General features: G+C 46.9%; 1 protein-coding gene across 1 annotated transcript; it reads right to left on the reverse strand.

Annotated features, from left to right (window-relative positions):
* Positions 1-43,327: 43,327 nt before the first annotated feature.
* Positions 43,328-56,381, reverse strand: RP1L1 (RP1 like 1). The gene is made up of 3 exons (XM_030314466.1): positions 55,773-56,381; positions 49,719-49,860; positions 43,328-48,480 (listed from the first exon to the last, which is right to left on the reverse strand). Exons 1-3 carry the CDS (start codon positions 56,379-56,381, stop codon positions 43,328-43,330), a joined length of 5,904 nt encoding a protein of 1,967 aa, XP_030170326.1.
* Positions 56,382-72,089: the final 15,708 nt, after the last annotated feature.

Raw genomic sequence — 72,089 nt, forward strand, 5'->3', positions numbered from 1 at the left:
TGAAATGACTCTTAGGCTTCACATGGAGCATTCCTGTGGTACAGAACAGTTCCTACTGATCCTATGTCCCAGGGGTCAGGTGTCTGCTCCCAAAGAGTGCTACACACCCCCATCAGTGCAGAGTCCCAGGTTACCCTTGGAAGGCCTGGGCTCTCTGCTCTTCCAGTGGGGGAAGTGTAAGACTCACAGCCTCTTGGAGTGCAATGTGTGTGTACTAGAGAGACAACAATTTCTTGGCTGCAGCTCTTGAACCTGAAGCCCCCAGAAGGGTATCAATGCCTTGCTCACTACAGAAACACTTGGCAAGGGGATGGATGTCAGAGACACCACCATGCAGGAGGCCTGTGAGTGTAACAATTGTATCCTGGGCCAGGCCTTTGCTGTTCTGGGGAGGGAGGAAAGGGACAATTTTCAGAGGAAAGAATACATTGATAAGTCATTGATTTAAAATCAAAAATTGTTCCAGGTTGTTCCACGGGTTGCTTCTCAAGATTATTTAAGCCAATCTTCAAATTTTATAGATGAGGAAACCAAGACCAACAGAGGGAAAAAGTCATGAAATTTAGGGGAGGAAGCTTGTATTGGGAGTCAAATTCTTAGGTTACCAAATCCAATGTTCTGACCCACACTTCGGACTCTTGCATGCACAGATTTCTCCAAGGAGATCTTTAGCTAGTTCATCCAGAAGCCTGTATCTTTAATCAACCCATTTAGACTGGAACTAGAGAAGCCATCAATACCCACTTTCCCCAATTTCCCATCTGTTCCATTTCAGAAGCCCCATCTTCTGGAGAAGTCCCAAGTGTCCTACCAAGTCTTGTGTTACCCTCAGACCATAAGATTCTTTAAGAGATATGTTCAAGTTCAAGGCCATTAAAGACTTTGGACCATTCAGGTGAGGTCTCCAAATTTCACCAAGACCTGCATGAAGACTTGCCTATACTTTCAAGAGGAAAATAAGGAATGCTGCTCAGGTCAGCCTCTGCACTCTCACCCATGAGATTAGGCTCCTGGGAGTTCATATTCTTTTTTAACTCTGCAGATCAACTGGGAAGAGCCTGCCTTGACAATCTTTTCTCTCCTTCCCCAGCTTTTTGCATGCCTGGCTGCTATTCATTTTTTAGTGTCATCTAGGACGTCACCTCCCTTTGGAACTCTGTATCGTCTACCAAGACTGGTTGGGTGCATTTGCTCCAAGCCTCCATAACTGGGCATACCTCTAGTGTGGCTTCTAGCACCCTAATTGTAACTGCTTATAAATCTGTTTGTGTTCACTACCCGATTATCCTTGTTTAGGACTACTATCCTTTCTTCAGCACGCCACTCCTGGTAGGCATGCAATAAAAGCATGGATGAACAAATGAATGGGTACATGAATGAAGTATTGTTGCTTAAGGCACAGTGAAGGGTACTTGAAGAAGGTGCTCCCCAGGTCCAGCTAGGCAGGTGAAGAAGCAAGTCTCCTCACTGGCAGAATTTCATGCTGTGCTTTCATCAGTGGCAAAACCAAGGAGAAGAGCCATATCTCCTAGTGATTAACTACAAAGAAAGTCTCCCAATACACTGGCAAAGAACTGAAACTAAAACCCAGGAACTAAAAACTTGAAGTACCTTCAAGTCTCCTGGCATTCCACAGTGGAAATATAGATTGATAGTTCCACTATAATTGGGTAATTTTTATGGAGAAAAGAGAGCCCAGAGCCAAGAAGGCCTTTCCCTAACTCCAACATCTGTACTAGGAGCATATATTCATCACCCAAGAGGACTTTGGAGGACAATAAAGACATGAGATCCCCGTTGAGTGAACCCCAGAATTAGTGGGAGGGCTTGGGACATGGACTCCTGGCCTGCCTGCTCCTGAAGAGTTTTGGATTCCTGTGAATCCAAGGGGCTAAACACAGAAGGACAAATGGGGATATACAGGTCTGGGAGTAAGCAGTGCCATTCCCAAATGTACTGATGCTATCATCTGGAACAGATCAGCAACTCATAATTGTGCAGCAGATGCCTTGCATTAAATAAGATTCCATTAACCACATGAAATCTGTGAAATGTTCATCCGCAGTATGCAAATCCATTGTCATGCAGCATTTTTCTCAGCCACTAGGTGGCAGATGTTCGTGGTTTCTGGGACTTCCTAGGAGACTGGGGCTTACCAGGAAGGGAAGATTCTGGTTCAGATTAGGAATCAGGCCTCATGTTGCCTCAGCTGTTAAGTCTAGAAGCTCTTCAGCTGAGGAAGCCTCTGCAGCTACCCCGGAGCTGTCCCTTCTTTCACAGATTCTCTATGTTCAACAGTTGTGACATTTACACTCCTTTTCTGGTTCTTCCTTAGTTGACCTCCCCTCTAAGCCAAACTTTCTGTCTAATCCTTGTCTCATAGTCCCCAAGACCCCAGGGGGAAGAAGAAGTCTCCTCCTCCAAAGTACACGGGATGCCTCCCTGTTGCTTTTAGGTCACTTGTCCCAAATCCCAAAAAAATCTCCTAAATGACATTTTGTCTTCCTTTACCTATCTCTTGCCCCTGACCTGGCCACCTGACGCTGTCTGTTCTTCACATGAGCCTGGCCTCTCCTGAGGTCCAGAGTCAGCCCTCCCTTTTCCAACAGATCTTGTTGTTGGCATCAGAAAACATTTCCCAAAGAGTGTTCCAAGGGTCTCATGAAATGCTCTGTGTTCAGATGGGTTTGGGATATTCCTCTGACTGCATCTCCAACCTGGGGCTACATGGTGCATGTTAGCACAGTAAAGGCTCTAGAGAGTCCTATACAAAGGCTACTGTTCAACTGGGATGAACCGGGCTTCCCTAGATATCCCAGGCCCAGTACTCTGCAGGCAAGGTGTCAAACTCAGCTTGTCTGAGTCTTGACAGAGCAGGTCATGATAGTCCATGGATGGAAGCCTGGGAGGAGCTGATACAAGACTGCCCCACATCCCTTGTTGCAGTCACCCCTCCTCTTTTGTATCCATGTTGTCCTTCCAGTGTGTGGGACAGGGCTCTCTAGGAGATGACATCCTTTGCTCGTTCTTCTTTTCACCATCATTTCACCAAGAAATAAACAAACAGTGGATTTTTATATTAGTTGGGTCTTGACCTTGTCTTATGTGTCTGCTTGACAAGCATCTGACTCAATGGTAGAGATGAAGCCCAGAATGTTTCATTTTTTGTTGTGATTTTAATTTCTTATTTTGGAAACAATTATAGATTCACAGAAAGTGGCAAAACAATGTTCAGGAGGTCCTGTGTACCCTTCACCCAGTACTCTCCAGTGATAACATCATTTAACTACAGGACAATATCAAATGTAATATGTTGACATTGGTATAATCCACAGAACTTCTTCAGATTTCACCAGCTTTACATGCATGTGTGTGTGTGTGTGTGTGTGTGTGTGTGGTTCAGTGCAATCTCACCCCACGTGTAGATCTGTGTGACCGCCACCATCAAGATACAGAGCCATTCCCTCCCTGGGAGGCTGTCATGTGCCATCCCTTTACAGACTCACCTATCACTGCTGTTCCTTCCCCTGGCAACCACGCATCTGTTCTCCATCTCTATAGTTTGGATATTTCAAGAATGATACAAATGGAATGAAGCAGTCTATTGAGATTGGCTTTTGATGGTTAGAGAGGGAGGGAGCCAAAACATAAGAGACTCCTAAAAACTGAGAACAAACTGAGGATTTATGGGGGGTGGGAGGGAGGGTGGGTGGGTGATGGGTATTGAGGAGGGCACCTGTTGGGATGAGCACTGGGTGTTGTATGGAAACCAATTTGACAATAAATTTCATAATAAAAAAAAAGATTGGCTTTTGAGATTGGCTTCTTTTACTCAGCATGATTCCTTTGAGGCCCTCCAAGTTGCTGCCTGTGTTGAAACTCACTGTGTCACTGACCAGTATCCCATGGTGTGGACGTACCACGGTTTGTTTACCCATTTGTCCATCAAAAGTCATCTGAGTCATTTCCAGTTTGGGGCTATGATGGATACAGCTACTAGGAGCATTCATTTACATGTTTTTGTTTTCATTTCTCTGGAATAAATGTCCAGGGGGAGTGCAATTCCTGGGTCACATGATGGTTCCATGTTCAATTCTATAAGAAACAACTACAAAACTCTTTTCCAGAGTGGCTGTCTAATATTTGGTTTTTCCTCTCATATGACTGTACTGTGCAGCCAGGGCTAAGAATCATGGCTCTGGAAGGAAACTGAGGCATTCCCAGGAGCCACAAGCACTTCAGCTAATGGAGTTGAGGTCTCACACTCCAGTTTTTCAAAGATAATTCCTGGGAAAACTTCCAAATTGTTCCCTGAGGACAAACGTGGGCTGTTTCCTTCTTAATTATTTATGTATGTCCTCTCAAATAGGAGCTCAAGAGAACAGGAGTGTCCACATTACATCTATACAAACTTCAGTATGTGGTAGAAAGCCAGCCTAAATTCTTCTGATTGGGGAATTAGGTTGAACTTAGCAGCTGGGGGCAATTGTTCCTTTGACTCCTGTCATCATCTCATGGTGGCTAGAAGTTTTCTAGAAAATGGAGCTCTTCTGTCATAGCTGAGCCTCTCAGCACCCTGAGCCCCACCCTGGAGCTCTTGTAGATAATTAAAATCAAGGAAGTTTCTCTCCCAAGTGGTGTGACTTCTCTGGGCTCCCTTGGGTGCTCTGGGATAAATCTACCATGTCTGTCTCAGCCACAGGGAGCACGCAGGGTGGCATTTGCAGTAGGATGTTGGCAGGGCTTCTCTGGACCCAAGCATGGAACCAAGGAGTGACTGAGTCACAGATCCCAAGACACTTCCAGATGTCCCTGCAGATAGAGCTCTTGGCCCTGCATCCCTCCACATGCCCTTCAGCCAGTCATCAAGCACTTACCTTGTGTGTGGTCTTTGCCCAGGGTCTCAGGTACACTATCCAGAGGCCCTCACAGGTACAGCTCAAAGGCTGGGTCTATCTGGCATGAAAACATCTGGTGACCATGTCCCAGCATCTTACTCTCCTGGCCTCACAAAGCCCTAAAACTTCCCCTCACAAAGCCTCCCCACAAAAGCCACTGCTATCCCCATTCCTATGTCAACTCCCTGTCTGCTCCTTCAGAGAGTTCTCCAGTCTCTCCTGCTGGCATCACTGCCCCTCCACACTCTAGAGCCCAAGCCTGGGGCTAGCCAAAGGCCAAACAAAAAAAAAAAGGGAAACAAAAGCAAACAAAAGAATTCCCCTGACCCCCCAATAAACACACACACAAAAGAGCAGGCTTGTGGGAAGAGGAAGCTTGCACCAGCATCTACCCTGAGGGGGGGCCTGGGGCTCCCCTCATTGTTCTCCCTCCCCAGGCCTTGTGATGACAATCCCAGCCCCAGACAGGTTGCAGCCCCCCTGCCCCACAGCCAGCACCCCTCCTCTTTTCCCACCTTGGGCCCCCTGAGAAAGACGCCTTGAAGCAGATGTCATAGCCCCAGGAGTGGTTCCCACAGGAGGAGGAAGTAAGAGCTCACAAAAGCCTGGGCCTTTCCCTGAGGAAGTAGCAGTGGCTTTTCAGTGACAGACTCTTGCAAGGATGAGGGACAGGGCAGGCTGGGGGCCCAGGGGACCAGGGCCAGGAGAGGAGCTGGCTCTTGGAGGAAAGGAGGGCATTGTGAGCCCTTGTTTACGGTGCCTGGCAGGGGCCCTGACCTTGCTGCTTGTCAACAGACCCGCAGCTCCCCCCAACCCCACATCTTCAGTATTGTTGTGGAGGCAGCCCATTCATAATTTTATTTGGGGGCGGTTGTTTTTGCCTCCAGCCCCTCCCCCCAACTGGCTCACTTTCAGCATTGTAACCCGGATAAAAAGGCAAGATATCCTTCCCCTTTCCTGGAGCCCGCTTCCTATCCTGACCTTGTTGGCTGGGGACTCTGTTAACCCTTAGGAGAGCAGGAGAAGGGGACTCTCCTGCAACAACGGGCCTCCCAAGCAGGACTGACACCCCCCACCCCATCACCCCAGTATTGTTGGAGACATAAACACATGGTTCCAGGAAAGGCCAGGGAGAGAAGCAGTTTGGGATCACGCATTTAGACACTGAAGTGCCAGAATGCTGGGACATGAGGATGGGATATTAGGGACTGGGGCTATCCTGAAAAAGGGCTGACATGTCACCCATCACAGGACTCATGAGGAGAGCACACACACTTTCAAAGGAACACTGACCAAACAGGGCAATGCAGGAAGGCGCTGCAAACTAAGAAAGGCCTGGAAGTTGTGTCAAGGGCAGGGCAATTGAGTGGATATGGGACTTCCAACCTGGAGAAGACTAGGGAGCCATTTCAGGGTTCTCTGGCATATTGGGGGCTGTCACAAAGCAGAGGGGAGAATTTACTCTAAGGAAAGGCCAGAATTTGGGTTAGGGAGGGAACTACTGGAGGTCTACTTTCTGTGAATAAAGGACACTCCCCAATGTTGGAAGTGAGCCCTGGGAAAGCAGTGAACCTCATCACTAAAAGCACAGCTTAGGCCAGGGAAAGACAGAGGGTGCTGTGTACCATCGAGACCAGGCATCATGGGGCCAAGAAGCAGAGGCTCACCCTGTACATGGGCCACACGGGGAGCACAGGGCAGAGTCAGGACCCAAAGTGAGGGCTCTGGACTCCTGGAGCAGAGCTCTGCCTCACACATGTTCAGACTGAGGCTGGCTGCCCTTGTGAGGTGCAAGCCTGCAGATGAAAGAGAGTCCCAAGGGAGCTTAGGGCTCCTTCCATACTACGATCTGTAGCTTCAATGACTCTTTGGCTTCACCCTTTTACTCTGCTTGCTCTTCCTTCCTAACACCCTGCACATTTATATCCATTCTTCTCTGACCTGGTCACTCATCCCTCATACCTTCTCTCCTTGCATCTCGGCACCAGCTCAGAAAATGCACGGGCTTTGGACTCACAGCCCACTTGTTCCACCTTCCACCTGCCAACACTCACACCCCCCAACCCCCTGTCTGAAAGGCTCTGAGAATTTCTTACCTCTGTGCTCTGTGACAATACAACCCCCTTTTGCAATGTATTATTTCTCCTGACTGAGATTGTGTCCCTGGTGCTCCTGAGCAGTTTCTGACATTTAGGTCTCAACTCTGCAGTTGAAGAGAAAGTTTTCAGAAGATAGAGCCTCACTTCCAATCATGCATTTGGGGGCTGTGACAGGACACAAGAAAGACAATGGCCCTACCTTTATGGAGTCCACAGATCAACAGCATCCTCTGTGCTCCCCATAGAAGCCTGCACAGTGCTGAGCACACACCTCAACAGCCTTGTTCCTCACATGATGGAGTGCACATCCTGAGTCGTCCATGTATTCCGGGGTGTACTGATCTGCTTGGGCAGCCATAACAAAGTACCACTGTGGGGCTTAAACAACAGACATTTATTTCCTCACAGTTCTGGAGGCTGGACATCTGAGGGTCAGCAGGGTTGGGTTTTTCTGAGGCCTCTCTCCTTACAGGTGGCCGGGTTCACTCTGGGTCCCCACATGGTCTCCTTTCTGTGTGAGTCTGTCCTGTGTGTGTCCTGATCTCCTCTTCTTATAAGGACACCAGTCATCTTGGATTAGGGCCCGTCCACATGGCCTTATCTTAATGTAATCACTTCTTGAAATGCCCTATTTCCACATATTGTCACATTCCGAGGTGTTGGGAGTTAGGACTTCAACATACAAATTTTCGGGAAACACAGCTCAGCCCATAACAGTGGGATTTGGAGTGCCCTTTTTCTTTAAGATCATCTCCAGGAGCTCACTGTTTCTGTGAATAGTCAAGTGGCAAGAGAAATAGAACAATAAATAGAAAGAAAGGACAGTGGGATCTGAAATTGAAGAACAGAACCCTCAGAGAAGCATGTCTCACCACCTCAGCTGTCTCTTCAAGCATATAGCCCATTGGCATCATGGGAGCCCAACATGGCCATCCACAGACTCTCGGTTAAGGTCTCTTAAGGTCTCTTAACATTCATGTAAGTCAGTAAGGCCTGGGTGCAAGGATAATGATATTTGTGACTGTGATAGAAACAGGCTGAATGGAGGTCAGGGCCACTTTTGGGAAATGGATAGTACATTGAGAAAAGTAGCCTAGCTGGTGGCAGGGAGGGACATATGGGGTTGGTACATTTAGGGATTAATGATACCCAGAAAGTCTGCTAATTCTGACCCATAGAGGCCACACAAACCATAGGGTAAGTAAGATTTCCCATGAATGCCCAGATGCCTGATGGGGAGCCAGCCTCTCCCCCAAAACCCTTGCCATGGGTGTGCATGTATATGCCCACATATGTGTTTGTGTGTGAATGTGTGTTTGTGTGTGCATGTGTGTGTGCATGCATGTGTGTGCACATATATGCGTGTGTGTGTGTGTGTGTGTGTGTGTGCCTTTGTGCACTACAAGTGGCCAAGTGCCCTGGATGAGGTGAGGAAGGGACTTGGGCCCAGCCAGAATTGGGAGGCTGTAATTCGGGACACAGGAGTCTTTGCCACTGAGTGGCCATGGCACACCAAGTACCTAGTTTTACCCAGGAACAGGTAAGGGCACCCAACTCCCCACATTCCATTCTTTCAAAGGTTTCCTCTGGCTCCTTGTTGGCCTGTTTGATTTTCTCCAGGAAGCCCCTGTTTTACAGTGACCGAGACCATCTGTATTTGAAAGAAGGACTGCATTCTTCTCAGGCTCAACATGAGGGATTCTGAGAAGCCCTTACACACAGCACATTGCTCTAGAGCTCAAAGACTCACTCTTATGAATTGCTTCATGTGATTTTCACAATGGTACTGAAAGTGGACTACAAAATCATCCCCATTTTGCAGCTGGGCTGGGGAGATGTGGGTCTAGGACTTGGGAGCCAGGGGAACCCAGGCTAGGATCCTGCTCAGTCACTTAGGACATGTGACTTAGGACAAAGCCAAATTTCCTGAAATTCAAAGTAGGGATATTAATACTCACTGGAGAACTTTTGTGGTGGTTGATGAGTTAAAGCATGCAAAACACAAAGCACAACTCATAGTAGGTAGAGTAACCCCTCCTCTCCTCCTTTCCCCATCAAAGGTGGCACAGGGCTGGCTCAGGGTCACTGAGAACACAGCTGGACTTGACTCAGCAGCATGTATTTTCCACTGTCCCTCTGTCTGTCCTTAGAAATCTCTTTGCCCAGCTGTCCTACCTCAAGGCTGCTTCCTTTCTGATCTTCCAAAGGCTGAGAAGTTGGGTTGACCAGCATATTGTTTCCAACTTTTCTTCACTTCCAGTGATCCCCAAACTAATAAAATCCCAGATCAGAACTAAGAAGACAAGACAGTGTAACTTGGATCCATTTCAGAACCCATGGTGGGCCGAGGGTCTCTCAGCCTCATAGAACTTCACCTCCCCAGGGGTGGGCCAAACAGTGGCTCAGAGGCCATGAATGGCCCACCACCCTGTTTCGCCCTCAACTTTATCTCTGTATGTGGGTCCCTCACATATTCACATATTCACAGATGCATTCACATACTGCTCACTGAGCCCCTACATGGGTAAGAAGCAAGGTCCTGGCACACAGCAGAGAACAAGCCCCACGGCCTCCCAGGCTCCCTGGAGCTAACAGTCCATGTGGTTCCCCACCCAGCCACAAGCAATTAAGTGAGAAGAAAACGATGAAGAACAGCAGCAAAGGTCAAGTTACCCCCGCGCTGCCCTGAACGGAGGGAGGAAACCCAGCAGCCCTATATATGTCATTCCCATGGCACTTCTCCAATTCTGGACTCAGGATCAAAAGGCAATTGAGTCAGGATGTAGACTAACTCCCACTCAATGCAGGGCCTCTGTCCAACCAAGAAATAACAAGGAGAGAAGTCATGGATAGTGGGCCCTGGGAGTCAGGGTCAGTGAGACCCCAAAGAGGAAGACATGATTTGCCCTTGGCAAATCCATGTCCCATGTGCGAAGTACGGTATGATAAAGAATGTCTCCTTGACCAAACTTTAGACAGGTCCTCTGAGCCCTTTTTTCAAGTAGCCCTCATTCTTGTTCATTCTTTCAGAGTCCAGTTTTTGTTAAGAGTCCTTGTAAGTCAGTTTACAAATAATCCTGTATCCTTGGTATCTGATGACCCTCAATATCTGATCAATTCCTTCATTCCCCTCACCCCACCCCAGGTGAAATCTGAGTACCCTGACCTGCCTTCTTCAAGAGTCTTCTTAGGTCTTTTTAGCAATAATCCCCTACCTTGATGTCTCCTCTTAGTAATTTCCATCTACTTATGCCACAGACTGCTCCTTGGCTATTAATCCCCACTTGTTCCAATTGTATTTGGAGCTGAACCCCATCTCTGTCATCTCAATAATCTTGACACCTATCATGGTAGTCCTGAATAAAGTCTTTCTTACCATTTTAACAAGTGTAAGAATAATTTTTCTTAGTTAGTTAGTTAGTTAGAAGTATGGAGGGACAGAGAGAGAGAGAGAGAGAGAGAGAGAGAGAGAGAGAGAGAATCTTAAGCAGGCTCCAATGCCCATGCCCAGCATGGAGCCCAATGCAGGGCTTGCTCTCACAACCATGAGATCATGACCTGAACCAAAATCAAGAGTCGGATGCTTAACTGACTGATAATTTTTTCCTTTAACAGGAAATATTAAAAGCAAGCAAACAGATATCTGCTTTTTTCAGGTTTTATGCATATGAGTTTTACAAGCTGCCTAGCTGACCAACTTTTACAGAATAATCGTGAGGATTATTGGCAATACACAGAATCGTGATCAGATGGAAGATTCCAGGCTATTGGATTTATCTTTCATAGAGAAGAACTTAGGGACATGGGCAGAAGTGTCAGCAGCTCCAGGCACCATCCCTGGAGCCAGTCCCTTGGCGGAGTGGGGCCACCATTTGTTGGTGACTGCTGAAGCCAGAGCCTGAGCTCATGGCCACCCTCTGACAGTCTCCCATCATTATGTGGTGCTAGCCAAGTGACTTTTGGAACCTGTGATATCTATAGTTCTGGCTGCCTCTTGCATGGGGAGGAGCAACCACCTAAAGTCTGGTCTTTTCTTTTCTAAACAGAGATTCCCCTCCATGGGCCACCTCCAAGAGGAATGTACACTATTTGTATTCACAACACCTGATTCTAAAAGAATCCTAGATACCTGGCTCACTTTCTCACTAGGCAGTTGGGACTCAAACCATTGGGTAAAATCCCTCACCCACCACCAACCAGTGTGGGCACAGCTGGGGTTTGAATCTAGAACTAGAGATAAGGAGACATTCTTTCTAGTTAGCGGGATCCCACATGATCCATGCCAAGTGAGTCCAAACAGATTTCAGTTATTTTTCACCCTTGAAGTTGGGAGAAAACTACCTTCTAAAGTTTTCTTTGTGGGAGGAGGAAAAAATAAGAACCTGTAATTCAGCAGGGAATACAATTTTAAAAATAAGCCTTTGGGCCAGTGTATTTAATGCCCGCCCCTTGGGGATCTTCAGCCCATAACTCAGGAGCACAATGGCTTTTCTTGTTATGAATGAGTGTGAAGTGCCAGCAGAGGAAATAGGAAGCCCCCAATGTAGTCTGAATGGACCTGTGAACAGGGATAATAAAAGTTGTCCTGGATTTCCGTTACCACCAGGTGTTTCCGCTGGGGGCTTCTATTCATTCAGGCTTTGGGATGGCCACGGTGCCAAATCTTCCCAGCCGACCCCGGCCCCTTGTCCATGCCCCTGACCTCACCACAATCACTAGGGGCCACCCAGGCCTGGACTCCTGGGACTTCTTGATGAGCATGTCCTCACTCCTGGGGCACCAACACTGGGATTTATTCTAGAGTAAAGGTGAGGGGTGAGAGAGAAGAAGGGGCACCAAATTACAGCCCCCAGACATTTTGATAAAAGAAGCTCATGAGAGGGAATGCAGGTGCACATGGAGACAGGTGATCATGAGCTATGGGTGACAGAGACACAGTGAGGGACTTGGGCCAGGAGCCAGGAGGGCCCCAGCAATGGCGAGGACTGGGGTTAGATGCCGAAAAGGACACCCATCTGTAAGGAAGGGCTAAGAGAGGTACACATCAGAACAGCTGGAGGCAGGCCCTGGAAGCCTGCCTTGAAGTCTAACCCTAACTTACCCTGTGACCTTGAGCATATCACTGCCTCACTGAGCCTGTTCCTTAGTTCCCAAACAAGAAGATTGGAACATGCTCCTCATCTAGTGCTACCTTCTGTGATCTGACATCAGACTGTGAGACAGAAATGCTTCCAGTTGAAAGGGAAAAGCAGGCTCCAGTCTCAAATGCCCACATGAACTAGATAAGAGTGCAGATGAGTGAGGTCAGCCTGGTGCAAGAAGAGGGACCTGGGAGGGTGGGCTGGAGTCACTTGCCTGTCACATATTCCAACAGGACACAGGCCACAGAACACACACCTGCCCCCTGCCAGATGAGAGACCCTGCCAAGGCAGCCTTCTTGTCTCCAAATGCTGAGGAAGCCATTAGGATGGGCAATGCTTCCCTTTAACCATTTTAATTAAACAGATTCATAGATATGCTGCCATGGCAGGGGGTGGGGGCCTTGTCATTCTAAAGTGGAGAGAAGTATTTATTCTGTCTGGGTAGAGAATATATGATAAATGACTTAGCTTTTTACATGGGAGATGGTTTACAACACACACCAGCTGGGTGAATGAGAGCTCTTGGACCGACCATAACCCTGACCCCATCACAAGTAGGAAGAAGGCCCACCTCCTCCAGAAAGCCTGTCATGGTTTCCCAATCCTGGGGGACACTGTCTGGAACCCATGGATAGCTGACTACATGGTCACTGGAACATATTAACTGGGATTGTTCCTCTCTGGCAATCTCACTATGACAGGTGGAAAAACTTCCAACTGGGAACCCCAAATCCTACCATTTCTAGTCTTTCTTCATTCCGTCTTCAGGGCAGGTGGGTGAGCCAAACAATAAACATGTACTAAGAACCCGGGAACCTGGGTGGCTCAGTCGGTTGAGCATCCGACTTAAGCTCAGGTCACAATCTCATGGTTCTTGAGTCTACACCTCGCATTGGGCTCTCTGCTGTCAGCACAGAGCCTGCATCAGATCCTCTGTCCCCTTCTTTCTCTGCCTCTCTCCTGCTTGTGTCCTCTCTCTCTCTCTCTCTGCCTCTCTCTCAAAAATAAATAAACATCAAAAAACATGTACTAAGAACCTACTTGGGCAAGAGCAGCCCTCTGGTTGCCATTGTTTGGAGAGCAAGTTCTGACTATGGACAGTCCAGGTGTTTGACTGATATCTTTATTAGTCGCCTAAGGCCTTTGGTAATTAGTAATTAAAGTATGCATCATGACATCCAAGATAATGTATATCTTCAGTTCCTCAGGCAAGATGATGGTGATAGTGGTGATGTTGATGGTACATAGATAAACAGCTTCAGACTAAATACTCAACTATATACGTTTTGTATCCCAGTTTGCATTTTTGGGTCTAGTAACTAAATGATGCAAGAAGGGTGTATATTATAATACAAGTAAGAGCATTGAAGCTCATCAATGTCAGAGATCTTGTAACTAGTAAGTGGCAGAGAAAATCTTGTTTTCTCAGCTAAGAAAGCCAGGTCTGCAAAGCACAGTCTGCCACAATGGCATCACCCAGAAGATGCTGAGTGGGCTGAATATTGCTGTCCACACTGGGGAAACACCCCTGGGACTAGATGACTTTAGTTTTTCTTACAGCAGACATGAGAACCCTGGTCCTGCTCCAACTCCTAGGGAAGCCAAGTGGACCCACAGCTTCAGCTGGACCTTGAAAAATGGTGATATCTATCCTTTAGTCTGTACACACATGCTGGGCACAGGACTGCCAGGCACAGAGCAGATGAGAGGTGTGGGTAGTAAAATGATCACCAAGCTAGAATCCAGAAATCTACATTAAATTACAAGGCATTCACCTGCTAGCTGTGTGATCTTAGGTAAGCACCTTCCCCTCTGACCTTCAGTGTCCTCATCTACAAAATGAGGGAATTAAATTAGATGCTCTTTTGTAAATCCTCTGTTGTATTATTGAACAATTCTACAATGGCTCCCATGCCCTTTGGGACCCACTAGCACCTTCCAGAAGCCCACCCAATGGAGGCTGCTAGGAACCCATAACCTTACCTGGAAGAAGAGAAAATTTGAGAGCAGGAAGCAGGTGCTTCTCTGAGTGGAGGTTTTTTCCATTTGCTCTAGCCATCCAAATCCCAGCCACCCTTCAGGTCAAGACTCAGGTGTGAAACAGCAAACGCAGCAGCCAGTGCCTGTCTTTTCCCACCCCCACATCCCTACTGGCCCCAGCTCTCCCTCCTACTTCCAGGGCACCCTCTCTCTGAACCTACTACTAAACCATATCACTTGCAGTTTTGCAATTTCCAAACTGAGCTCAGACTCTCACTTTCCAGAAATCCCCACATGCAGAAACTTTCACCCCTTCAGGCTCCCCTTGGGCTAGAACTTACCACCCTACTTTGGGCCTAGCTATGTTGGTCATGGATTTATTTATGATGCTCATGCTTCTTGGAAGGGTGCAGGAATGGAGGTGGGGGAAACTGGAGGGTTAGGATCGCCGTGGGTTCATGCAGATTTTAAAGTTTTGCACCTGGTCTCTGACTTGGCTCACAGTTGCTGCCAGGGCTGGGAGGTGGCTGAACCAGCAACATAGCAACCATGCCCAGGGCTAAAAATCCAGCTATGGAATCCCCTTGGAAGGAGGGCAAGAATATGACCACCAGCAAGACCACCATTTACATGCCTTTGGGGCAGGGGGCAGCAGGCAAACAGAAGAAATGCAAAGTCTCAGTCATTTCAGGCTGCTATAACAAATTACTACAGATCTAGTGGCTTAAACACTAAAATTTCTTTCTCACGGATATGGAAGCTGGAAAGTCCAAGATCAAGGTGTCGGCAGATCTCATGTCTGGTGAGAGACTGCTTCCTGGTTTTCAGATAGCCTCTTCTTACTGTGTGCTCACATGGTGGAGAACAGAGAGAGGAAGCCAGCTCTCTTGTGTCTCTTCTTATAAGGGCACAAATCCTATCATGAGGACTCCACTCTCATGACTTCATCACCTCCTAAAGGCCCCATTTCTTTTTTTCTTTTAATTTTTTTTGTTTTTACTTATTTTTTTGAGAGATAAAGACAGAGCTATGAGCGGGGAAGGAGCAGAGAGAGAGGGAGACACAAAATCTGAAGCAGGCTCCAGGCTCTGAGCTGTCAGCATAGAGCCCGACGTGGGACTCGAACTCACAGACCATGAGATCATGACCTGAGCTGAAGTCAGACACTTAACTGACTAAGCCACCCGGGTGCCCTAAGGCCCCACTTCTAATAGCATCCCATTGGAGGTTAGAATGTTAGCATATGAATTTGGTGGGGGGACATGAGGAGGCAAATAATGGTACAGTTATGGAAGAGTGCTCTCTTGGCTCCTGCCAAGGCAGAGGATAGAGTCAGTAGAGACAGACCCCTTCATTCCTCTCTCTTTTTTTCTCTACCTTGTTCATATTCTCCATAACAGTTATCAAGTTATCACCACCTGAAAGGATCTTGTGTATTATATCTTCACTGTTTCACTTTCTGCTTTTTCTCATGACAGAAAGTTCCTTGAGAGTAGTCCCTTGGTTGTCACGTCTGCTGCTGTGTTTTCAGAGCCCAGAAGGGTATCAGTTGGTACTCAGTAAATGAGTTAGTGAACAAAGAAATAAACGCTTGTTATTATTAGCATTATCCCCAAATTATAGTTAAAGGAAATGGAGGTCCAGGGAGGTTAAATTACTTGCTCATGACACACAGCTAATAAAAGAGGTGAGAACCCACCCTAGGTCTTAGAAATTTCTAGTTGGTTAACAGTCTCATACATCATATGAATTGTTTCATTGTCCCTGAAAGCAGTCACAAGCTCAAGTCAGATGTCTAGAGGCTTTCTCAGCTCTCAAGTCCAGAAGAGTCAAGGAGGTTGCAATACCTTTAGGGCTTGATATATACCACTGATGCCATACATCGTAGTTGGGGGAGCACCACCATATTTTTATCTCTACTTAGGAGTCTAGTTCAGTAAATATTTTTTGAGGTTACCACACATACGTGGTATCAGATAGATGTTATTCAACTGAGCCCAGCTGTGGTTGACTTACTGACCCTTCCTGAGAGTTAGCACCCTAGGGCAGGTTCTGAGTCTCTCTCATTCCTCAACCACCATGGTTTCCAGAACAGGCTCAGTGTGGAATTGTGTGTGTGGAATTGAACCAAATTATCTTCATCCTTTATTGGTGCCCCTCTTGTCTAGTAGGCTCCTTATGCAGGGGATCCCAGCCTGAGCCTGTTTCCTTGACAACAAAGTTCCCACTTTCTTGCAGGCCCTAGGCACAGTTAACACCTGCTCTAAGAAAGGTGTAGAGAGAAGACTCCCTTTCTCCAGGAGTCTTTTCCTTTGCTTCCCAAGAAGTAGAGGCTAGAGATTGGCTACTGGTGTCCAGTCAAGGCCCTAACTTTTACATGCCAAGCCTGAGAGCACACTTGGTGAAATTTCCCATCTGAGGGAATGTTCCCTTCTCCACCAGCCTCCTCCAGCCTACTCCATATCTCCGAGCACCAGAGCCTCAGTCCCTGGGCCCACACAAACTCATCTTTACCTACTGCTCCACATGAGATCTTTCCCCAGAATTCTCTGTTCTCTAAATGGGCACTGCACCTGCCCTCACCTTTCTCATCCTTCCTCTACTCCATTAAACAGTGGGAACCACATTCAAGCCATACGAAGGTCATAGTTACTGATGAGCATCCAGTCAGAGCTCCTGCCTGGAGGGTCTCCATCTCATCCTCCATCCACGGGGGCTGAACTGCCCCAGTTCCCCAGTGGGACAGTTATCAGACCTGGGCTTTAACCCAGCTCTGCCATGTTCAATGGCCAGTGGCTGGAACTCTTTGAGCTCCAATTATGCCAACTGTAACACAGAAGTAAACACACTTCACACAGTTGTTATAAAAACTAGTGGGAAAAATGCCTAGCTTAGGTGGGTTTTCTAAACACCATCTCCTTAAGAAAGTGGAATAATAATACCTAACTTAGGGGGGTGGTGAGGATTAAATGAAGTGCCATATTTAAAGTTAGCAGAGTGTACCATACATAGTTGTGTCTCAATAAATGGCAGCTAATGTCATCAATATTGTGGTCTCTAACAAACGGACTGCCTTAACACCCAACCTGGGCTTGACCTTATTTGCATCTTGTGCTTCCTGACTTCCAGCAAAACCTGTAAAGCTTTGGCACCTCATTCTTGGCAGTGCATTAAGTATGTTATCCCATGTGTTCCTCCCAGGAAGATAGGATTCAGTAGAAAGACCCTTGGTTTTGGAGTCTGACAGGCCTGGCTTGAAATCTGTATTTCACCACTCACTGGCTGTGTAAACTTGGGCAATTAATTTAATTCTACTGATCTCCTATTTCCTCTTTTGCAAAATAGGATCATTAGGAAAGGCTTTGCAAAGAAGCCATCATTTGAAATGTGCCTGGAAGGACAGGTAAGATTTGGAGTAATGGAGGGGAGGGGAGAGCCCATGATGGGACAGATGCAGATGAGTGGGGAAGACAGAAGGAGGGGGACAACAACTCTGTGTCACAGGGCACAGGGGAGCCAAATCATGAAGGCCTTGACTATCAGGCAGGCGGGACTTTACTCTGTAGGCAAAGAGGAACCACGGAAGCTTTGCAGGACAATGAGGCCACCTGCACTGCATCTCTTGGCCTGTGTTAGAAGTGAGCTCATGCTACTGGTTTCTGGGAATATGGAGATCCCACTTGTAGCACCTGCAATGGGGGATCCATTCTTGGCAGAATGAGTAAGGACCCCGGGCTTGTCTCATGTTCTTTCATGTCTCTCTACAAGTATGTGTAGTTTGGACACATGCTTGCTAAATGGGATTTTGTTCTCGTTACTCCTACCATGTGGATGATGCCCAGAAAAGTAGAGGAAGGGATATGAAGTCACCAAAAGTTGTACCCCTGAGAATATGCAAAGAGTGACTACGAGGAGTGAGTGAGTGGAGTCTCTAGTCCAGGTGGAGATATGCGATTTGGCCATTCTGAAAGGTGGGTACCAAAGCTCATGAGAGAAGAAGAAGGCCAGGCCAGAGGTCTGGCTGAGCTGGAAGGACCAAGAGCTTCCTTGGGCCAATACCAGGATGGACCAAAAACCATGGAATCAGGCCACATGGTGTGCTAGAAAGAGCACCAAACCTAGAGTCCAACAATTCGGAGTTCAGCTTCTGTTCCAGCCATTGATTAGCTATGGAATCAGCGTGCAAAGTGAAGTCTTTATGAGCTTTAACTTGCTGCTCTACATAATAACAACATTGCCCTCTCAGGGCTGTTATGAGAAGCACATGAACACACCAAGGTGGTTGCCGTAGGAGGCACTGGATTTAAACGCCTGATATGAACAACACAGAAGAAAACATAGGCCAGTTGTAAAACTGGAATCTGATGTCTGTGATTAGCAAAATCAAGGAGCAGCACACACATGTGGTGTCCAGGCCCTGTCCCATCCAGGAACCCTACAAAGAGAGAATAAGACTGTGACACCCATTTCTACAGCAGAAGCTACTTGCTCTGTCTTCCAAGTCACAGAGCTGATTGTGGCTAATAAAAGATCAGAAGCTAGGGTCCAGCAAATGACCTGCTTGGATGGGAGGGAGGCATGGACAGAAGTGCTTCTTTTTCCTCTGGTCCCTTGCTCAGGGACGACATCTTTATTATTCTATATAGTTGAAGGTAGCTGGCTTCTCCACCATGGAGAAAAGTGGACTAGAGTGGGTCGTGTCAATTCACCTTGTTTGGGAATGAAAACAGCACAAATTTTTATTTTAGGACTCTTAAGGACTTTAAATTAATAGGACCACAGATTTCAGTCTGAACCCACAGCAGTTGAGCAATGGTATCTAATATAGGTTCGAAAGTTACCAATTGTAATGAACATAGGCAAACAAACGCTCATCCCTGCATCATTGGATACTATGTTGTGTTTAAGCAGAAGTTTTGTGGATTCAGGGCCAGGGAGATTTGGTGGAACAAGCATTGGGCTTAGAGTCAAAGGGCCTGAAAGGATCCTGAGTACAGGACTCACCACTGGGTCCTTGATTGTAGGGAAGTTACTTAGCCTGTGGGCATTCACTTTTCTCATTTGTAAACGGAATAATGGGATACTTTATGCACAGGGAAGTTGTCGCATTTGAATGGGATGTAGACGTGAATGTGCTTTATATACCTTGAAGTGCTATAGAAGTGGGAAATGTTTGCTTGTTGGGTTCTAGAATTGATTTACTTGGCCTGAAGATTTTCTTGCTCAAAGTGGTCATCCATTGGCCTTGGCTGTCATCTTCCCACTCTCCCTGGGTGTAGGGAAGGCAGAGCTGCCTGGAATGATGTGCAGGAGTAGGTCAGAGGCTTCTCCACCCTGGTCAGGTCTTGCTCTTAGGGATTGGAGAGAGTGCCCAGGGAGCCTGGCTCCCCTCCTTCCCACTTAGAGGCAGATAGTGCCAGGTGAATGCAAGATTCCTGAGCAGGACCCTCAGTCAGGCCTTCCCCGCTCTTGAAAAGCCCTGTGGATCACAGGGCATCTACTACCATGGTGGTCTCTATGGGATGAGGCAGTGAGGTGTGGTGGGAAGGATAGACTTAGGAAGTTGAGCTTCTCACTCCTGCATTTCAACTCTTCTGCAGCCTGGGTGAGTCACACCCTCCCTCTGAGCTATGTTTTTGTCTTGGAATGATCTCTAAGATCTTTGCCATCTCTGAAAAGTAAATTCCTGTCCTTCAAAACTGTAAATGTATTGCAATGCCTTTGCTCTTAGATCTTGGAGTTTATTGATCACTTTTTGTCCTCCCCTCTGTCCCACTGAACATTTCCAAAAGTCCGCATCGTCATAAGTTAGACTTCTTTGTACCTTCTGACACTAGAATGTCCCATCCAGGCCCTGACGGTACTTCATACCACCCTCCAACCTCCCAGGCCTGTCTTTCCTGCCCTCTCTTCCCAGATAAAGAAATTCAGGCACAGAGAAAGCCATGGGATACTCCAGTGGCCCTCGATCTCCTTCTCAGGATATGTCCTCACTGACATGGGCTCTCCTGACACAATGTCCCCACTCACAATGCACCCCAACTTTTAGATTAACCCAACGAACTTAAACAAATGATGGACACTTCCTTTCAGATAGAAACCGGGTGATAAGTGAAAGATTTCGGAGTCAGGAAGACCTTCCAGGGTCCTCCATGTCAGAACACACGGGGTCATGATCACCCAGCCTACCTAGTTGGAGGGTGATACCTAATTGTATCATGACCAGGGCAGGTTAATATGGGCATGTGTTGAGTAAGGATTGATAGAAGGCCAAGATGCCTGTGCTGATAGAGCAGTTTGGAGGGCAGAAGATAGGTCTCACTGCAAACAGTTTTGCAATTGCCCAGTGCTCAGATACTTTATAAAACAAAGCCATTTCTGCTACTTCTTCTGTAATCTAAAAGCACTGCCATCTATGTAGCCCTCAGAGGAAACAGAGCAGAGTAGTCAGAATTCATTATTAGGATGGCCTTTTATAGATGGGGAAACTGTAAAGTTTTCCAGAATTCCAGGACTGGCTTGGATGAGCTTACTTTTATGAGTGGTAAGACCTGGAGTGTGACACCAATCTCAGTGCTGGCAAAGACAGGACACCTGTCCTAGCACAGTGCCCCAGGCCTCCGGAAGGTCACCCAGGGAACCAGACACACAGCTCCCAGCAAGCCACCTAAAAATAACATCGAGATCTGTACCTGCACACTCCCAGCCACCATGTGCAGGGCGGTGTGCACAAGCCCAGGGCACAATGAATGGGGATTGTTAAGCAGGAGATGGCTTGTATTCATCTGCATTGCTTGGGTCTGCGCCAGCCCCTTTTCTCCAAGTAATCCCATTTTGGCTATTGTGCCCATTATGGCTGATCATTATCTTGGTTGTTTATCCAGTTGCTGTATAGATTGACTTTCTGAATGTTAGGGTTTGGCTGTTTCCATAACAGGAAGCTGCTTGCTGTCTTACTGTGTTAAGAGACTCCAGTCTACACAATAGAATCCCAGCAAAACCCTAAACACTCCATTTGCTGGGGAAACCTCATTGAATCTAGCTTATTGTTTCTTTTATAGGCTGAATCCTGTATTTACAGTCAGAGTGCTGTGTGTGTGTGTGTGTGTGTGTGTGTGTGTACGCATGCACAGGATATTCAGTATTCAGCCTGGCTTTTCACTTTCCACCTGAGCCTCAGCACAGATTAGGGTGTGAAGATTCCCCAGCGCAGACCTACTAAAGTTGAGGGTGTGGGGAACACAGGCAGGACCTGTTCCTGCAGAGTTTCTCCTGCTTCTCCTCAGGTTGCCTTGTACCCAGAAGGAAGTTGGCGTTTGTGTTGTCATATCAAGACACAAACAGAACAAAACACTCAAGTCTGCGTTGAACCCAGGCGCCAAGACCCCTATGGAGGAAATAGAAGATCAAAAGGGAGACATTTGGTCCTTGTTGCTGTGTGTCACTATTATTTATTATTTTCTGAGATGGTTCCCATGCCCATGAGTGTTTTCAACAACTCCACTCTGGGCATCTGGTTAAATATAATAAATTCATTTTTTATTTGACCAGGTTCCCTCCTCTCATCTCACCTATCAAGGAGCTTAGAGAAGAAATCAGGTGGAGCACAGTTGGAAGAATCTAGATTTCCATGGAGAGCTGCCTCCTTCAGAACAGAGACTTGGCACATCAGAGAATCAGGTGTATAGAGCTTGGCTGGACACTCCCTGAGAACACAGTCCTCAGCCTGCTACCTGGTGGGGTAAGCCTGCCAACTTGACGTTTTAAGGACCTTTATGAGCTTGCAGTTCTTTGGGATGCAGTTCTAGGTAGAAAATAAGCCTAGATCCCTTAGGGTACCTTTAAACCTTGTAGATCCCATAAATACAGATGATTTTAGCATTTTACCTGATGCAACCAGTGAAGCTAGTGAAAAAGCCTGTCAAATCATCCATAATGGTTAAGTGAGTATGCAAACTGTAAAGAGAGTAGTAAGTATCACAGATTACAGAGGCTACCTGCAGTCAAACACTGCCAGGACCCTTTCTCTGCTTCATCAGTAGAGTGCAACTGGTTTACCCATAATGAGCCAGGCAGAAGCTTGAGGTAAAATGAAGTGAGATTACTGGGTCTCAGAGGAAGCTGGCAGATAATGCAGACATCGCCTAGTTCAATCCACTTCTTCACTTTGTAGTAGAGAAGAGTGAGGTCAAGGAAGTCAAATACTTGAGGTCAAGTGACTAGTTAATGGCACAGTATCAGGGGAGGATGCCCTGCTCCCCAGTCCACAGTGAGGGGCAACAGAGAGACTGATCATTCCCCTCAAAAACCCAGGTGGGAAGGGATGGCAGCCACACAACCCAGAAAGCCAAGGCACCAAGAGAATGTGGATACAGGGCTTTGTCTCAAATGATTGGGCCTGGGCTACTTTATTTTTTTTTAATTTTTTAATGTTTATTTATTCTTGAGAGAGACAGAGAGAGAGAGAGAGCACAGGTGGGAGAGAGGCAGAGAGAAAGAGAGAGAGAGAAAGAGAGAGAGAGAGAGAGAGAGAATCTGAAGCAGGCTCCAGGCTCCAAGCTGTCAGCACAGAGCCCAATGTGGGCTCGAACTCACGAACTGTGAGCCTAAGTCAGCTTAGATGACTGACCTGAGCTTAAGTCAGATGCTTAACCGACTGAGCCACCTAGGCGTCCTGAGCCTGGGTTACTTTAAATCACTACATATATTGTAGCTTCCAAATGTCTTTAGAAGAAAATGCAAGAGAAGGAGAAGGAGAAAGAGGAAAAGGAGGAGGAGGGGCAGGGGAAGGGAAAGAGAAGACAAAAGGAGAAGAAAACTCAAGTTTCCTGGGGAGATATTTTAAGTTACATAAAGCATGGGAGTCATGGTTTTAGCAACTTTTTAAAAAAAATTTTTTAACATATATTCATTTTTGAGAGACAGAGAGAGAGACAAAGTGTGAGTAGAGGAGGGGCAGAGAGAGGGAGACACAGAATCTGAAGTAGGCTCCAGGCTCTGTGCTGACAGGCTGACAGCAGTGAGCACAATGTGGGGCTCGAACCCACAAACTGTGAGATCATGACCTGAGCTGAAGTCGGACGTCCAACCAACTGAGACACCCAGGCGCTCCTAACCACTCTTAAATAAAATTGGAGGCCCCAGTGGCAGAGGCCTCCAGTGGGGAGGGGTGGGGGGTTGGGCAGGGAGGGGGAGGAGAGAAGTGCTTTAAACTCTTGACTCTTAGAATAAGTTCTGAATTTCCAAAGCCTTCTGTTCTGCTTGCAAAGAACTGATCTGGTGAGATAGCTATAAACACTAACCAATCCATCTGATCCAAAGAGGTAGAAAAAGTGTTTGTGTGTGTGTGTGTGTGTGTGTGTGTGTGTGTGTCTACTCTTTCAAACAAATGTGAAAATGTGAATATTCTTGTATCTGGGTGCTTATAGAATTCTAAGGGCCCCATAATCTAACCTCCACTGGATGCCTGAATCTAGATATTAATCAGAAATCTCTCTTTTAGTTGAAGGCTCTTGGTGTCCCATGGATCTAACACTACTATTTCCACCTTGTTCCACTCCTCTTTGGGGGTTCCTGTAGACAAAGCCTCCTCGGGAAAGCCATCACCCAGAGAGCTGTCATGAGAGCTGTTTAGCAGTAGAGGGCGTTGTTTACCTAAAATCCAAGCATGAACTTGTCCTACAAGACAAACTTCGAATTCTGATGCATTAAGCATGGTCCTCTAGTCATCTAACTGGTTCTCTTGTCTCCTCCAAACCATGTACAAACCAGCCCAACAGATGAGAAGGTCGTAAGTTCACAAAATGCTCCCTTGTCTTACTCAGGAGTTCAGTCCTGTGGTAGCAATTCTCCTTGTCTGCCTGCACCCATTGTGTTACATTTCCTTTTGTTCTGTTCCACTGACTTTGAACCTTGTGTTCATATTGCCACAGATCGAATTACTTCCCCAAGATGCCTTCCCTCTATTATTCTTGTTTAGCTAGCATTCAGTACCATGTTAACATCCTTGGGGTGGGACACAGGGTAGGGTTGGGCAGTGCAAAGTGGGCCTAATCTGAACATGGGCAGATTAAATCTAACATTGTCTGAGAGTCTAGGATAAAGCTAGATCTTGTAAACAGTAAACAAAGAGCATTTGCTTATTTACTGGGCTCCCATGTCAGAAGCCTGGTTTCTGTAAAACACATATAAAAACCAGAATCACTCTTACAGGACTATGCTTCTTGGAAAAAAAAATGCCCCCAAGACATTCGGAACACTGGAAATAACCAGACATCCACAGTGTTTTTCTCTAAATATTAGCCATATTTCTGTGGATAACATTAACTTTACTTGTGTTGAGATTTGGCCTTGGTATGTATAAGGTTAAGCCTTGGGGCCCCCCATTCTAACCAAAGTGACTTAATACAGCCATGTCCTTTGTGAAATTTGCAAACGTGAGACATTTTAGTCACAAATTGGTTAAGACTATTGATTTTTTCCACTCTGCCTTCTCCTCTGTCATACTTGCCACGTATATACATACGTCAGTCACTTCTGTGTAGTTAATCATTGCTAACCATCCAGGTATAGAAATGGCTTCCAGGCAACACCCAAGGGACCCAACAGTGCCATGAGGTGAAGGTGCAAGGCCAGAAGTCTTGCTTCAGTGAGCACATGTCTTAGGGCTCCCAGCACTGAAAGTATGTACCAAGCAGAAGAGACCCAAGATTTGAAGTACACAAAGCCAGAAGCTTGTATGGATTATTTTTCTGGTTTTGTGATACTTGTTGAGTTTTTTTTTCTTTTAGAACTATGCTATTTGGACAAAACTATGGAGGACATAAAAAGATCTGTGATTACCAGGGGTTAAGGAATAAGGAGGGTTGAGTAGGTGAAGCACAGAGGATTTTTAGGGTAGTTAAACCACTCCATATGGCTCTATAAGAGGAGATGCATGCCACTATACATTTTTCTAAATCCACAGAATGTACAATACGAGGAGTGAACCCTAATATAAACTATGGACTTTGGGTGATTATAAGGTGTCAGTGCAGTTTCATTGATTGTAACAATGTACCTCTCTAAAGGGGATGTTGATAGTGGGGGAGGCTGTGCATGTTAGTGGGCAAGGGGTCCATTGGAAATCTCTGTACCTTTTGCTTTATTTTACTGTAAATATAAACTTGCTCTAAAAAAATAAAGTCTATCTTTTAAAAAAATAGATAATTTTTTGTGATTCATTTACTCATTCCAAATAAATATTCACTTTTGAGCTTAGATATGCATTCACAATCTTGTATTCTATTTCTTTAAGAGGCTTCCAAATTGTTGAGTCCCCTAAAAAACCTGTTGCTGCTCTGGTTATAGATAGCAAATCTTTGCAGCTGTATTAGCTCACACTTAATAACTATGTCATTTTCCACTCAGATTATAAATATCTTTTTAAAATTTTTTCACACTTTTATTATTTATTTATTTATTTATTTATTTTTAATTTACATGCAAGTTAGTTAGCATATATATAGTGCAACAATGATTTCAGGAGTAGATTCCTTAATGCCCCTTACCCATTTAGCCCATCCCCCCTCCCATAACCCCTCCAGTAACTCTCTGTTATGGTATACCGTATTTAAGAGTCTTTTATGTTTTGTCTCCCTTCCTGTTTTTATATTTTTGCTTATGTTTATCTGTATTGTATCTTAAAGTCCTCATATGAGTGAAGTTTTTAATGTTTATTTATTTTTGAAAGAGACAGAGACAGAGAGTGAGTGGGGGTGGGGGGGGCAGAGAGAGAGGGAGACACAGAATCCAAAGCAGGCTCCAGGCTCTGAGCTGTCAGCACAGAACCCGATGTGGGGCTCAAACTCACGAACTGTGAAATCATGACCTGAGCTGAAGTCAGATGCTTAACTGACTGAGCCATGCAGGCGCTCCCAGATTATAAATACCTTGATGGTGAAAAAGTACTATTTCTTGCATTCCATACATGAAGTAAAACTATTCATTGGCTGGAGTTAATAGGCCCCTCTTAGTATACTCCACTGGCTGTTATCTGTAGGAATTGTGTTACTGGCCTGTTGAGTACAGCATAGGAAATTTTGTCCTGAGATTTCTGGTCTCTTGGAAGTACCTTGAGCTAAAACAGAAGAAGTATCACAGGAAGTATCTAATTATCCATGTCAATAGAAGGGAACAGAAAATTGTGAACTCCACAAGCCAGTGACTTTAGAACTGAGTTCGTGGTACAGTGAATGTGATAATGGCATCCTGCCCTGGTGAGCTAGGTCAAGAGGAGATACAAGCCCCTTCAGTGTGATCATCCCATACTCGTATTCTCACCGCTGTTAATGACACTGAGAGACATTACTTCGCAGAATGTTGCATACTTTTTTGTTTCTAGAATTTTCCAAGTTCACTCCTTATGGGAGACAAAACTAGTGAAACTTTAGTTTGTTTTCTCCAAGTTCCTTCTTGGCTAGAGTGGGAAAAAATTTCTTCAACAATCGAGATTTTTTCAACAATCAAGATTCACAAGGGTGAATTTTTCTTCACAGGAAAGCCACAATTCAGATTCTCCCAGAGCAGATAAAGAACTGAAGATAAGCTGTAAATTTGGCTTATCTGGTTAATTCTCCCAGAGACCAACTCTGAAGGAAAAATCCTGTCATATCTGCATGTGCCAGCAGAGGGCGGGACATCCCTGCAGGTGGGAACAAAGTTGGCTCACCAGCTAGGGGTCTTCCCTTGGTCCATCTCCATTACTGGGCCAGTTCTGCAGACTTCCCCTTATGCACCCACACCCCCTGATGAGATGCCCCCACCTGAGGAGGTTGCACAGAGTCCTGGGCCTGAACATCTGGCCGGGGCTGTTCTAGGGGCCATAGACTTGGAAGATCTTCTGTCCTGGAGATCCACCTGCAGGCTACAGGTCTCCTCTGGAAAACGTGCTCCAGAGAAAATTTAGGGAATGAGACAGATATGGGAAAACCCTCCCCCATCTTCCCAATCCTGTCTAAACTTTCCAAAGAGTGCCATACAGCATTCTAGACCCCACACTGGGGGTCTTAAGTAGCATTGCTAGATAAAATACAGGACATCCAATTCAATTTGAATTTCAGATTTAAAAAAAGAATAGTTTGGGGCACCTGGGTGGCTCAGTCACCGACTTCAGCTCGGTGTCATGATCTCACAGTTCGTGGGTTCAAGCCGAGCATCAGGCTCTGTGCTGACAGCTCAGAGCCTGGAGCCTGCTTTAGATTCTGTGTCTCCCTCTCTCTCTGCCCCTCCCCCACTCTGTCTCTCTTTTTCAAAAAAATGAATAAACGTTAAAAAAAATTTTTTTTTAATAATTTGTTTAGTATAGTTATGTCCCAAATATTGCATGGGACATACTTATATTTTACAAATCATTTTTTTATCTGAAATTCAAATTGAATTGGGTGTCCTATGTTTTTACTTGCTAAATTTGTACCACCCAGCTCTCCTGAGATTCCTAGAATATTCTACCCTGGTGCAGACCAAAAGTAGAAGTTTTTTCTCCTTTCCCCCAGCCCCATCTCCCCCAAAACTCTAGATAGGAGCTGCTTTATTGGTCCTGCTCTAATCTAAACCCCTCACTTCAGAAAGGGCCCAGGTACTGTGGGCAAGGTGTGCCCTTCACACTTCCATTTCCTGGGCCTCATTTGATCCTGTTAATAGAACAGGCAGGCCTGCGCTTAACAGAGTAGGAAACAGAGACACAAGGAGAGAACAAACAGGTTCTGACAGATGCGGGACATTGATACTGATGGAAAGAGATAGAGAGACTGCATGTACCTCCTGACATCACAGCTGGGCCCAGGGTCTCCTGCCCCCTACCTCAAGCACAGAGAACCAAGATACCCATAGAGAGCACAGCACGTGCCATGTTCTCCAGCCGGCCAGGACTCTGGCAGCCCCCGCCAACAGGACACCTGGGCCCTGTCAGCCGGCCTCAGCAGCGGCCTCAGCGGCAGCCACGCTTTCCTGTGCAGCCGCTGCAGCGTGTAGGATGCTGATAACGGGAACAATGCGGCAGAGGAAAAGTGGCAGGAGTGGGACAATGAGCCGGCCATGGGGACTCTCCCAGGCCAGGCGGGATCAAGGAAGGATCTGCAGGTCCCAGGGGCCCAGCTGGAGACTGCTGTATGGCGGGGTGGTTAGGGGGGTGCCCAGTGCCCTAGGAAGGAAGACTGGGGGCAGCTGTCCCTCCTCGGGGCAGCCCTGGCATTGCTCCAACCCCCAGGAGACCCCTCTCTCTTTGTGGGTGGGCCAGGTGCAGATAAGGAATCATTAACTCCAGACTACCCCAGGGAGAAGGGCAAGCATCGTCCAGCTGGAACAAGGAGAGAGAGGCTCCCAGGATGACCACAGCTCTGATGACTAACTTACTCTCCGGCTCTCCTGCCTGTTTTATGCCCAGCAGCAGGGGCTCTTCAATACCCCCTAGCCCATGCAGAGAGGCTGGGTACACACACAGGACACCCAGACAGACCTGCCAATAGCTCAGGAAGACCAGCCACCAGGGACAGCAGACAGACATTTGCTGCGGGGCTGGCCGAACAAAGCAAGTTGTCTTGGTGGCTGAGTGCCTAAAGGTGCTGGCGAAGTCATCCTAAGAGCTGTTGCTGAGATGTCTCAAGTGCCACCATCACTTTGTCTATGGCTCATGGCATATGTGGTAGGTATGGAGCTAATGTGTATAGAATATATACTCGGATCTCCCCAGGCCAGAATTGGAGACCACAGGAGGCAGGCCCAGGAGATCAATAATGAGCTTTGAGAAATATTTGCCTCTTTCCTATACAAAATCTAGGCCACAGGTACTGAGGCTGTGTCATTGCTTAGTCCACCTTATACGGTAAAGGACTTACAGCAATCTGTTAGATGCAACAATATAACAGGATAGAAAGAAAACAAAGGAAGGGAGGTAAAATGGAGCCAGGACTGGGGCTAAGCCCCAATGGTGCTTGTGGCCAAAGGGAGCCCTGAATGCAGCAGTCCCCATGACCTGTCACAAGTTACCTTTTGAGAGGAGCAAAAACAAAACAAAATACCAGAATATTATTTCTGATACTAAAACCAAAGACCAATTCTTGCCCAAAGTCCTCATGGAGAGAGCTCAGAGCAAGGCAATGGACACCTTCCCCTGCATGGGGAGCTTACTTCTCAAAGCTTCTCTTGGTGTTGGGCAGGGATCAGTCAAGAAAGGCCCCACCTAAGCGGTTCAGTCAGTTGAATGTCCCACTCTTGGTTTCGGCCCAGCTCATGAGCTCATGAGCTCATGAGCTCATGACCCTTTGTGAGATCAAGCCCCATGATGGGCTCTGCACGGACAGTAAGGACCTGCTGGAAATTCTCTCTCTCCCTCTCTCTGACCCTCCCCCACTCTTGCTCTGTCTCTCTCAAAATAAAGGAACTTAAAGAAGGAAGGAAGGAAGGAAGGAAGGAAGGAAGGAAGGAAGGAAAAGAAAAGAAAAGAAAAGAAAAGAAAAGAAAAGAAAAGAAAAGAAAAGAAAAGAAAAGAAAAGAAAAGAAAAGAGGAAAGAAAGGCCCCAGAAAGGAGACCACTGTGGTATGGCCCATGTATCCAGCTATCTGCTGTTTCTGTTTAATTTTAAGGCAAGGGTTCAGGGGCAAATTTTAGTGTATCGAGAGAAGTGGATGGATGTTTCTCCAGTCCCCAGCCAATCCTCAACTAACCCTGTTTGTCTCGGTGGAACTCTGGTTAGGGATTGGATCACATGGAGCAGGAGGTATTCCTCTCTGGCAACACACGCGAGGGCCCTTATATGTGTTCCTGGTTCTGTGCAGCCCTCTCTGCTAGCTGTGTGCCAGGGGTGAGGCTGTCACCCTCTTGTGAAAGAGGAGATGTTTGAGAGACCACTCTGCCCTCTCCACCCTGGAGGTCAGAAAGGCCAGCATGGCCAGATTGGGCCTGATCTAATGCAAGTTCTCCCTGGTCACGAGCAGGTGACCTGGCTTTTTCCCACCTAAGCTCAGCCCTCTCCCAGACCCTGTTCTGGCCACCACTTCAATCTGTATTTATAGATGAAACTCATTTAACCTTAGGTGTGTCATCTGTACAGGTAAAGGATAGCGCCTTGCTGGCAGGAGCCGGTGGACCTCTCGAGGGTCTCCACCTCTACGTCACCAGGATGCTGAGCAGCCATGGACTGCACTGACCAGAGACATGTGTGTCAGGCCCCAGGTATAGACTTGGAGGTGAGTCATGGATCCCAAACACCAAGCTACATCAGTTTAGAAAGTTTCTAGCACATTCTCCAGGTTGGAGCCAGGATACTTTTGCACATGCTCCCATCTAGTCCAGCTGGGCCAGCTGCCTGTCTCTGGTTACCCCCAGCGAGTTTGGGGGCCACACAGGGTCAGCTCCTGGCAATTCCCCCACCCACACAATCAAGGGCAGCCACTGGAGCTCTCTATTATGGACTGTTTTGTCAGCACTTGGCATGCAATCAACAGAGGTGACACCAATTACTTGTGTCACAGCTTCTGGGGAAGACGGAGATGTATGAAATCCAGCACAGGAGCCATCCATCAAGGCCTGAGAGGGGGCCGAGGGTCTGTCACCATGACAGGAAGTTGAGGGAAGCCAGAGTCTCTCAGGACAGCTGGTTGGCAAAGTGCATTCTATCATCAGAATTGACACCCCAGCAGTGGAGCGGAGCCCAGTGTGAGGCACTGGGCCTTTCAGAGCCAGGCATCTGGGCCAGAGTGCCCACCCCTCCCCCACCCACCTGTATTTGGTCAAGCTGGGCCCTCCCTGCCTGATAAACCTCTGAACTTTTGACTATTTGTCCCCTGCCCTGGAATCTCCCCTACCCCAACTCCCAAATCCTCAAGTTAAAACCCTGCTCTTTCTTCAAAGCACTGATCAAACGCAAACTCTCTTGTGAAACCTTCCCAAATTTATGCTCCTCCAGTTTGAATGTGCTCTCTCTCCATGGGCTGATCTGCGGTAGCTTTCAAGTCTTCTCAAGACAATTTCCCACCCACCAGGGTAGTAAGTAATCTATGAAATATTTACTATGGCATGTCCACATTTATTACACCACTTCATTCTCTCAAACACTTAGTCAGCTAGGTGTTGGGCCTATTTTGATACAATGGTAAACTGAGGCTCAGAGACATTGATAACTTGCCCCAAATCACACTGTTGGTAAGCAGAGTGTGGCAGCTGAACACTCTGTAGGTACAAAGGAATGTACGACAGTGGAGGTCTGTGAGCAGAGGCTTCAAGGGCTACTGATGTGCCATTGGAGACCCTGAACCAGAGGGAGGCTGAGAAGGCAAAGCCAGCCTCAGGAGGGCACTGGGCTTTAAGGAATGCCTGCCAGCAGAGAGAGAAGCCAAACCATATTTGTTGATTGTGGGGCTCAGGCTCCTCTCTGGCTGCTGGGCCCCTGCTGCACGTCACCCCTGCAGAGTCAACCTAGGATGGTACTCATAGGCCTAGGGAATGTGAGTCTGTCTTGCAAAGCATGATGTCTTCAGGCTCTCTGAAACCCCCCACTGGCTATCACAACCTGAGGCTCTCGCCACGTGAGATCTTTTACCAGAGGATTTCTCCAGTCCTCCTGTTCATTCTTCCATATCAGTTTCCCCCACCATCAAACAGGTAAAGCAGACTTTGCCTTTCTTCTTCACTGGGTTGTTCTGAGGGTCAAAGGAAACCAGGCTGTGCTTTGTAAAATGCACAGTGCCACTCACATGTGAGGTGTGGGCTGGGGGATTACTACTATCTGCTTTGTGCAATTGCTGGGGACAGGAACAGAACTCTGAGCTATGGAGAACTTTATTGTCCTAGCCAAGGTTGGAAACATTTGAGGCTGGTGGATCCCAGGACCTAACCCAGGACTACCCAAGAGATTTTACAGAACCACCAGCATGTGGCTCTGGGTCTGGATGGGAAATTCAGGGAGGTGACTCAGCCCCATAGTTCAGAGCTGGAAGGGACTCTAGGAATGTCGTAGATGAGGAAACAGGCCCAGAAGAGTGAAAGGGCTGACCTGAGGTCACCCAGCTCAAGAAAGGAGAGCTGAGGCTCAGACTCCTTCCCCCTTCCCCACACTGCCAGGACAGTCCCCCTTCTTCCTAGGAGGCAACAGTTAGCTAGCCCAGACTTCAGTGTAGATCTTGCATCCAAAAAACCACTTAACTGTGGCAGCTTTAGAAGCTGCTCAGTCCACGTGGCCTTCAAAGAATTCATGGAGAGTGGCATGTGACTATTCCCCAGTCTGTCTTTTCTAACTTCTGCTTCCCAGCTGAGGAAGCTGAGGTCAAATATAGGTGACTGGGCCAATGTCTGGCACTCAGGCCTGGGAGGAGACTCCCCTGGCTCTCTGCCTCATTGTCACCATATCCCTGTGCTGTCCCATGTCACAGGCCACTAGTCAGCTGGCCTACCTTCTTGCTTACTAATTTTCCTTTGATCCTCATTCTTGATTGGCTTGATACCATAGGTTACCCTCAAATTATAAAACACGTGTAATGCACCCAAATCTTAGAGCCTGGCCAGCTAGACTGGGAGCTCCCAGCTGCCTCCTGCAGAGCACAGGCACACCAGGGACTAGAAAGTGCAGCCATCAGCATTTTTCTTATTTAAAGTGACACTGTTGCATTAATTAATTAAACCTCCTTAGCCTCTGAGAGAGAGAGAGAGAGAGAGACCACAGTTATTCCTACTTAAAGTTGTGGGTGAGGGGCAGGTAGGCAAGCTCCATCCTATCCATTAAAAGGGGAAGTGGAAGCAGAAATGTAGGGTCCCAAGAAAGGGACCTAAAAGCCTCCCCTTTGGTCATCCCTCCACAGGCCTGAATAGAACCACAATGGCTAATGGTAAATCTGCAAAGGTTTCACACTCCCATCCTTCCAGGCTCAGCAGGCTGTGGGGGAGGGGCTTCAGAGCTGCAGCAGAAAGTACTGGAAAGGGAGGGGAAAAAAAACAGCCTAGAAAATGCGAATCGGCTCAGGGAGCGGCATAATGGGAAGATTTCAGCGTGATGTATGGTGCTGGGGATGTTATTAATGGTTTGCTGATTTTTACCTTTAAAACCTTTGGGCAGATTATTTATTATGTCCTTGGCGTGTCTATGATCTATGGAGGGGGCACTAATCTGCGAGCACGGGCCCCCATGTCCCTGCTCCTCTACAGCTTCTAATTAGGCTGGGATGCTGCCCTCCCTGCCTGCCACCCTCTCCGCCCACATGAGCAGAGGAGGCAGCCCTGACTCTGAGGCTCAGGTTCAGGCTGTGGAGCAAACTCAGGCCTGCAAATCAGGGAACCCCATTTCTTGGCCTGATTCTGCTTTGACTTGCTGTGTGACCTAGGGCCAAACCAATACCTCTCTGGACTTCTGTGCTCTTATCTTTCAAACCAGGCCACTGGGCTACATGAGCTCCAGTGACACACGGGTATAGAATGCAGAGCCAAGAGGTGGTAGGTGCATGGCTCTCCTGGTCTGAAAGACTCATGCTTCTGTGACACAGAGAATAGGAAACCAGCAGCACTTTCCAAAAGTTCACTGTTAACTGCCCCTAGAAGCCAAGTGTCTCTGGGTAAAACTGGCAGTCATCCTTTCTTGTTCTGGCTCCCCTGTTGTGACAGGTAACCACAAGGAGGTCTTGACAAATCCTGGCTCCCATAGCTAGGAAGGGATGGCTGGGCCCTCCAAGCACATGGGTGTCCCGAGTCATTCTTCTTGTTAGGTATGGAGCCAGGACTAGAAGTTAGGTGCAGCAGGAAGGCCATCTTTATGGTCAGAGTACATGGCCTCAGGCAGAAACACCTGGAATAGAGAAGACCACAGTCCCCATGGTGGCCTGGCCCCCATGCCCCAGGAACCCAGGGGTCCTGCTCATCCTGGCTTCTCTCTGTCGTGTCACCATCTACTCCCCAGCACAACATTATCCCTCACCTCTCTTATATTCCCAGTCACTCCTTCCTGGATCTGTGGTGTGGGGCCCTGGTGGCTGGGTGGTCTTTGAGCCAGGGCCAGCCTTGAGCTGCCAGATGGGCTGGCTCAAGCCTGGTCCTCCTTGAAGCATGAGGAGAGACTGCTTCCCATTGGCCAAAGCTCCATCCTATTTCTTTGAAAGTGCCTGAGGAGGTTCAAAATATCCACGCCCATCCTCCTCCATTGTAATGAGTCTCTTTTGTCTTCCAGAACTGCCGTCTCTCAGGTCACACTGGCCTGGGAGTCATCAGAGCCCCCTCCTCTCTCAGCTCCTTCTCTGCCCTATACCCACTACCCACAGAGCACCCCACACACATACCACATGACTCCCTATGGTTCTTCCTAATTGCTGTCACCCCCATCCTCCAGTCCCCTGATCCCCAGTCTCAGCTCATGGGCTCACTTACCCCATCCTGGCTCCAGTCCTTTCGGCCTAGAAGTACCTATCCCACCATTGCCATGAGTCAAACTAACACATGCAACCTGGCCTTTTTGGTGCCATAGTTGCTCTTGAGGCCATTCCTGTTGTACCTCCCAGTTTTCTCAATTACCATCTGGGTTTTCTGCTGTTGCTGCCCCAGTGGCCACACAGAGTAGAAACACTGCTCTGTTATTCCACACTTAGACGTTAAGAGGGCAGCACTGCTAATCGATAAACCCCAGGGAGGGGCCACACAGTCAGGTGCAAGGAGGGGGCACATCAGGCGCACCAGTTTCATCTCTGCATCCTCAGCAGCTGGCACATGGCCTGGCATGAATCAGCTGCTCAACACATGTTGGGTGAAAGAACTAACAAATGTCAATCATCCTGGTGTGTAGTGTGCTCTAAAATGCTGGTGTAAGTAATGCAGGAAAATTCCATCATAATGAGTCTTTGTGATGCTGTTGTGACATCCGGTTGCAATGAACCCATTGGCAGAAAATCATAACCTCCATCTGCAAGACCAGGATGAACCAGACACCATCTACTTTCATAGTAGGGGCAAAGAAAGGAGCCCTAAGCCCAGGAGGGAATAAAGTCATTTTATCCTGTAGATGTTTTAGCTCCTTACCCCTATCCTTTAAACTCAGAACTTTTTACGGGTTTATTCAGGTATGCATTTGGGAAGTTCAGGTGTGCTTGGAAGGCTGAGGTCAAAGAGGGGAAAAAGGATAATTGCTCCTTGATCACAAAACAAAGGAGCTATAAAGCATTTTCTTTACCCCTGGGTCCCCAACATTTTCTGGAGCTGCCTGTCTTGTCAGAACCTGTCTCCCATAGGGCAAGAAAAAGCTCACCATGCTGGGGCAGAATAAAAGAGGATGTGGGGCTTAGCCTTTTCCAAGAAAATGAATCACTTTTCAAGTCTTACCTTTCCCATCATTCCATCCATTGAACCCAATGGATGAGTATCTGTCCCTGGGTTTGTCCTTTCCCGGAACAACTATGATTGATGGAGCATTGAAAGGTCACCCAGTTCATCCCTTTGCCTTGAGGCAGGGTGCTCCCAAGCCAGTCTGGAATGTTAGCAGTGATCTCATTCTTTATGGGATAGAGTGGGAAGAGTCAGAAGTCAAGAGAGGGATGTTCATCCACTCTTAGCGCCGCCCCCCCCCCCATGCTTCTGATGAAGCCACTGTGCTCGTGGACTTCAGTCTCCATAACTGTAAAATGCAGCAATAATAATACCTGTGGCAGTCAATGTGAGTCTACCCATCTTTGTGAGGGACTGGCCCACATGTTGCAAGACGTTCAGCATCCTGGCCCTGCACCCTAAACTTCACTAGTGTCCCCAGTCATTGTCACTAACAAAAGCATTCAGTGCTTTTCCAAGGCTATCCACCTTTGGAAAACCATAGGTTCCCTGTTCCTTATCAGGGACAGGCCTGATGAATGGGGCTGTCAGGGAGGCTATGAGGAGCGTGAGCCCTAGGGTTGGGAGACATCAGCTGGGACAAGATGAGACAACCTGGAAGGTTTAGCCCAGCAGACCAAGGCAGGACTACAACATGGCCAGAGGTGCAGCTCAGCAGAGTGTGGCCATGCTGGCCTGCCTCCATACTGAGGCTGCAAGGAAAGATGGTGGAGCTTGAAGCCCAGCCTAGGGGATGTGAGGCAAGAGGATGCTCAGAGCATGGAGTTCAGAGCTGGACTGTGTGGAAGAGGGAGCCCACGCTTGAGAGATTCAGATTTGAGTTCAAATCACAACTCCCACATCTACCAGCTATATGTCCTTGGCAACTCACCTCTGAACCCATTTTTTCATCCACAAAGTGGCAATACAACAGCCTTGTAGGGTTGTGGCAAGGATTAAAGGTGAGAATGTACATAAAAACCTCTTCCTGATACACATTAGGAGTGCACTAAGAGATCCCAGATTATTTGGGGAGAGGGGGAAGTTGTACCTCCAGAAGCAACGTAGACCCTCCATCAAAAGGTGCCCCAGACAGAGCTGAATTCCCAAGGCAAGGACTCAAGCGTAGCTGAAAGACAGCAGTCCAGTTACCAGAATGCAGACCTAGAGCAGACCCAATTAATCCAAGGGCTGCTTCAGTGCCTCTGCGAAAATGTCAGGGCTGTCCAGCAGCTGAGGGATTCAAGTCGCCTCCACTATGGGGCTGTATACATGACCATACTCTCTCTGTTCACTCATGCTTGACTCCAGAGACCCTGACTATTCACCATTCACCATTCACTATTCACCATTCAAACCCATATCTGACTTCTCTGTTCCTTTTCTCCTGTCATCACCTCCACCTGGAATGCCCTTCTCTTCACCTCTCTACACTACAGCTCATCCCTCAAGATCCAGAACAAGTGTCAGTGTCCTTCTGGTGCTTTTCTGGACAGCCCAGCTGGAAAGGACGCTTGCTCATGTCAAGTGTCCATAATATTTTACCCACATGGGGTTCTCCTCCAACTGCACTGTGACAGCCTCTATTTTAGGGGAAGCTCCCTCACCCTTCAAATAAAAACGCCTTAGGTTGTTTTTCTTTGACCAAATAGATGACTCTGCTGAATAAAAAGAACAAAATGGTGGTGAAACAACTGAAGGTTTTTATTGACAACTTTTGGTTGAGTTGGCACCACCATGCTAATTGCTTTGTTTGTTCTCTCTGAACCATCTCAACAACTCCAGGAGGGGAGTACTATTATTTCCTCAATTTTCACATGAAGGAGGTTAAGTAAATGGTGACTGATGGTGGAGGTGATATGAGAGCCCCTCAGTCCACCACTAGAGCCTATACCACTAACCACTGTGCTCTGCCATTTCTCTGGTGCTGCTCTCCTTGCAAGGAGAGTCCAGACTAGGATGTGCTGTGGTCACAATCCTGGGAAAAGCAAATAAGAAGAAAATGGCCTTCTCCCAAAGCTTTAGCAAACTATTTTAGTAAAAGCATAAGATTTTTCCAAGTTGTTGACCAAAAGGCCTTTGATCTGTGATCTGTGGCATAATTTGTGAGCAGTCAGGAACATCATTCTGGGTGATGAGAGACTCTTGCCTAGTTATAACTGGAAGCAACATGGTGCCCTGTTAGATAGGGGATGGCGGCCATGGTGAGGATAAACTTGAGTGGAGCAAGGTGAGAAATGGGGACACCCTCTTTGGAGGCAAATGGTAGTAATGGTGAGGACTGAATAACCAGGCCTGGGGAGTTTTAATAGAATAAAGAGAGAGAACTTGATGGGATTAATAGAAGAAGAGATAAATCTAGTATGGATAATGGTTGTGCCATGGGCATGGTGGGGGAGAGATAGTCTAAGATGGATGGTAGTGGTACCATGGGCACAGTGGAGGAGAGATGTGTCTAGGATGGGTGGTGATAGTACCATGAGGGTGGTAGGGGAGATGTGAGTCTAGGATGGATGGTAGAGGTGTCATGGTGTGGCTGGGGAGAGAATTGTCTAGGATAGATGGATATGGTGCCAGGTCTGAGCATGTGGTGAAAGGAAAAAGCTGAGAAAGAGAGATGAGTTCTGCTCTGAATGTGTTGCTCCTGAGGAAAATGTAGGGGCTGGAAGCCCAGCGAAATACGGGGTTTGATGATTTGGAAGTCATCAGCCCAAAAGTTGGAGCAGAAACAGCAAAAGTGAGTGAGATCATCCAGGGAGATGAAGGGGGAAGAAGTCCAATGGACTTCTCCAGTTCACATGCAGGCCATGGAGAAAGCACCAGAGCTGGACTAGTGGGGGACCATGAGGATGAGACATTGTCATGAGCCAGGGGGGCATCATTAGGAGAGTGGGCCCTACCAGTCAGGAAGTTGATGACTAAAAGGTACTACATTGTTTGGAAAACAGGCCACTAGCTGTGATTTCAGGGTCAAGAGTGAGGTGCTAGACAGTGAGTTGAGATGGGAGGGGGGTATAGATGAAAGTGGGGGAGGAATAGCAGCTGGAGCTATGGTGACGCTCCTGACCTGTGGGGGCTTTGATCAGTCTTCTCATCAACAAACTTGACACCTTGGGTTATGATCACCTCCAAACCAAATCTAAAAATTTAAAACCCAGGAGGCTCTGGGATAGGACTCGGTAGACCCAATGAGGAATGAAGGCACAGGTAAGGGTGTTATAAGTGCCTCTGGGGTGAGCATGTGGAAGCAATGGGAGAGTGGAGCCTCCAGAGGAGGAGCATCAGGAGGCAGTCACCCTCTCCCCCTAGATGCTGGGGCTCAACACAAATGCTGGGAATGGTTGCTGCACAGAGGTTTGGAGACCCGAGGCTGATTACCTTGGGAAGCCAGGTCTGGGTGGCTCTAGTGGAAGTCACAAAACAAGTGTGGGTCACTTGGCCTGGGGTAGTGAGAAGGCATGAACTTGGGGACCTTTGCTGCCCAGGTCTGCGTCTGCCCCAGGTGAGGACTGTTGACAATCAGGGGGCCACGGGCTGCCAGCTGTGCCTCTGGATCCTGGGGATGGGTGGGACGACCAGCAGAGGGAGATTTCTCTTTACCCACCCTAATTACTTCTCCAGTGAGGGAGGCAGACAAAGGTTGCTGTGACTTACCCACACTGTCCCCTGGGCAGACTACATAATGAGAGAGAAAGTGTGTGGGGGTGGGCTGGGGAGCTGGTAAGGCTGGGGAGAGGTGCTCAGCCTCTCTGAGGAAACCCAGTTCTGATGGGATGGCCAGACCACAGAATGTAAGAGTCAACTCAGTGGGAGTGGTGGGAGGCGGGTATGTGGGGTTTCTTCCAGGGGTTTGTTAAAATGCATATTCCTGAATCCCACCTCAGACACACTGAATCAGAGTTTTCTGAGTAAAACTGTCCATTTTAATGAAGCTCTCTAGGTGGAATCCCTGGTCTATGATTTCTTTGGAAATCTTTCAGGATGTGTCCCTTTCCAAGCTGCACTTGCCTGGAGAGTTTTGCAGAGGAAGATCAGGTTACTTCTCCCCTGAACACCTTAGAAGGGTCCTTCTGGACATATAGCCTGGGTCTCAGGTACACACTCAGATGCATGGAATTAGGGAGCAGAAGGTGGGTGGGTGGGCCTGCAGGTGACATGAGCACAGGTCTGGGTGACAAGGGAGTGGGCTTGCTGCTTGTCACCTTCCTCTGCAGGGCCTCTCTCAGCTCTGGGAAAGAGGAGTCTGAAGTGAGATATGGCATCTGGTCTCAGCATGGCCACTTATCCTGCTGTGTGATTTAGGCAATTCCCTTTTTCAGGTTTTCTCACCTGGAAAAAGGAAGTTGGACTAAATCAGTGATGAGCCACCTGACTGAACATTGTATATATCTGAGAGCTTGACAACATAGCAGTGCTAGAGCTCTAGCCAAGACTGATAAAGTCAGAATATCTGGGCAAAGGACCTGGACATGGAGGTCTTTGGCTCCCAGCCACTGAAAGGCTGTCTTTTGAGCTGGAGCCTCTGATCCCCATCAGTTAGCCACAAGGATAGAAAGGAGAGTTTGGTTTCTTTTTACTATTGCTCACTTGTCTCTCCAACTTACTTCAAGGAGAAATCCCTAGATGGAAATGTTTGCATTACCACTGAGACTATAAGGACTTTGGCATCACTTTGAGTGATGAATGAATCAAGTTTGGAATCAGGGATTTGGACTAAGACTACAGGAATGCCAACATTTTCCCAAGGTGCTAAATGTCAGAGGCCTGAGCCAGGCTGTGCAATACGGTTGTTATAGAGAAGGGGTAGGGAGGAAGAGACACAAATATCCCCACTTTAGGTGATGGCCCTGAATTCTTTATCTCCAAGTCAGAAGAAAACACAGAGTTTTCCATTAACAGCAATTTTTTAAATGTAAAGGGCAGAAATATTTGGGAGCTTAAAGCAGATGAGGTTGTAACTAAAAGGAAAATCCCATGGAGAGATAACTTTCCAGTTTAACTCTTAGCTTTATGAAACCAGCTTATCTCTAGCTCCTGATATCTATATATACGCACAACATTCCTAAGGACATAATGCAATCAGTTGAGCAAATCAATCCCATCTAATTTACTTTTCTAAGTCTTAACTATTTTGCAGTAAGTTCATCCAACAAAGTGTTGATCACCTTTAGTTGAGTTATTTATTTATAGGGTCTGAATCGAAATGAAGAAAGTATGATACAATGGAAAAAAGACAGGGACTTTAGACTCTGAAACATCTGTGTTTAAATCTTGGCTTTTCCCCTAACTAGCTGTGTGAGCTTAGAGAAGTTTTAAGCCTTCTCTGCGCTGGTTACCTCATTTGTGAAAAGAGGATGACAGTGTGGTCTTGCCTACTTCACAGACATGTTGGAAAGAATATACGGGGTCACACATGTCTAATATGGTAACCGACACATAATAGGCACTGAAAATGTAGCAATGCTAATGAAAATATTGATATTTTCCCAACATGAGAGTGTAACAAAGTTTCATATGCTATCTCATTTACTTCTTAACAATGCAGTGAGGAAAACATTACTTTCACAGATGTTGAAACTGAGGTGCCATCCCTGGGACTAGAGCCTATATAGGTCATAGAACTCCAAGTCCTGTGCTCCTTCCATTGCATTCTGGTGATTAGAGACAGACAATGACACTTCAATGAAGTTCCAGGTCAGTGAATGCCAGGATGGCTGTCTCTCATTTGGGGAGGTCAGATTAGGAATCAGAAAGGTTGGAACATCTCTTAGGGGATGACTGGGGACCTCAAGTCACAGAAAGAGGTGCATGATGTATGCGTCATGTCAACTAATAGCAACAAGTTCCAGACAACCTTGCATATCACCATATTTAAACTAAGCTCACAATACAATCTGTTCCACTGAGGGCTCCTGGCTAGGACACCAGTGCATGTAGGTGTGTGTGTATGTATATATATTTCTAATGTAAAAACTTCAAAGAATCATCTTCACAGAAAATTTTACAACACATCAAATTTTATTAAGAATATCTCCAGCACTCAGAAGCAGAATAGATGACTACAGGTGTGAGGACACAGCCCATACCCAACATTCACTTATTTTTTATTTTTTTACTTATTTTTAAAAATTGTTTACTTTAGAGAGAGAAAGTGAGTGGGGAAGGGGCTGAGAGAGAGGGAGAGAGAATCGTAAACAGACTCCATGCTGCCAGCACAGAGCCTGATGCAGGGCTTGATCCCATGAACCATGAGATCATGACCTGAGCCAAAATCAAGAGTTGGATGCTCAACCTACTGAGCCACCCAGGCACCCCTTTTACTTATTTTTATTTTTTATTATTTTTGTTATTAATATTTACATTTAAACAACCAGGGGGAAGTTCCATTTTAGTAATTCTGAATACACAAAATGGTCCTGTATGAGTGGAACACTGATGAAAACCAGTCAAAGAAAGTCTGCCTCATCAGGCAGCTCCCCGCTCAGACAGGGCCCCGTCCTACGCTTGCTGTGGAAGGATACAAAGAAAGGGTATTTTTTAAATCTCAAAAATGATGAATAGAATGTTAAAAAAAATTGTAAAGGGCACAAGTAAATCAATTTCTCAAAAAAAAAAAAAAAAAAGCTAGGATCCCAGTTGAAAATGGGTAAAAGGCATACACATAAAATTTATATGCAAATAGCTTTTTAATAAACATAGAAAACTCTTTAATCTCACTAGCAATCAAACACATCAAAAATAGTACCACATTAAAATCAGGTACCATTTTTTGCCCATAAAATTAGCAAAAGAGTTCTCATCTTTAATGGCTATACCAAACACTGATGAGTGAGTGGTGGGCCAGGTGATGTTTATTAGTACAGACCTTTAGAGAAGCAATTTGGCAGCAAGATATCAAACCCTCAAAAATTCTGGTAGTTTTGGCTAATTCCATGCCTGGGAATCTATTCTAGAGAAATCATCCACAGTTCAGGAGGGAAAAGGTTAAGAAAAAACATGAAACCTATCTAAATGGTCCATGCTAGGGAAAGGAAATGGTGAAGTAAAGTATCTTATATTTGCATAATAAATTATTTAGGCATTAAAAATAGTTTTATGAAAAAATAGTTTTATTAAGATTTTGAGATAAATACAGGAAATTCTTATACTGTTAAGTCAAAAAAAAAAGGAGCATATAATGATGAGCTCAATTATCAAATGGTTAGGAAAAAAGGGGAAGGAGCCGTATCAAAATGCTAACATGAGTCAACTCTGAGTGATGGGACTGTGGGTGACTACTTTTCTTTCTTCCTGCTCTTTTTGCATTTTCTGTATTTTTCCATTACCAATATATATATTCATGAATATATATACATACGAATTAAGGAAATACACTTGGACTTTTGGGCTGAGAACAAACTTTGTCCAATGACCCTGAATTTATTCATTTTTTCCAAGTATTCACATCTGCAGAGTCGCCAAATACATTCAAGATTAGAAAAAAGCACCTCAAAGTCAAATGAGGTGAATGCCAAGAGAGGCCAAGGAGAAAAATAACTGGAGATCAATAGGCAAAAGAATGAGAGCAAAAAACAAACACATAAACAAAATGCTCCTGGAACATTTCCAGTCAGGTCCATCTTCTTGGACTCAAACAGGAAAATGGAAGAGTCCAGTGGCCCTCAGGTAACAGGGCAGGTCTGAGATAAGCCTTCTTCACAACGTGCATGGGATTGGCCAGGGAGGCCTTGGGAAGCTCCAGAATTTAGAACCCAGGGACAGCGTGGTACGACCATGTCCTTGGCAAGCCCTGATCGTTCTCCATGATCTCTGTGCATCTGTAGGGGACCCAGCCACGCTCAGATTTGTAGACAAACTACTAATAAAAACAGACTTGTGACCACCTTGCAGCTGGATCTCTAGAAATCTAAGTCATCTCGGCCAAAGCCATCTGTCCTGTCCTTGGTGAGGTTTTTAGACCTCATTTCTGTGAAAGAGAGACTTTCAACTACATTCTCAGCTTCTAGGCCAGAGGCCTCACCTACCTCCTGCTCTGGAGTCCTTGGGCCCAAGGGTGCCACTTCTTGCTCAGAAGTGGAGCTTTCTGGATACATGCCTGTGACTTTTCTCTCTGGACTGGGGATTCCCTTGGACTCATCTTCAATGCTCCTCATGTCTCCATTCGAAGGCTTTTCTTCAGAGCCTTTCTGAGAGAGCTGAGAGCAATTTCCCAGAGAAAAGGTGCTAGAGGCGGCAAGGCCTGCTTTCCAGCCTGATCTTTGGCAGGGGGTGTCTCCATCTGGGGTAGGGAGCATTGCTGGCTTCCCCTCTTGGTCTGGGCTGCTGTTTCCAGAAGTTTCACCTTGTTGGCCCTGTACCCAGACAACTTGTGAGCTACCTTCTTTCTCACCTTGATCTCCTCCCCCTGACTCTGGCTTCCTGTCTCCCTCTGTAGTTACAGCACCATCATTCTGTCCCTCTGGACTTTGGTCACCTTCTCCCCAGGCTTCACCTTCCAAACTGCCCTCAACTCTAGAGCCCTTCCCTGTGTTTTCATCCTTCTCACCAAAGCCCTGCTCCTCCCTGCCCACTCCCTCGAAGACACTGCCTTGCCCGGGATCTGTTTTCTCTTCTCCATTCTGAGCAACTTCACCCTCCTCTCCCACTTGGGGGTCTCCATCCCTGCCAAGGCTCTGGCTGCTCTCATCCTCACGCCCCTCTGTCCCAGGATCCTGGCCTAACCCCAGCTCCAGGCCTCCATTGTCAATAGTCCCTATCCCTGAGGCGTCCCCCTGGAGAAGCTCCATCTCTCTCTTCTCTGGCACTGTCTCTGCTGCCTCCCCATTAGCACACCCTCCTTTCTTCTTTTGCAGAATGTGCTGCAGGTCAAAGGCCTTTTTGATGGGTGCACTGGTTACGCCCTTTGTGTCTTTCGGGGATGTAGGGATCACTTTCTTTCTCATGCAGGCCTCACAGGGACAAAACTCCTCCCCCTCAGGCTCCCCAACCAGCCAGGTCCCCAGGGCTCCATGGAGGGTTGGCACATCCTCCACAGGGAAGGACAGGAGCCCCTGGCTTCGAGCCTGCTCGGAGAAAGCTGAGAGGTTGCGCAGGTCCCGGAGACGACGCCTGCGCTGCTCTGTCTGCAAGGACATCTCCCACCTGAGGGCTTCCCTCGCTGGCCCTGGCATCCTCCCTGCTGCCCGGCTCTGGATCTTGTGGAGTTCTTTCTCAGTGCTATCCTGGAGCCGCTGGCCCACGTCCTGCTGTAACTCTGCCACCATTTGGTCCAGAAGGTCATTGCTCTGCAGGCTCCAGCGGGCTCGGATCTCGGCTGTGGCTCTGGCAAGGTCAGCCATGAAGGCTTTCTGCATCCTCTTTAGCAACTTGGTCACCCAGAGGATGTCAGGGTCCAGGGACACTCTGCAGGCTGTAGAAGAGCTCTTCTCCCCAGGCCCCTGCAAGAACTTGGTCTGGGTTTGCTCATGGCTTGTCTCAGTTGTTTGGGGTGGCTTCTCCAAGCCAGGCTCATTGTTGGGGCCGCTATGACTTTCGCTGGCATCTGGATCCCTCCTGCTGGGGCTCCTAGGGGGCTCTGGTGGTTTCTCTCTTGTCCCTGGAGGGCAAAGTGTGGTGGAGACAGGGTCTCCTCCTGCTTCCTCTTCCTGCACACTCTTATCTTCCTGTGCACCTTCCCCATCGTCAGAGTCAGCCTCTGACAATTCTTGTCCCATAACTCTTCCCTCTTCTGGAGATCCTTGGACACCCTCTCCTGGTAGTTCTGCTATTTCTTTTTCTTCTTTAACTTTCTCTAGTTGTACCCCCTCTTCTTGCATTGCGTTTTCAACTACTTGATCCAGGTTACTGCCCAGCACCTGCTCCCCACTGTTTCTTTCTGCCTTGTCTTTCCTGGTGGCACAAGCCCATTCTTGGGAGTTTGAAGAGGCTGTAGAAACACTGGACTGTTGCTTTTCTGGATCCTCTTGGTTCTTGGAGGTTCTAGAATCAGGCCTCTGGGAGGGGATTTTCAAGGGCAGCTCTATCCTCTCAGGGACCAGGGCGCTGTCCATGGCACAGGGTCCACTGCCCTCCCCTGAGCCTCCGGAGCCACTGCCAACATCCACACCAGATGAGGACGTTGGTGTGAAGTCCTCAGTCATGACATGGGACCTGAGGCCTGGCAGAGCCTTGCACCAGCCAAGCTCCCAGAGGCCAGAATCCAGCTCACCTTGCCTACAGCCACACCCTGGCCACAGAGCCTGGAAGGTGCTCAGGAGCTCCTGGTACCGAGGAGACTCTGTGAACCTCACTTTGTCAGTAGGAGACCTAAGGTCTTCATCAAAGAAGTGGAGCCCAGCAAGACAGGTGATAAGGGCCCGGGCAGAGTGGCTAAGCCTCCTGCCCACTGCACTGGACACCTCAGGCAGGCTGCTGGGCCGGCCCTGCTTGGAGCCCATCAGCACCTTCATGATCTGTATGGAGGCAGAGACCTTGTGAGGAAGCACACACTGACCCACACCACAGTCCACAGCCATTCCTTTGCCTGATCCAGTCTCCCTGGGGACTTCTGAAACTCTGCTACAAGGATGGCCCTCTCCTGACTTGGAATGAGCATCACTAGTCACTGGGAGGGCTCCATCTGATTCTGCTTTCTCACTGGTGGCCCCTTCATGGGACAGTTGTCTGGCCAGAACTGGCTCCCCTAGACCTTCCTGAGAATGTTTGTCAGCATTGTCCTCCTTGGGGCCTTCTGGATCACCCCCCACCACAACTGTACTGTCATCCACCGTCTCACATTTCATGGGTATGGGCTCCTCCGGGATGTTGCTCAGCCATTCACGGACCACAGCATCTGGTGAGGCTCGGGGTAGGGCACCCAGCATCATTCTGCCATCTTCCTCTTGCTCCTCCAGGCTTTCCCCTCCACCAGCAACCTTCCCCTGTAACATTCTCCCAGACCTGGGACCACAGCTAGAGCTGCCCTTTCTCAAGGCTTTGACTGCTTTCCCCATGGCCCCTGACTGAGACCCCGGGGGCCGTGGGGGCCGTGCATCTAGCTTTTCCTCCTCCAGCTTTCTCCCGTCTGGCCCCCAGTCAGCACCAAGGCTACTGCTGCCTGAAGGGTGTTTCTTGACAAAAGGCCATGTCCTCGGGGGGGTGGGACAGTACCTGCTGCATACCAAGGAGACCTCAGAGGAGGGCCCCTGGCTGCCTGATGGCTGGGAGGTCTGTAGGGTCTTAGTGTTATCACTGGGGGTCTCATGGAACAGGGGTGTGCTGATTGGTGAGCAGCAGCAGTCTCGGTGGGCTCCTGGCATCCCTCCCTCAGGCTCTCCAACTGGTGGAACTAAAGGCCAGGAAGGCTTGGGAAGGTCATTCCCTGCCTTTTTGTCCAGGCCATCAGCTTGGATGCTCAAAGGGTCTGATGTGTTGGAAAGTGAGGGAGCTGGTGACCGTGCCCTGAGCTCAGAGTGACCTTCAGTCTCAGCAGAGGGAGAGTATGGGGGATAGAAATTGGAAGTACAGTCAGAATTGCTCACAGGGGTTATGAGAGCACTGCTAATCCCCTGTACATCCTGGGAATGAAGAGAGGCAGAGGAGGGGGGCCCTGCGTCCCAGGAAGCCTGGTTCCTGGCACTAGGTGAGCTTCCAGAAAGGTGTGGTGCTGGGTTATCTGGGCAGGCCCTGCCTCCACTAGAAGGCGCCGGCACTTGCCTGGGAACAGCTGAGTCAAGCGGGCAGTGGATGTCCCTTCGGTTGGCGTGCTGCCTGGGGTGGCCTATCCGGGCCCCTCGGCTGTGGCTGGAAATGCTGGGAGAGGACACAGCCCTGGATCTGCCCTTCTGCTTTCTTCTGCCTGGGACTGAGGCACAGGCAGAAGGCAGAGAACAGCTTTCTGCAGTATCCCCAGAGCCAGATTGATCTGAAACCAGGGGCGATCCCATCCCAGACCTACCCCTAGCCTGGGGGCACCTGGAACCCTGTCTACTTTCCTCTGCCTGTGAGTCCTTGTTCCTCAAAGATGAGGGGCTCACCGTGGGAGGACTGGGGCCTTTCCTCTGAGTGGCCTTTGGCCGGGAAGTAGTCATGACACTTGTCTTGCTTAGGCAGCCCTGGTGCTGCTCATCCATTTCACTGGACTCCTCATGAGACCGAGCACTCCCTGAGGACTCACAAGTAGCACCTGCCGTGCCTCCACTCCGCTGCTTCAGGCATCTATGGTGCTCTCTGTCCTGCCCTGTTCCCTGTGGACCTGGGTCTTTACTAGTCCTGCACATGCTGCCAGCTTCCCTCCCTGCTTCTCTCTGGGAGGCAGCCCCAGAGGCCGCATGTAGGTCACAGCTGTCCACGCTGCCCTCCAGAGACCTAGAGCAGCAGGAGGAGTTGGGCTCAGAGTCTTTGGGGGGTCTGTCACTGGAGTCAGGGCTGACACTGTCTTTCCTGCTTCGTTTCCTTCCGGTAACCCCTTGGCTCCAGGGCCTCCTGGAATAGGAGTGTTGGGTCAACCTGGATCTCCTCTGAGAGGCCGTCCCCTCTTCCTGGGCAGAGTACAGGGGGTTCATCCATATCTCATATCTAGACCCTGGCTTCCACCGGCCTCGGCCAAGGGCTTTCTCACATCCTGCCTCACAGGTCCCTAGTCCTTGTGCTCCAGGTTCCGAGGAGCCCCCAGGGTGACTCTCACACACACAGTGGAGGGGATCCACCTCCCCCAGAACAGGGACCTCTCCATTGGCTCCCGTGAGGACACTGGCCCTCCCCACCCTCCTGGACCACAGAAGTGCATCCTCGCCAAGTAGGTGGAAACGGACTTTCATCTCTACAGACAGGCTGCCATCCTCATTCATGTGGACCTTTTTCTCAACATCATCACTGGCCACCAATGGGCCAAGCTGGGTGGGCGTGTCCTGAGGATATCTTTCAGAAGGAGGGCCCATCTGGGCGTGATGCAGGGACACTGGGGGGTCACTGAGACCAGACCTCTCCGACAGCAAGGAAAACCGCCGTGGCCGACTGCCCGACCTGGACCTTGAGTGGATCACACTCTGCTTGGCCTTTGGCCCCCAGCTTCCTGGCACATAATAAAAATAAGAAAAAAGAGGAAAGACAGTGAGCTACTAGGGGGAGCTTCAGAGTAAGAGAATAAAGGCTGGTCATGAGCCTTCATCACCTCAACACCCCTACCATCTCCCAAAACACAAAGTAAGGGCAGAAACCACTCTAGAATGAATATCCAGTCTGCAGTTTGTGAAACAGCAAAGCCTAGTGAGATGAAATTGAAGTCTGAATTCAATCTCAACTCTGCCACTTCCTTACTGTGTAGTTTTTGGCAGAGCCTCTTTACTGAGTTGTAAAATAAGAATAACAGTAGGTTTGTTTTGATGATGCAAGGCAGTGCCTATAAAACTTTCGGTAGACGTTCTAGCACAAAGTAGGTTCTTGGTAGATAGCAGAGTTGGTAGGCAGAACAGCAGTGCCCAGAGCTAATTCCTGGCCCTGCTCATGCCCACCCCTGACACAGAAAGCAAAATCAATAAGCTGCTGCACAGGTGTCTGACTGGAAACTGTAAAATGCTTTTCAATTATTAAGGGTGATTTATCATCCTAACACTCATCAAGCTTTGGGGTTGATCCATGATTTCAAGGAAAGACCTGGACACACAATAGCAAGTCTTGATAGTCAACCCTGCACCCTAGCCTTGAAAAGAGAAAGAAAGGGAGCCACTGAGAGAAGAAAGAAGGGATACCAAGAAAGAATAAAGCCCTTAGTACTTTCTCATTTCATCTCTTGAACTAATACATGGCAAAAGGAAAAGACTAGTGGGGGCTGAGGCTACAGCCAGCAAAAGAACAGATCTCCCCACTTGAGTCCATCTGGACGGAAGGTTTTTCCAAGCTTTCCTCTTCCATAAGCACCTAATGAGACTGAGGGCTCCTCCAAAGGGGAGGTCTGTGGCTAATAGGTCTTTGTACCTCTAGCACCTGGCATGCAGCGATCACCAAAATCATTATTGTCATTTCTTAACAGATTTTCACAATGGATATTATTTTGTTTATTCACCAAAGATCTCCTAACTCCTGTTTTCTTAAATACCAGACTCCTTTCTCCATACCCCAGTCAAATGTTCAGCCTGATTAAGGTTGATGATGATAATAAAGAGGAAAAGGCAAGAGTTACCCAAAAAAACTAGGATACTCCAAAATTGGGGCCAAAAGGCAGGTTTTTAAAATTATCTGGAAGGGATATCTTCCCAGTCCTACTGAACCACTATCCAGTGAAAAATTGAGGAAACGCCAAAACTAACTCACCAGTTTTATTTCTTGAAGTCTGCCCAGATAAAGTTTCAATCCCATATCTTCTGGAATCTTCCATTGCCAGAGGTTTGAAAGACTCATAACCAGCACATACTAGCACCGAGGGGCTGTGCAGCAGACCGTTCCAAGAGTCCACCTGAAGAAGGAGAGTGTTGAGTTTTAGGAATCTTAGCTTGCAAAACCCACCTTCTTCCCGAGGAGACATAGGTACCGGAAAAATCCCCTCACACTGGACCTTTCCTGAGGTTTGCACATCTCACCCCAGAATTCTGATTCAAGGAAAGGATCCTATCCACTTGCCATAATACCTCCATAACTAGCTAGGGCCTGAGGTCCTACCACTATGACCTTCCTTTCTACCTACACCCTCTCCCTCCACCTCGAATGAGGCCTGTGGTTTAGGGACTATTCTGGATGTCTCAGGTGGGAAACACTTCAAGAAATCTTTGGCCCACTTCCCTGCTTGCACTTGCACCCTCCAGAATACGTATTTTTTTAAAACAACCAGAAGGTCCTACATCTTCCCTATGGAGATCTGATTTACTATCTCACTCTTTTCCCACACAGAGTTCTCTCCTGGGTCCTATCTGTGCTTTCCAATATAATCTTGAAGCCATTGCTTCTACCTTCAACCCTTCTGGAGTGGAAAAGGGCAAGGCTGTTCTCTCTACAGGTAGTCATTCTCTTCCAGGCTTCTCCATTGGTTTTCTAGGCTCCTGCCCAGAGGCTTGTGTCATCCTTTCCCACCCACCCCAGGACATCCTGGGCTGGGTACCTATCAGGCAATATTGCATTCCAGGAAACAGGACCCTGCTTTTAGAAAAATCTCACGTGGGCCTGAGGCCCCTGCGTATGTGAGACGTTGCACTATTTATGACATTATATTGTAAGTAGCAGTGTTGGGGTATTTAGTTTCATCTTCAAAGGGCTGTATATGTTCTTTTTTATTTTCTCAAATTAGAAGGGTATGTTCATTAACAAGGAAATGGAAAAAAAAAGAAGACCTTTTGCATCCTGTCTCCACAAATGACATTAAATTAGCTGTACATCAGATCTTTCAACCTAGTTAATTAGAAGTTTGTTTCAAACTACTGGGTGCATTTCTTGGTTGATTTGGAGCTCTAGTCAATCACAAAAATACAAACATGACCCAAGTCTATAAATTTATAGATGTAGTCATGTTTCTAGGAAATCAGACTTTTCTAAGGGGAAAAAAATAATTGAGAGCTAAATGATGCTCCCATTCTGGAAAGAGGTTGAGGTTTAGGATACACACACACAAAAGGAGAGTTATTGAGAGTGTTAATCCAGTTGAGGACCTGAAAACTGAGTTATGACCCAAGCCTGTGCTGGGGAGATACAACATCCTTTTGTTAACAGAAACTCTAATAGTTCTGCAATAATTCTATATGAAATTACACTAATATTTTTTTCTCCAACTAACTTATGTTTGTACCTCTCCCTCTCACCCTTCCCTCTAACCTGTTGCTAATTGAAAGCATGGACCTAGACTTATTTTCTGTGTACTCTGCATGTAGCACATGCTAGTGCATAGCAATGTGCCATAATTTAAAAGTTTTCTTACATGATAACTCTTAAATCATTAATGATGACTGTATCATTTGCCAGCCATGCAACCATGAGCAAACTACTTAGCCTCTGTGCCTCAGTTTTCTTACCCATGCAAATAAAAGAATGGCATTAACCTCCTCATGAGTTTGTGCAGATGTCATGTCCTAAATTAGTCAATCTCTATTTTACTCTTTCTGCTATAATTTCCAGTACTGCAGAGCATACAAAGCTCCCTAGACTCCTTTGCAGCTATAATTCTAACCACGAAATAGTTTCCAACAATTAGATGCACTTGTACAAGGTATGGAAAATGACAATGTAGCAGAGGCCATCTTTCTTTTGATTTTGATTGTTGTCACAAGAAAAAAAAAGTCAAAGGTACAAAGGAGCATGTGCAGCTGAGATGGCAAAAGTCACACTCATTGTTCCAGTACCTAGTCACCAGCTTTCTGGATACCAATAGACAGTAGTGGTATATCACCTGCCTGATTCTGGACCACAGCAGTGGTGAGCTGATACTGAACTCAATTATTCTAGTGACAGCCCCCCAAAAACCCACTTGCTTGATTGTGTGAGAGGTATCTACCCAGATAGGTCAATGATGTTCTCGGAACTAGTTCCAGAAATCAAATGTATGCTCCTGCAGCTTCCCAATCTTTAAACACAAAACTCTCTGTGTATAATTACTTCGTGCTTACGATACCTACAGAGGTTTTTGTTTCCTGTACTGAATCATAGCTGATTAAAAGTGCAGTATCAGAGATTGTTACATGCAATAGACACTCAAGAATGGGAATCTAGGGGCGCCTGGGTGGCGCAGTCGGTTAAGCGTCCGACTTCAGCTAGGTCACGATCTCGCGGTCCGTGAGTTCGAGCCCCGCGTCAGGCTCTGGGCTGATGGCTCAGAGCCTGGAGCCTGTTTCCGATTCTGTGTCTCCCTCTCTCTCTGCCCCTTCCCCGTTCATGCTCTGTCTCTCTCTGTCCCCAAAATAAATAAACGTTGAAAAAAAAAAAAAAGAATGGGAATCTAGGATTAGTTATCTGATTATCTGACATGATTGGGTTTAAAGGCAGTGATAATCTGGTTACAATGGGACACTGGTGGCCTATGGCACAAAGTGATAAAACAGATTCTTGAATGATCACCTCTGATAGTACAATGTAGTGCTTACTGAGAACAGGATTTTGACTATCCCTGGCTGCCTTGATAATGAGAGCTGAAAGGATTATACAGTAGGCTGACTTCTCTGACTTAAAGAAAATGGCAAGCTTAAGGTCTAAGCTCTCAGTTCTGGGATGGCCAGAGGACCTGGGTGCTTCTACTACTACTGTAAAAGAATCTTTTTCTCTTGTAGTCAAACATCAGATGCAGAAACTGATTCTGCTAGTTGTTGAAATACAAATGAAATGGTTGTTGTATGATCCATCAAGCCACAAAGCAGGTATGTCAAAGCAGCACTCCATCATCAGGTGGTGGTGACATGTACTATATCAGGCTCCAGATGTTTGCACTGAAGGCATATGTAAATTGCATGAACCACACTCTCAGTTCACGTGCTTCTGCTGCATTGCCATCTCTCCTCCCCACACACCTACAACTTCCTGGGGAAGTTCCCTATGACCAGTTAACTGAAGATGAAAATATTTGATTCTGGCTTTCAGATGGTTTCACAGGGTATGCTGACACAAGTCAGAAATTGACCGCTGAGCATGACAGACCCACTTAGGGGGGCATTAAGGGCAGTGGTGAAGGAAAGTACAAGGAACAATGTTGTTGATTGGCTACTTTTCATGGAAGGAGCAAGGGAAGGAGGTTCTATGGCAATTTATGGGCAGTGATTAGCAGTTCAATATGAAAATCAGGGACTTAGAAGGAGTAGGACTGGAGGGTTAGTGACAAGGAACTCTGGAGAGGAATCTGTGCCCAGAGAGAGAGAACATTTGTGTCCCATTGTATGCTCACCAGAAGGTTATAATCATATGGACAAATGACCTGTACAATAGATGTTAGTCATTATCTTCCTCCAACCACCCCAAGTTGTGCTCAATTGGCTCAAACAAAGTGGCAAAGTAAACATGAACTAGAAACATAAACTACCTTATTCATGTGAATCTGACTGCCAACTCTGCTGAGGCTCCAATCTGCCAAGAACAGAGATCCATGCTAAACTTATGCCAAAATACTTGCAATTTGCAACATACCTTGAGGTATTCAGCCAGCCATCTCTTGTGAAGATAATGACATTGAATCCACCCCTCCCCCTCCATGATGGAAATGTGTACTCATTGGAATAGACACTAATTGTGCTTATATATTTTCTTCCTTCCCAACATCCTTCTAGTATCACCATCCTTGGACTTACTAAATACCTTACTCATCATTGCCATAATCCATGAAGATTAGTTCTATCCAAAGAACTGATTTTATAGCAAAAAAAGTGAGCCAATGCACTAACACACATTTAATTCACTGTGTAGACATATATACCATTGCCCCAAAGTAGCTATAACTTATAGAACAGTGGATCATTCTACGGGAGGCTCAGTTTGAGCACCAGCTGAAAGGTATCACTTTACGATGTTGAGGCATTGTCTTGCAGGATGTGATACGTGCTCTTGACTGGCAACCAATATACAGTATAGTGCTGTTTCTCCATAGGCAACAGATGCCTGGGAATTAAAGGTGAGAATGAGAGCAGTTCCTCTCACTGTTACACCTATGACCTAACTGAAAATATTTTGTTTCCCATCCCAACAACTTCAGGCTCTGCTAGTTTGGAAGTCCCTGGATCTAAAGGGAAATGTTCCAACCAGGAGACACAACAGTGGGTCAGTGAAGTTGAAAGTTGAGACAGCGCAGTTGAAAGTTTAAAGGATCCCTTACCTGGCCATATGGTGATTCTTGCAACAATGAACCACAAGGCAACAAGGGGGTTTCTGTGTTGAATGGGATGATTGATTCTGATTATCAAGGGGAAATAGGGCTGCTGTAATGCAATAGGATCGGGGAAAAGTCATCTATTGCTCAGGGAATTCCTTGGGTGCTTTCTGTAGCTGTCATATTCAGTGGTAAAAGTTAACCCAGAAGCTCATGAAGAACCTCCAAGGGCTCAGAGTCCACAGGAAAGATACAGCACATGATAGCAAATAGTAAATGCACCATAATTTAGATTGCAGAAATGGTTCAGTCACTCTACCACATCCATAACTACATTAAGCTGAGGTGCTGGCAGAGGTCAGAGGGAACACACAAAATGGACAGTAGAAGGAAACCTAATACCATCAATGGCCTTGCAGTAGATAACCTGGTTTACTTCACAGCTTTGGTAGGTGTGAAACAATTTTCTATGTTTTGCCTTTGCCTCCATCTGGCACTTTATACAAGGTATTTTGGTGGTTGTGGACTTGATAGCTAAATCTTAACACAAAGGCTACAAGGTGGGCTTGTGCCCAGAGGATAGATGGTACAGTTCTAATGTGACCCTGATGTGACTCGGAGTTGGGGAGGAAGTGCATATGTTCTGACTGTAGGAAGGACAGCTACATTCTTAGGTGAGAACCTGCTGCTGTAGCTGCTGCTTATAAATTTAAGTAGTGGCAGAGTAGTATATACAGGTGTTAAATAGTGATAGGAGTGGATTATGGGGAGACTGTGGATTAGATCAATCCACCTCCTTCCCCCATCACGCCCATCTACAGTGCACATTTATGTTCTGCAAAATCTGGAAAGGCAAAAATTACATTCACTAGCCTTCTTTAAAGTTAGGACTGTATGAAGATTGGGTTCTCCATCAATTAGACGTACTTGATCAAGTCTGGGAAAGCAAGTGAGACAGACACTATCTCTTCTTGATTCTTGTTGTTGTTGCAAAGCAAATGTGTGGGTAACAGACGGCTACAGTAGCCCAGACAGCAGTGTCTGGACTCGGCACCCCAGTGTTCCTGCATGTCAATAATGTCAACATGCAGCTGTGGCAGTTTCCTGATCCCAGCTTTACAAACTTGGCTGCCACTGCAGAGAAGTACTCTTCAATTCAATAATCACAGTAGCTTCAAGCAGGGTAGTAGCTTCTTGCAGACCAGCTCAGAGCTCATGCCTCCAATTGTTTAAAGATTTGGAAATCCCCTGATGCCCTGTATTAGATTGCTTTCTGCTAAAGGTACTTTGAGTAGTTTTCATGTTTTGCACTGAATTCTCACCGAAATAGGTGGGATTGGATAACAGAAGGATTGGATGAGGAAATAATAAAAATGTGCAAGGCCTGGTGTCTGGCACTTACTAACTGCTCACTAAATGGTAGCCAGAATATAAATAATAATTGCTTGTTTAACTGACTGCATATTTCTATTCACCTTTAATTAATAGCAGGGCAATCTGTGCTTCATTTTAAGGGATAACTTCCCCATTCCATCAAAGCATTTCGATCTGAGAGCCAAAGAACTTTTTAGAGGAAATATCATACCCAGACAGCCTACCTTTTCTCCACTGGTCGTATACACCTGTTTCACAGGAAAGTGCAGAAGATCTGAGGCTTTGCCGAGAAAGGCTGTCAGGTTCCTTGTATTTCTGTGACTGAGAACCACTGTCTTCTGGAACCTAGGGTCCCCATTCTTAATCAGCATTATCCTCCTTGGGGCCTTAGGACCCTTGCAGGAAGAGGATGTTCCTGGTGCCTCACCCCGGCTTTCAAATTCCCTTGACTGCTGAGCAGATGAGGTTCCCCCTTGTGGCCATCCTGGTCCACTGGGTGTTTTGGGGGGCTTCTTATCAGAGCAGAGGTAGCAGCCACCATCTTCCAGCTGTTCCAGGGCACTGAGGCCATGCAGGCCCCGGGGTGTAGTGACAGAGCGTACCCCAAAGGAGAGAGGCATGCGCTGAGAGAGCTCATCCATCAGAGCACCGAAGCTCTTGAAAGCGCGCTGGTCAACAGCCAAGCGAACCCCAGCAAACCGGGGATCCCCTCTCTTGAGGAAGGTTATCTTCTTGGCTGGTGTGATCTGGGTGACAGAGGGAGTCCGGGCCACAGAAGGCAGTAGGCACTCCCGGTGGCTCGGGGCCTGGGCATCTCTCAGGGTGCTGTTCATGGCGTGGAGGTCCAGGCAGCTGAAAGGGATTAGAGGAAGAGGAGAGTCAGAGAGAAACCTGCGAGAGTTTGCATTTCTCTCTCCTTTGTTAGAGAGGTGCCTCCTGGCCATCCCAAATTTGTTCCACTCAGCTACATAGAAGCTGGTTAACCCATTTTGACAGGAATAGAAGGAAGGCCAAAGGTTTGGCACCAGACAGATACGAATTCAAATCCCAACTCCCCACTTAATACCCAGGAGGTTAATGACATAATCTTCATCTTGGTGGATCTCACCTCTAAGATGCAGCCATGTTCACTCTGCATAGTGACTATAATGATTAACTGAGTTTACACATACAGAACACCTGGCATAGAGTAAGCATCAATAAATTCTTCTTCCTTTCCTTCCTCTTGCTGTTTCTCTTACCCTCTTCTACCACCTTGAACTCCTTTAATACTTTAGAGCTTGTCTCCTAAAGAGGTGGGTAAATAAAGAGAAGACCATATAACACAGGCATAAGAACATGGGACGGGCATTCAGGAGACTTGGGTTCCTTGCCTGCTCTCTCAGTGCAAGGTTTTGTGTGTAACCCTGGAGGGATTCCCAGCAATCTGGATTCACATCTTCTAGGTACCAGGTGAGCAGAATCCCTTGGTCACAAACCACTCGGAGATAGGAGGGTAGACGAGGAGACTTGTAGCCCAAAGAGGATGCCACCGTGTCTTTTCTTTATTATATGGTAATGTTTGCATTAATGTAAAAAGAATGTCCCCCTCCTTGCATCCCTCCAAAGTCTTTGGAAGATGTGTAATAAACCGTATGGGAGAATACCCCAGCCCACTTCCATCGATGTGGAAGATTGGTGGCTTAGCCTAGCTTTGATAGGATCAAGCCCATTTATCAAACTGTTCATTTCTATTCCCACCTCAGGGGAACCCCCATTGTCTTGCCCTGGACCCTTGGAAAAGCCTCCCACAGGCTCTTCCTGTCCAGATCACCCTGCTCTGTTCTGTGCACCTGCCGGTCAAGTTGTCCTAAAACCTAGTTTTTACCTAGACATTTCCTATGCTCCAAATCCTTCAATTGATTCCTCAGTGTCTGAAAAAGAAGTTTGGGCCATTTACCCCCACAATTAAAGGGTTTCTCAGGCTTGCTTCTGGCTGCCCCTTGAGCCTCAGCTCCTGTTTCTTTCCTGCAGGAAAGAAGCCACTCCCATCAGGCTGCCTGGCTCAGAGGCTCTCCCTGCATGGCAGCCCCTATCCTTCTGCACCCTGCCTTGGCTTACCTCCTTTGTGGAGCCTACACCAGATCCCTAGTCCAGGGCAACCTCTGTTTTCAGTATATCTCCCCCCGATATTTCCAATATTCTGGGCCTGTATCCCTTCTGGCCAAGTACCCCAAGCCTGGGAAGCAAATCTGTACTGCCCAGGGCTCCAAGCCCCATGCTTGACACAGATCAGAGGCCCAGGAAATACATACCAATTAATAACACCCATATTTCACAGAACTCATAACAACGCTCAATCCTGTCAGTAAACTGATACTTGATGAATCATGACCAAGTGAGGAGTCTTCCCTGCTTCCACGTGGTTCAGACCATAGCAGGATCCTCATAAATGTGCACACGGCAAGTAAACATGATCTTCCCTGCTGCAGCCATTAATCCTACTTACGGCTCAGTGGTGCCCCCATCTCCCTTTCTTACCTTTACTCTCTATTTATCAGCATTCATCTTAGGGAAAGAACTCTTCTCTCATTTTCAAAATCTTGGAGCACAAAGAGGCCTTTTAATCCACTCTCATCTCTGGTACAAACTTTGTAATTAGGTTCTTCAAACTCCTCCCTCCCAGCTAATCCCTTTAAGCTGCTTTCTTAAGCCTCCCACTAACATCCCTGCAGTGGTCATAAGCTGTTACCCAGGCATGTCTTCCTGCAGGACTAACTTTTCTTCCTACTTGATTTCCATTTTCGCTTATGATAATGCACATCCTTCTTGGCCCTTACGAAGGGACTGAGAGAGGGGCAAGGAGGGTCACCGTGTCCCCCAGCATCACCATGTCCCCAAGGTCAGTGTTCTCCGCTGTCACTGCATTCTTCAATGTCACCACGTCCCCCAGCATTGCCACGTTCCCCAGCATTCTGCTGCCTCCAAGGGCTTTTCTGCTTCTTGCAGCCTATTTCTGGGCAGAGAGAGCCTCTCTGGAAACCTCTGAGACAGCAACTCTGCAGTGAAAAGGGGAGCCTTCAAGCAGAACCTGGCCTGCAGCACAGGCAAAGACCCTTCTGTCATTCCTTGAGGACCCAGGCAAAAGCTTAACATTGCAACATATGCTCAAGTGGCTGACTGCCCTTTTCTTCTGGCATTCTTCTAGAAAATAACATCTTTTTGAGTTAGAATTCTCAATATCCAACTGGGTTTTTGAAATAAAAAGAGAAATGGATCCTAAGTACCGAAGATCAGGCTAGCAGCAGTCACAGTTCACCATGAAGGCTCCTTCCCAGCATGAGACCAAGCGCACATGAGACCAAGAAGCTGAGGGAACTTACTGGTCATCCCCTGCTGAATGTACCTGCACTCAAATAACTGGCAAGATGCTGCATATACATAAACACACACACACACAGACGTACACACACATGTGCATGCACACATATACAGGCACATGTTAGAAAAAAAATTTAGGACCCAGGAGAATGAACTGAAGGACCCAGGGTGGCCTAGATATGTGGACTATGAAAGGTGAGGGCATATATGACTCACACTGCTCCTCGCAGGAAGGTGAGGCAACTGCTTGCTTTCCAGCCTCATTGATTGAAACAAACAGGTTCAACTTCATCTCTTGGCAAGTCTCTGAGAAGCATGACCTTCTCTTGCAGCTATGGGGAAGGGAGAAGCAAATCAATTTTCCTTTTCAAGGAGGCTTAATGAACTTTTGATTCATTCACCTTCAAAACAACCTGGCCATACCAGGTTATTCATTCATTCAACCACCCATTCCTTCACTCATATATGTACCCATCAAAGATTTCTGAGCATCTAGTGGGTACCAGGGTCCATGTTGGGTCCTGGAAATATGAAGATTGCAGCGACATTTCATGAACCTTCAAAAAGTTCACATTTTAGTGTGACAAGCAAGGACATCATTAAAATGTAACATAAAAAATGTTCTGAGATATATAGATATAGATATATTATACACAGGGTGTGACCAAAAGCAGATTAAGAGGAACAGCAAATCAGGAAAGACTTCCTGACAGAGGTGACATGCAGCCTCCTGAGTTGAGACCTAAAGGACAATTTAAGGATTAACCAGAGAAGGAAGAAGTTAGGACCAGCATGACAAATAGATATGGCTTTGGTGCCAATTCTGAACAACCAGGTGGGCAGGTGGAAGGACTGGAGGAAAGGTGTCCAGGCTTCCTGTGTGTTGCAATCAGCTAGCAATGTTGCCATAGCATCAAGGCAAAGATGGGCCAGAGAAGTACCAGACACTTGCCGTCCCTGCTCTGCTCAGGGCATTTGGGATGGGGGAGTATGTGCAAAGTTGCAGCAGAGGGAGAAAGCTTGGGCATTCGAGAAGAGCCTTTGAGGATGTCATCCTAATATTTTAGAAAGACCCCTCTGGCAACAGTCGGGAGAATGGGGCCTGGGAGAGCAGGACAGTAATTGGTGAGTGAAGGTCAATTGCTGTGGACTGATCCCGCAGAGGCTGAGAAGGCACCAGAGGGACTGGTGACCAACAGGCGGGCTGTGGAGGGCGCTGCAAGGGAGGACGAGGTCCTGCGTGGCGCTGGGGGTTCAGGCTCAGGGACTTGGGTGGGAGGTGGCACTGTCTACTCATCCAGCGAGGTTGCAGAGGGAGGAGCAGTTTTGGAGGAAGGGGTGAGGGGGCGGTGGGAAGGGTCATCCTCTGGGCGGGAGCAGGTGCACCGCCCAGGAGTGCATCTGACATGGCTTTATTTAGGGAGCCGGTGGATGCCCCGTGAGGATAAAGCGGCACAGACACAGCTCTGGCACCAGGTACCTCAACAGCAGAACCCAAAGTCCCCCTCCGCTGAAGCTTAAGAGGCCAAAAGTGGCAAAAGCAAACTCGGGTTCCCTACGTTAGATCTAAGAACAGGTAAGTGAAGAAAAGGAGGACAGTATCCCAGTCTGGCAAAAATAGTGGGGAAATAAGAAGCAGATGTCATTGCACGCCAAGGTGACCAACTGTTCCAGCTTACCGAGGACATCTTGCCTAGTTTTATTATTTTTTTTAATGTTTTATTTTGAGAGTGAGAGCAAATGAGCAGAGGAGGTGCAAACCCTGACCATTCAGAATCCCGTAATAAATACATCCCATGCAACATTCTGCCAACACCATCCCCTAAAAAGAGGGAAATCCCACAGGGTTTTTTTTTTTTTTCTTCCCATGCTGTTCTTTCTACTTGAAATGCTTTTCATCTATATTTACCAAGTTAAATGTCATTTACCTTTTAATATTTTTTTAAGTTTATTCATTCATTGTGAGAGGGGGGACAGGCAGAGAGAGAGAGAGAGAGAGAATCCCAAGCAAGTTCCACACTGAAGAGCTTGACATGGGGTTCAAACCCACGAACCATGAGATAATGACCTGAGCCCATGCTTAACCAACCGACTTAACCAACACCCTGGGACTGTCTTGGTTTTAACATTGAACCTGCCCCCTCAAATTCTGGGACCCATTTGCCACCCCCTATCCCCCAGCTAACCGGACAGTTGGTCACCTTCAGTGTGGGGCCTGTGCGGTTTCCCAGGAGCAGATGGCCTCTTCCTGGCACTGGCCCTGTGTCAGTGAGGCCTCAATAATCTGGTCTTGCCATGAGTCGACTGGTGGAGCTGGTTGAGCCCCTGGATTCAGCAGGGCCTAAAACCAGAACCCAAACTGGAAAGCCAGACTCTTTAGTTATGTGAGCCAAACATTCTCTCCTGAGCTGAGGTTTCTATAATTTGAAATAGAAAGGGACTTGGACCCACCAGGGAGCAGGACCAGTGAGTATCTTGCATTTTCTGGATTCCAAAGCTGGGTTTCTGAGTTCAGAAGACCCCTTGGGTGGGGAGGGTGGCCCTCAAGCCCCTCCCAGATCCTCCCACTCTACCCCCAGTATGGGACAACTGCCTCATTCCTACCTGCCGGTGAGGGTTGGAGAGGGGAGAATGTAACACAGGCCCTCAGATGTGGGACAAAGGATTAATAATCAGCTGATACACATAGTTGCATATATCAGTTTGTCCTTCGTTGCTTTCCTTCTGGTAAAATCATGAGGTTTCTCTCCCTAAGTGGAGGGGGAGAGGATATGACCTCCTAAACAGACAAGCAAGGAAGGACTCCAGACCTGGCCCGGAGACAGGGTGGCCTGAGTCCATTAAGGTCTTCCTTACCACATGAAGCAGACTGGCCACACAATTCTAAACCTGCGTCATGGTAGAGGGAAGACAGCCCTTGCCCCAATACTTGATAAAAAGGGTATAAAGGAAGAGAGGAGCCTGACATTTCTGGATGCAAGGAATAGTGGGGGGAAAGGGGCAGAGAGAGTAAGGGGGCAGAGCTGGAAGACAGCAAATAAGGCTTGCTTTCCAGCTTTCCACATTCAGTTCCTAGCTTGAGGTCCAGTGGAAGGAATTCTGGTGGCTGAGGGGGTGCAGCCAAGATAAGGGGAGAGACACTCAAGTCAGCAGAGGGCTTCTGTCCAGCCAAGCCCCATGACCGAGCTCTAAGAGAGACCTCTTCTTGGACTCCCTACCCCACTTCCACTGGGGAAGAACCTCACCAAGGTATACTGGGCAGAGTGTATTGGAGGGGACTCTGAGTCAGCTTTCCCAGGTGACCAAGCTGCCATGCGTATAGACAGGATCATGCAAGAGCTCAGGGCCCAGCTACCAAGCTATGGTGGGTAGTCTTGGTGAGCACAGAGACAAGAGGGTGAACCACTTTTCTGGCCCAGCAAACCCCAGGGCCAGACAGCACCAGTCAGTGCTATTGTGGGATTGGTTTGGGGCAGCAAAGGATGGGGGAGGGGTGTTAGGGGATTTCAGGAGGAAGCAGGGCAAGAAAGCAGAGGAGGCATTCCAGCTGTGTGTGGGAGGGGGAGGGAAGCAGGGAAAAACAGATTAAGGGGCAAAAGGAGAAAAAAATAGAAATCACAGGAAACGGTGACAGCCCTGGTGGACGAATTGGAAGGGCGGGCCTGCAGGGGAGGAAACAGTGTTGTCTGCAGTCCTGGAAGCAGGCTATGCCAGGGTGAGGAGCTGGAGGCAGGAGCAGGCAGCAAGAGTGATGGATTCAGGAAGAGGATAAATAGGGTGAAGTCTGCAGGCAGGGTGGAGGCTGGGCTTTGCAGGAGAAAAACTACAAGTGGCAAGGACCCCAGAGCTAGATCTAAGAGGGAGTGAGCAGAAAGCAGGGAGAGCACTGTGGCCGAAGCCTTGAAGTGTTAATTGATATTACAATCAACAGCTCAAAGAAACAACAATGACGTCAGTAGTACATGTCCCAGAGAAAAGTGTTTACAGCACGTAGCCTCCAGAGAGAATAAGAGCCACCGATATTCCAGGCAGCTAAGACCTTCATAGGTTCCTCCAGGTCCACAATGGGTCCATACAGGGTGTATGGAGTCTAGAGCCATTTTCAACACCACCTTTCAGTGACTCCAGTTTCCCAAGGAGCAGCATTATTTTATGAGTCAAGAAGGAAGGAAGAAAGGAAGGAAGGAAGGAAGGAAGAAAAAGAGAGAGAAAGAGAGAGAGAGAAAGAAAGAGATTGTGAGAGACTAAGACAAAGACATGCTATTAATTGCAGGATACATCCTGATTTCAGAGATATTAAAACATGGGAGAACCTCTGTGTATTAAAGTCAGTGAAATACAGTATGACAAAGAGCCACACATGGGTTGTACACATAGTTGTGATAAAGCCACAGTGCTTACTTGAGTTTGATTTCTACTGATTTGAAGTGACAACAGCATCAGGGAGTCAGTGTACTAAAACCTGATAGTCATGTCATGGTGCTCAGATGGGCAAATGTGACTCATAAAAGAAGGAGGGGACCACAATGACATATACCACCTCACACCCATTGGGATAGCTATTATCAAAAACAAACAAAATCAAAAATCCAGAAAACAAGTGTTGGCAAAGATGTGGCGATTTTGCTGGTCAGAATGTAAAAACATTTAGCTGCTATGGAGAACAGTGTGGCGGTTCCTCTAAAAACCAGATATATGGGCACTTGGGTGGCTCAGTCGGTTAAGCGTCCAACTTCAGCTCAGGTCATGATCTCACAGTTTGTGGGTTTGAGCCCCACGTCAGGGCCTGTGCTGACAGCTTGGACCCTGTAACCTGCTTTACATTCTGTGTCTTCCTCTCTCTCTGCCCCTCATCCTCTCTCTCTCTCTCTCTCTCAAAAATAAACATTGAAAATCATATATAGAATTACCATATCATCCAGCAATTTCACTTCTGGGTATACACCCAAAAGAACTGAAAGCAGAGACTCAAACAGATATTTGTATACCATGTTCATAGAAGCATCATTCACAATAGCCAAAAGGCAGAAGCAACCCAAGTATCTATCAACAGATAAACAAATAAGCAAAATGTGGCACAGACATACAAATGACTATAATTCATCCTTAAAAGGGAAGGGAAAACATTATGTTAAGCGAAATAAGCCAAATACAAAGGGAATAATCCTTTGTATCATATACGTATCACTCTACTCATATGAGGTACCCAGAACAAATTCATAGAGACGAAAGTAGAATGGTGACTGCTGGGGCTGGGAGGAGGAGGGATGGGGAGTTTGTGTTACTCGGGATGCAGTTTCAGTTTGGGAAGATAAAATGAGTTGAGATGGATGGTGGTGATGGCTGCACAGCAATGTGAATGTCCTTAATGCTGCTGAATTGTACACTTACAAGTGGTTAAAATGGTACATTTTATGTATATTTTACCACAATATGAAATGTAAAATGAAATAATAGAAAAAATGTAGAGGAGGTGGTGAGGAGAAAGGTGATTTGGTGGGTGGAGACTTCCCAAATCTGGTGCTGAGGTGGAGAAGGGTGATGGCAAACACCACACTGGCTCCCCAGCAGAACAGGTCCTCTCTAGAGGTGCTCAAGGCTCTGAGTGCTGGATTCAGGAAGAAAATCAACAGTGCAAGAGGGAAAGCAAGTGTAACAAGAGTGGTGGTTGTGATTAATGGCAGTAAAGCAACCCAGAGGCAAATGCTGAGATCTGCTATGTGCCAGAAATTTGGTTAGACACAGACTGAGGCACAGCATAGAGACATGGGTTTATGTCTACTAAAATTTATAATGCAGGGAAGGAGACAGAACGTCTGCACCTGGGTCCTCACCCTTGGGCACATGAGTGTTCTTGCTGCTTCCAGGGGGACCCAGGCTCATGAGCCCACCTTGGCTCTTCTAGTAACTAGCTGATGGCTCTGAGCAGATTGACCTCTCTGAGCTCAGTTACTTTAATCATAAAAAGAAGGTGACAAACTAAAGGGCCACTGAAGTTACATGAGTAGTTTGTAGGAAAGGGTAGCACATAATGCTATGTATGAATGAGTTACCTTGAATCATGAAGACCTCTTGAAAAACTACTGGACTCATTAGTTCCTAAAATTGTCCAGGTAATACCCTCCCCTTTCAAAATTATGGTGAAAACCATGAAGAACACCCCAGAAAAAATGAGTACATCGCCATATTCCACATGTCCAATAATTATATGCACATAATATTGCATACAATTTCAGGGGACATGGGCCTCTGAAGCCCACCCATAGAAGCCCCCCAAAGATTCACAAAGTCCAGGATAAAATTTTCTGATCTAGGTCTGAGGATCTAATGTAAAACATGGTGATTATAGTCGATAACACTGTATTTGTTTCATTTGTGAATTGTAATTGTATTGAAATTTGCTAAGAGAATAAAACTAAAATGTTGTCTTTCATACACAAAGAACCTTTGCCTAGTTACTGGAGATGAGAAAACTGAGGAGAGGAAGGATAATTGACAGAAACACTGTGGAGCTCTGGATTGACCAGTATATGCTGGTGGCGGGATTTAAGAAGAAGGAAAGAAATTGTGTTTGTGAATATAGATACTCTTATTCAACTTGTAGCTACAGAGAAAAGTTTTCTAAAGATAGTTCCCTTTCTGCCTGATGATAAAGGAAAGACACATTCATGACAAGTCAGGAAAAGAGAGTTGGGATGGGAAGAACCCTGATATTGACATAGGAAGTAAAATCCTTGGAAACTGAGTTTAAAAAAATACAAACAGCATTAGAATATGTTCCTGCCCCCCACCTCCCACGTACACACTTGCTAATATTTTCTAGACAGCTTATCAACAAGGGAAGTAGGCTAATGAGATGGCCTGGATTTATAGGGCTTAAAATGCAAAGTGGAATGTGCAAAGTGGAGTTTCTGAGCTCCGAAGAAGGCAGGAGGTGCTTCTGGTTCTGTCCCTGCTGTCCCAGGCAGTGCTTGGCACATCACAGGTGCTTGACAAATATTTGCAGAATAAATGATTCTTGGGAGACCATGCAGTGGTAAGAGTACAGTCAGCAAAGAATAAGATAACAATATAATAGGGGCAGTATAGCCCAAGGTCAGAAAGCTTGCCTGCCCATGGGCCAGTGCATGGAAGAAACAAACAGCCAAAAAAAAGTGTGAGTCCAACAGATACCATGGGCTGGAGACAGCTGTGGGGGGGGGGGGGTTGCACAGACAGGACAAACCCAGGCAGCTAAGAAATGAACTAAGGATGCCTGAGATCCAACAAACATATAATCTCAGGTAAAAGAGATGGAGTAAGGATCAAATTTAAAAAAATCAATGGGAAGGAACTGGGCAGAAGCTGGGGAGAAGGAAGGGATAGACTTCTTTGGGGGCAGGCCAAGAAGGCAGAACTAGGGGTTGAGAATGGCCAGAGCTTTCCTAGGACACTGAGGCTACTCTCAGCTGACTTAGGAAACAACTTTTAAACAAATGGAGTCATCAACAAGATGATTGTAGTATCAGAAATTGCATTTGGCTCCTAATAACAGAGACCCTCATCCCCAAATGACTTTAATTAAGGTAGTTGTTTATTCTCTCACATAAAAAAAGTCTAGAGATGGACACTCTTGAGCCAGTACAGAATGTCCCTGACAATTTCCACATGTCTGCCTGTTACACTTACTCCTGACTTCTCTCTTCAAGTTCCCTCATAGTTACAAGATGGCTGCTGTCGTTTGACCAGAATTCATTCAGCCCAACACTAATGGTCTGCTTCTTCAGGCTCTGTGCTCACCAAAGCCACCTGCCACAGCTTTACTACCAACCCCTGAGCTCTTGTGTCGTTCTGTCCATACCCCAAGGCATACAGGTAACTCAGAAAAGTAAACATGAGAGTGCCTACCAATCCACTCTACCCAAACTAACTTGGTGAGGCCCTACCCCAAGTGGGAGTCAGGTAGGGAGTCCAAAAGGAGATCTTCTTTAGAGCTCGGTCATGGGGCTTGGTTGGAAAAAGGCCCTTTGCTCTTGACGTGTCATTCACCTGCAGAGAGTAGAGAGCTAGGAACAGAGCTAAGAACCCTGTCTTGCTTTGTTCCAGCTCTGCACACTTCCTTTCTTTGCCACCCATCCACATTTTAAGAGGAGGAAGGGGGAAAGTCAGAGGCACTTACCAACTGAGTTAACCCCTTAGAAAATTGACCTGAAGCTGTCATCTAACAACTTCTGCCTACTTCCTGTTGCAGAACTTCAAGGGCCATTGTGACCTGCATGGGGGCTGGCAACAACTGTAGCAGCAGGTGGAGAAACCAGGTCTGGCAGCAATGACCGACCACTCTGGGCCATCTTTGGCTTTCAAGTGGAGAAAGAGGATGTGATATAAAGTTTGAGAGCTATAAAGGACAGATTGAGAGAAAACTTCAAGACAAGTTCTGGAGAATGAAGCATTTTGGTTTTGCTATATGCCCATATTGTTTCCCAGGAAAATAAATGCCTGTCTACAGGGTAGCAGCGTGGGTCAGAGAAAAGAGCTCTGCACTATTTGAGAGGCAGCCTGCAAACATGGGCTTGGCCGCTGCCTAGCTATCTGACTGTGTGCAAATCACTTGCTACCTCTGGGCCTCACTTTCCCATCAGTAAATGACACCTCTATTCACTTCCAAATGCAAAATCCAGTGGTTCTTGAATGGCCCATTTCTGGGGGGGAAAAAGTGCTCTCCTGGGTGTGATGGTCTTGAGCAACAAAAGGTGTGTGGAGGTGAGTGAGCCCTTTGGCAAGGTTTTCTCCTGCATTCACAACAGAAGAAGTGAACAGAAGGATGAGCCCAGAGAGAAGGAAGCTAGTCCAGGCCAGTAGCATTCTTGAATAAGATTCAAAATCCTACTGGAAATGGCAAGTCATTGGTGCCAGTGACAGTTATCGAACCCAGTAGACCAAGCATAGGCCACATAAAAAGGTCAGAAAAATCAGATGTTTACTCAAAATAAGAGAAAATATTAAACATGCCAACAAAGGTCAGGCTCCCTGGATTAGAAAAAGGCCTTTTACAGAAAATCATAGATGTAAAAGTGGCCAAGATGATAAGCAGAAAATCACTGTTAAAAAAAAAAAAAAAAAAAAAAACAACTTCAAAGCATCTCTAAGTACAGTGGGGGCATAAAGAGTAAAAAACCAGAAAGAGGGGCACTCAGGTGGCTCAGTCAGTGAAGCATCTGACTCAGGCTCAGGTCATGATCTCACGGGTTTGTGATTTCAAGCCTAACATTGGGCTCTGTGCTGTCAGCAGAGATCATCTGTCTTCTGCTGTCTGTCCCTCTCCAACTCGTGCATGCACTCTCTCTTTCTCTCAGAAATAAATAAACATTTTTATTTTTTTTTTAATTTTTTTTCAACGTCTATTTATTTTTGGGACAGAGAGAGACAGAGCATGAACGGGGGAGGGGCAGAGAGAGAGGGAGACACAGAATCGGAAACAGGCTCCAGGCTCCGAGCCATCAGCCCAGAGCCTGACGCGGGGCTCGAACTCACGGACCGTAAGATCGTGACCTGGCTGAAGTCGGACGCTTAACCGACTGCGCCACCCAGGCGCCCCTAAATAAACATTAAAAAAAAAAAAAAAAACATCAAGAGATGCACACAGAAGCCACGTTCTATGATATAATGAGCTCTTACCAATGGGTCAATAGCCAGGTATTATACCAAGGGAATCAAAAGGTACAGTTCCACCACCGGCCTCAGGGAGATTATGATCCCACTGGGGAGGTGGGAGGTGGAGGGACATGAGTGTGGCTAGCGAAGGGCTGCACTTGGATGTGCAACTGAATCACCTGGGTATTTTCTCCAGCTGCTGTAATCTGGTACCACAGATTGGGCATCTCCAAGTACAGAAACTTACATTCTCACAGTTCTGAAGTCTAAGATCCAAGAGGTTGGCAGAGGTGGTTTCTCCTGAGGCCTCTCCCCTTGGCTTGAAGGTGGCCACCTTCTCCCTGTGTCCCCACATGGTGTCCCCCCTATATGCATCTGTGTCCTAATGTCCTCCTCTTTGCCAGTCATATTGGATTAGGGCCCACCTATATGTCTTCACTGAACTTCATTACCTCTTAGAAGACCTTATCTATAATCATATTCTGAGGTACTGGGGTTAGGATTCAACATAAGAATGTGGGGGGGGGCACAATTCAGCCCATCAGCCCATAACCCCTAGAGAGGTTTTGAAAGTACTGATGCCCAGACTGCACCTTCAGATATCCAGAGTCTTTGGTTTGGCCTGAGATCCAAACAATTTTTTAGAATTTAAAAATGGTGTTCAATTTCTTTGGGGAACAACAACAAAAAAACTCCCCAAGTGATTCTCAGCCAGTGTTGAAAACCACTAAGCTAAAGTAACACCTGGAAAATATTGTATAGCAATTGCAGACCAACCCAAGTGGTGTTAAGTCTAGGCACAACAGAAATTCACAGGGACAAACAAACCCTGGAACTGCACCTGGAAGAAAATCACTGTTAAAAAAAAATCTCCAAAGCATCTCTAAGTACAATGGGGACATAAAGAGTGAAAAAACAGGAAGAGGGGCGCTTGGGTGGCAGAGAGTTGGACCAAGACTTTCCAGTGGCCCTTTGGGGGAGTGGGAAGATGTGCACTGACAGAGCAGGGTGAGCCCCATAGCAACTTTGTGGGTGGGGCCTTGTTTGAAGGAGTGAGCCTGACTCTCCAGAGTGGTGACATTGCTTGGTGACATTACTCGCCCTTATTTGGGGGAGGAAGTGTTGTATATAAAGCAGCTGCACAGGCAGGAGCCATGGGGGACTTCTGAGTAGGGGCATGATGATCACCCAAGATGAACCAGCAGGATGAATTGGAGGGCCTGTGGTGAGGATATTGTCATGGCAACAGTACCTACATACACACACACACACACACACACACACACCACAAAATGGGCAAGGGGCACTGTACATAATGAATATACAAGCACAGCTCAGCAAGAGTTCACAAAACCTAAAGAACCCTTAACTGTACACAATAAATCATACAGTAATCTTTTATATAGTTCAGAATAGACTTAATGGCTGTACTGTTAGAGGACAGTGGTTCTATGTATGGGGGAGGGGATGCAGGGATTGAAGATTGGTAGCACATTTGAGGACAATGGCTCTGGAACTCTGGTAATTTCTGATTCTTGAGCTGGCAGTTGTTACATTGGTTTGCTCAGTGATAATTCAGTAAGTATAGCTGGCTAATAACTCCTGATTTATATACTTTTTTTAGTATGTATGCTATACTTCAATAAAAATCAAGTTTAATGTTAACAAATGTTTTGTGATACCCCATTGAATAAACTTACCAAATATATTTAGCCACTACCCTACGGGTAGACATTTCTTACTGTGATTACTACAGACAATACTGACATAAACACCTTTATAAACATAAAAGTAAAAGAAGAAAAGAATGCTTTAAGGCAACATGTATAAAGCTCTTTCCAGTTTACAAAGTGATTCTATATATAGGCATATATGTTTAAATGCATACATAAATATATTTAAATATATACATATATATACAATAATAGTTGTATGTATGACCTCACTGTTCCTACCATAAGCTATAAGGGAGAGGGTGGGAAGCCCCACTGAACAAAGGAGAAATCCAAGGCCAGGCACAGTTCCAGGGTTTGTTTGTCCCTTGGCCTCTGGGTCACAAATGACAGAGGCAAGGCTTTGTCAGCCTTCAAACTGCCAACACCACATCTCTCCCTCAGGGCTGCCTCAGCCCATTGATGAGGGTTGGTTCCAGGCAGAAGAGAAGCAGCCCATTCTTGATGAAGTGAAAACCAAGGGCCACAAGCCCATAAATACTGCACCGTGGGGAAGACACTGTGACCGCAAGTGTCTGGATTCAAAAACAGGAAGGGGGAAACCAGCACAGAGCAGATTTGGAATCAGTCCATGGAAGTTGAATGAATAACTCCAAATCCTGCTTTCTCAGACACTTACTGTGGCCTCTGTGAGCAGGACTGCTCATTTCCTTGAGAATGTTTTTGTCATTTTGTCATCATGCTTCACATGGTGGGAGTGGTGGGGGAGGAGCCTTCAAGAGGCCACCAGAGGACGGATCCTACTGAGGAAGAAAAGGGAGCAAAGACAGGGGACAGACCTGGCCCAAGGAGAGGGCATAGTGATTGGCATAGGCCAAGCGGTTTCTCTTCCCACAATCCTATCATTGTGTAGTAGTCAGGGTCCTCCAGGGAAACGGAACCAACAGAACGTATGGAGAGAGATACATAAAGATTTATCTTGAGGGACTGGTGCATGAGACTTCAGAGGCTGAGGAGTCCCACTGTCCACCATCTGCAAGCCTGAGGCCCAGAATAGCCAGAGGTATAATTCAATCTGAGTCCAAAGGCCTGACACCCAGGGGGAACTGATGGTGTCAGTCCCAGTAGAGTCTGAAGGCCCAAGAACCAAGCATGCTGATGTCTGAGGACAAGAGAAGATGGACGTCTTAGATCAATTGATCAATTAGAGAGCAAATTCTCCCTTCCTTTGCCTTTTGGTCCTATTTGGACCCTCCATGGATTAGATGATGCCTACTCATGTTTGTGAAGGTCTTCTTTATTCAGTTTACTGATTCAAATGCTAATCTCTTCTAGAAACACCCTCACAGACATACTCAGAAATCATATTTTGCTAGCTATCTGGACACCTCTTACCCCACTCAAAGTGACATGTAAGTTAACCATCACACACTGGTCCTAACAAGTAATGTAAAACAACATGGGGCAACCCCAGTGTGCAAGAACAACAGGCAATCCCTGTCTTTCCTACTTAGGTTCAGTGACAACTGGCTAGCACTCCACTCTACAACCCATCATCAGATGCAGATATAGACAGAACCTTCATTTCTTCTCTGGGAAATGGATAGGAGCAGTTGTTCTGTGATGTGTGGATGTAGAAGAGACTGTGTAGATGCAAACCTTGAGTCTAGAACCTCCTGGGCAGCCATCCAACCCTCATAGCTGTTTCCTTCCCTGCACAGTGAAGATAATCGTGTTTACCAAGAGTTTTGAGATGATGGTTGTGAAGCCCATGGCACTTGGTAGGTCTCTGTTTTGGCTTAGCTTGTTGGTAAACAATCATCTCTTGGCTATACAATCCAATGTATTGATTTATGGGGTTATCTCCACCCCAGA

The sequence above is a fragment of the Lynx canadensis genome, chromosome B1 (assembly GCF_007474595.2).
Source record: "Lynx canadensis isolate LIC74 chromosome B1, mLynCan4.pri.v2, whole genome shotgun sequence".
NCBI classification, from domain to species: domain Eukaryota; kingdom Metazoa; phylum Chordata; class Mammalia; order Carnivora; family Felidae; genus Lynx; species Lynx canadensis.

Bases quoted from the DNA above. Each gene is read 5' to 3' on its own strand.
- RP1L1 (XM_030314466.1), bottom strand. From the start codon at position 56,381: ATGAACAGCACCCTGAGAGATGCCCAGGCCCCGAGCCACCGGGAGTGC. The intron at 49,861-55,772 runs GTAGGCTGTCTG...CTCCTTCTTCAG, and splicing joins ATACGACCAGTGGAGAAAAG to GTGGACTCTTGGAACGGTCT. The intron at 48,481-49,718 runs GTGAGTTAGTTT...ATTATGTGCCAG, and splicing joins GACTTCAAGAAATAAAACTG to GAAGCTGGGGGCCAAAGGCC.